The sequence below is a fragment of the Lucilia cuprina genome, chromosome X (assembly GCF_022045245.1).
Source record: "Lucilia cuprina isolate Lc7/37 chromosome X, ASM2204524v1, whole genome shotgun sequence".
Classification (NCBI taxonomy): Eukaryota; Metazoa; Arthropoda; class Insecta; order Diptera; family Calliphoridae; genus Lucilia; species Lucilia cuprina.
The window spans coordinates 7,049,569-7,111,867 of NC_060949.1; the positions used below are offsets into that span (position 1 = coordinate 7,049,569).

Genomic DNA, 62,299 nt, shown 5'->3' on the forward strand with positions numbered 1-62,299 from the left:
ATTTCATACATTACTTGGTAATGACTTGTCAATAACATAAATTAATTGTTTTGAATAGAATTTGTTATTATTTCTAATTAGTTATTATTTCTAACCGTAGTCGATTTTGGGAAAAGGCTAAGTACATCTGAGGCAAGGTAAAATTCAAGTTAAATGTTTTATTTGAAAACTAAATCTCATTTTTATACCTACCAAAAGATATATTGATTTCGTCATTCCGTTTGTAACACATCGAAATATTGGTATAGACCCACAAAAGTATATATATTCTGGGTCCTTATTAAATTGTAAGACTGTCCGTCCATCTATCTGTCTGCTGAAAGCAGAATAGAGTCCAAACGGAACGAGATAGACGATTGAAATTTCAACAAATATTCTCTATAGCTAAGGTTTGATTGGTATTGAAAATGGGCAATATCGGACCACGTTTTCGGATAGCCCCCATACAAGTGGACCCCCCAGAAGCAGCTTTAATGGGTACATTTGTTTCAACCTTTCTATCAAATGTATTGAGGATCGGTCCATAAGAAACGATCTTTGCAGACTTAAAAAAACGTGATCAGTTATAAAATTGTTTATAAGAAACATTTATAGGAACCGAATTTCATACGGAAAGTGTTGGGAATTGATACAAAATTATATTTGAAATATTCTGTGATTTTTTAGATGTCTTAGTAATGAAAATTGCGACAGGAGATACAATTTGTACGCAAAAATATGTATTTGATCAGTGTTTGGACTGATTTTTCGAGGAGATTTCAATTCTCTGCCAAACAGAATGTGAAGACATAACCAATCGAAATCATTCCTATAATTTTCACTGAAAAGATTTATTAACAAAAAATATACTTTTCTAGCATTTTAAGAGAATAGCAAAAGTTTCAGACTACGTCTCTTTTTGTAATTCTAAAGTAGTTTTCTCAGAAACTACAAATGATAATTCGATAAATTTTGTCACACATTATTTTTTGTTCCAGGGATCTAGTATGTTGAAAATCATCACAATTCATTAAGAATGTTCTTATAGTCCACATACATATATATTCCCTAAAATTTGTTTATCGTTAATAATTCGCTCAAATATTTTGATATGAATTCAAAATTTTGTACATATAAATATAATATGGCAGGCATGGAGGGTAATGACTACATTTTCAATCACATTTAAAATAATTGTAATTGAAGATTCACCAATTACAATTACTTGTAATTGAAGTTTATGCAATTACAATTATTTGTAATTGAAGTTTTGCCAATTGCAATTACTTTTAATTGTAATTGAAGAATTTTCAGTTACAATTACTTGTAATTGTAAATTTTGTTCCTTATAATTACATGTATTTTTGTAATTAGTAATACCTAAATTACAATTACAAATAATTGTAATTGGAAAAACTTCAATTACAATTACAAATAATTGTAATTGGAAATACTTCAATTACAAATAATTGTAATTGGTTATTACAAGTAATTGCAATTGACCATGTAGTGAATTACTTTGTGTAATCATTACCCCCATGCCTGACAATTGAGCATAGCTCCCATATACAGCTCACTTTCGAAAATCACTTAAACGCCAAATTTCATTGATAAATAAAAATATCAAGATAAAATTCATTACTAATTTGTAGAGTCCGACCGAACTCAAAATTTCGTTCGGTACCGAACCCGAACTTCGGTAAATTTGTAAATTTGTTCGGTTTTCAAAGTTCGGTGAACACGAACTTTTTTCTCAAATGAAAAACGCATTTATGATTAAAAAGTAATAAATTTATAACATATGCTTGGGTATAAGTGGTGTCATGTGTATTACTTCAACCAGGGCTCTGGAAACGTTGCAAGATATTCCAACCATTGAAAAATATTTAAAATATGAGGTGGCGCTTACAGCCGAACGGCTCTTTACTTTAGGTGAACTGGCCAAAAGCGGTTGTAGGACACGTCATCAATGTACACTGGACACATTGGAAGGTTATACATAATCATCGGATGTGCCTGATCGAATACCAGACATCAGCGTTTTGGAAACTTTGAAACGCTGATTCCAGATAGAAGGTCAAGCGCAACTTAGAGCAAATGCCAGTAGAAATCCATTGTTAGACAAATGGCTCTAAATTGGGGGATAAAGTGGGGCTGGGATTCTATATTAAAGATCCAGAAGCCACTGTCAGGCATTCGTCGAAGTTAGATTCAAGTATCTTGGAAGTGATGTTATTCCGGAAATAACATTCCTGACTAACACTGATTGGAGCTTCTGAACATTGAAAAATAATTCATTCAGTTCCCTCGTTTTTTTTTCCTTCTCATGATAAGGAGCGCACAACAGGCCCGATTGTGGCCTAGGTGTATTTCTTCGGATTTGATATAGTATACATCCTCCTATCAATCTAACCTAGCCTATAACATTTAAATCCAAAATATTAACATCCGGAATATTTTCTGAAAAGGGTCTTTAATTAGCAATTGGGTCAATTATCAACTAATTTCGAATCCCAAAGAGTGATAAATTTCTAATAACAAACTATTTTTGTGAAATGCATATATCTTAATACCTTTATTATACCCTTCACCTTCGTGAGAAGGGTATATATAAGTTTGTCATTCCGTTTGTAATTTCTATAATATAATTTTCCGACCCTATAAAGTATATATATTATGGATCCTTATAGTAACGGAATTTTAAGAAATCATATTTCATCATGATATTTTTGTATTTATCATAATATTGTTATACATGATCATATTATGATCCAAGGTGATTGAAATTTCGTTTTAAATATGTATCGAATATATATCGAATCAGTAAAATTACAGTCTCTAAAAAAATATATAATATACTTACAATAATTAGCACAATTCGCGAATTTCAATTTGCCAATTTATATGAAATTTTGGTTCATAAAAAATTGAGGTATAATTTCATAAAAATACTAGTATATTTAAGCCTGTTGTGAACATTAGGCATTTTCTAAAGCGGACCTTATATGGAGGCCATTTCAAATTGTAAACCGATTTTGTCCATTTTAAATACCAATCAATCTGCTACAATAATATAGGTCCTATCGTTCTTTTAAGAGACTGACTGACAGACATGTCTAGATCGTTTGAGAATAAGGACCTAAAAAATTTCAATGTTACAAATGAGATCAAAGATATATAGTCGAAACTAGATAATTCAAATTAAATGTTTCACTTTTCTTAGCAATTTTCTATTTTAATTTTCCAAATTTTAAAGAGTGTGATATTAAACCTTAGGACTCTCTAGACAATACAACAAATTTTATTATTAATTTTACCAAAAAAAAATGTTATTAAATTATGTTTCTTTTCACTGGATTTATCTAAAATCCATTAAGGGGTCTGAGAGAATGTCTGAGAGATAATGATGATAATTATCTAGCGTACATACAAACAAATTTTGTAAAAGTTTACTCTAAAAAGGTAGTTTATTTTTTTTAATTAAAACAACATATATACCCTGTAGGATTTTGTGAGTTAACTAAAAATCAAGTTAACTTTTTGCTAACTTATTATGACTAGTTTCAAAAATGATCGAGGGAATGAACAAACATTTTAATAAAATTTTAAATAAAAAATAAAATAGAAACTACATCAAATTTGTCAAACAATTTGTATTGAAAAATTTAAAATTAATAAGTTTCGGTGCGGAACAACATTTTTGGTGGGCACAACAACATTTTTCGTTTACCCTAACATTTATTTGAAAGTATCTTTCTGTGTATTCTTTCTGTTAAAAAAAGTAAACAAAAATTTTGTCAAGTATAAATAATATATATATATATATATATATATATATATATATATATATATATATATATATATATATATATATATATATATATATATATATAATATATATTATATATATATATATATATATATATATATATATATATATATATATATATATATATATATATATATATATATATATATTTAACGACAGCCAAAAGGCAATTAGGGCTATATCAGGCGATAGAACTAATTCTAAGATCGTATTGGATTGTAAGAAAGCTTTAACTGAATACTCTCCCAGATGTAAGGTGCACCTCATATGGGTACCAGTCCACTCGGGAGTAGTCGGTAACGAAAGAGCGAATGTAATAGCTTTAAAGGGAAGGGAGCTCGAAGCAGTTAACCAAACGCAAAACCATTCGACGCAACAAAAGCTGAACTAAAAATATGGGTGAGAGAATCCCATAAGACCTCTTGGAATAATGAAACTGTTGGTAGAACCACGAAAATCCTATGGGGAGACCCTATTGAGAGCAAGAAGAAAAATCTCCTCAAAATGAGCAAGTCTGAAGTTAGTATAATAGTACGTATTCTGAGTGGACACACAGGATTACGAGCACATTTATGCAAAATTAGACGTGCGGATTCAGACGTATGTAGAGCATGCCTACGTCTCGTCAATGTTTACCAGCAATGAATACGAAAGTGTTGTTTTACTCTTGCTTGTATACTGTTAAGAACAACAACAACGTATTGCTAGTGTTAAGCGCATATATGAGTATAGAAAGCACACTGTCTATAGCTAAGCGCATTTATAAAAACAAAAGAGTACCAAGCGCATAGGGCTTGGACACCCTTGGTTTGGATGCTGTTAGCGTCATTGCGTTGTTATTTTTGTTTTTCTGTGTTTTTCGTTGTATGTTTAGATGTCTGTTGGTTTAGATGCCTTGTGTATTTTGTGTTTTATTTCGTTTAGCGTTGTTTTTGTTTAGCTTTTGATGTAATAATTATGTAGTCGGGAAAAAATTTAAAATTTTTAAAAGATTTTTAAAATACACTATGGTGAAGGGTATATAAGATTCGGCACAGCCGAATATAGCACTCTTACTTGTTTTTTTAACGATTCATTGACAATGATATAATTCTCTTTAAGAGCACGCAGAGAAAAAAACATGGTTGTGGTTAAAATTATTACTGTAGTCTAAACATATTATCGTTATTGTAACAATTTTAAAATATCATGATTAATATCGTCAAAATATTTCATCATGATATTTTTGTATTTATCGTAATATTGTTATACATGATCATATTATGATCCAAGGTGATTGAAATTTCGTTTTAAATATGTATCGAAATCAAAATAAATTTTATCGAATCAGTAAAATTACAGTTTCTAAAAAAATAAAACATATATATAATATAAAGTGATATATAGATTTTGCGAAAAAAATAATAATATTTTATAAGTTTTGTACAATTTTACAATTTGGGTGTGGATGCATCGGTAGGCCAGTTGGTAATGTGGTCTGATAGGCTATATAATTTTGAATGTTTAATGACATTTTACTATTTTTAAAATAACTTTAAATCAAGGAATTTTTAATTTGAATAACATAGAACGCAAAACCATTGAAAATCAAAGAATATATTATAATTTTGATAGATCTATATAAATGACTCTAGTATGAAGCATGTTTTGTAGCCCTTAGTACGTTTGGAGTATGTCAGTCTTATAATAAATGAACAATATGATGTGCAATTTTTATTAATATGAACTTTATTTTAGTAAAAAAATAACGCTTTTTACCCCTTTCTAATTTTTTTGCGCGAGTTTTTCTTGACCATTGTTAGCAACACTGCTCTTTAGGTTGTAAAACTATGTCAAACAAAAAATTAGGCTGGTATTAGTAAACTGCTTTGAAGTTTACAAGGGAAAATTAACAATTTTTATACCCTACACCACTTTAGTGGGGAGGGTATATTGGGTTTGTGCTGATGTTTGTAACGCACAATAATATTGGTCCTATACCTACCTTAAAGTATACCAATCGGTTCAGAATCATTTTCTGAGTTGATTTAGCTATGTCCGTCCGTCCATGTAAACCTTGTAATCAAACTACAGGTCGCTATTTTTAAAATAATTCAATGAAATTTGGTACATGACCTTCTATTGTCCAGGGACGAAGCCTATTGAAAATGGTTAAGATCGGTCCATTATTTCACCTAGCCCCCATACAACTGAACTCCCCAATAGGGCTTGTAATCCTTGTAATCAAACTACAGGTCGCAATTTTGGAGATAATTCAATGAAATTTGGCACATGATCTTTTATGGTACCGTAGACGGAGCTTATTGAAAATGGTTACCATCGGTCCATTATTTCACCTAGCCCCCATACAACTGAACCCGCCGAATAGGGCTTTTAAGTTCATAATTATGTTTAATATACTCATATCTCGACAAAAAGCTGCAATAACCAAGTTGTATACAAGATTTGATGACCCCCACGAATTCCATAATATTAGGTTCTTATATGACCCTAGCCCCTATGAAAAGCCCTCATCAAAATTTCACTTAAATGTCCACAATTTTATTCAACAATAAACGGCTTAAGTATGTATATCTAAGGCAAGGTACAATACAACTGAAATGCTTTATTATGGCAACTAAATCTCAATATATTTTTGTCAAAGGTGTAGGGTATTATATGGTCGGCCTCGCCCGACTATAATTTCTTACTTGTTTTATATTGCTCAAATTATTGAAATAAAAAGTGTTTCTCGAATTTTTGAACTTTTTTGTAAAATTGTTCCCAAGCACCTTAAAGGATTTATTTGTCTTTTTCATCCTATTGTAAATATCGAGCTATATACAATAAATTCCTGTCATTTTTGACAAATAAGGCCGACAAATAAATATTATTTCTACATGGTACACTAAGAATTCCAAAATATTTCAAAATTTTACCACTGAACTCCACAATTTATGGTTTAGGAATTTTCGATTTTAATAAAACTTCGTAATATTTTATATTATCTGTACTTTAATACTCTGAAAATACTTTAATTAAATTGTACGACACTAAAAAATTAATAGTTGTTCTCTAAAATATTACAAAAAAATGCTATTTTCCCGAAGTCCGCCGAGTTCAAATCGCAGGTACAGCTAAAATGTAAGAAATATTGATCTAATTATTTTTCGTTTGATAGTATTGTATTCAATTATTCGGGTTTTTGTCTTATTAGGTTTATTCGACAAATAATTATTTGGGGTTTTAAGTTGCCCGGTTAATAATCGGATAATTCAAAATTATTCGGTTAATCAAATAAATGGAAAGTGTATGTTGTTTTAATAGTTATTTTATTTCTACAATATTTTTCTTCCAATAACAAACAAAATTATAATTTTCCACTACTTTAAATTCAATTCTATTAATTTTTTCTCAAATATTAGAAATTAAATCCTCTTCTATATAAGAAATTAAGTTTATTAAATTTATGATTTTTAGATTTATCAACGAGTTCCAGAATTCAAACGTTCCAATCAACTAATGTATAACTAAGTATTACTGAAGAACTTATTAGAAATGCTATAGAAACTGTTCCTCAAAACTGGATGTAGAAGTAAAGGCGATATCATTACTTTTAAGATTTCTTTTCAGAAATCTGAAATGATTTAGCATGAACCCATTCTGAGAATTAGATAAATCCGAACAACTTATTGCAATGTTTCTGAAGTATTGTTATAAAAATCAACCAATAAATATTGTTTATTATAAAAAAGTAATTAAGAAATTAATACAGAAAGTAAATTTATTATAAATCAAATATGAATGTATAGTCGGACATTGTCGACTATATGATATCCTACACCAGTCATTATGTTAAAAAAGTGGATAATTTTTTAAAAACATAAAGCATTTAATTTGTTCTTTTATCGTATTGTGGATACTTTTAAGTATTATTGACAAAAAAAGAGATTTTCTACAAGAGGGCTCATAGGGGAGTAAGGGTAAATATGGATCTATCCTTGTAAATTTTGGCAGAGGAATTTACATCTACCTCAAAGTTAGTTCTGTAGATTTTAATCGTTTTATTAGAAATTATCAGTGAATTTTGACTTTAAAGACATTTTCTGAAATGAGGACCGATCGCTATGAAAAAATTAGTAGTGTCATTTATCGTTCTATAAAACTAAGTTTTGCAAATTTTTGTTGACATAATAAAACATTAAACGTAATTATGAGCCTAAAGAACCGATTCGGGGGTACGGTTGTATGGGGGGTATGTGCCAAATTTCATTAAATTATCTTGAAAATTGCGACCTGTAGCATGCGCACAAGGTTTACACGGACACACAGACAGACGGCATAGCTAAATAGACTCAGAAAGTGATTCTGAGCTGATTGGTATACTTTAAGGTGAGTCTAGAAACAATATTTTTGGGTGTTACAAACATCAGCACAAACGCATAATAGGGGAGCGTATTAAAGTGGTGTAAGGTATAAATATTGAATTTTGTATAAGATATACATTAATTTTATTGTTTAATAATAGGTTTTTCTTATTCGGTTAATTGACACAAATTATTCGGTTTATGCGTTATTTGAAATTTGGCTATTTTCATTTATTCCAGCGATTAATCGTCAAAAATTAATCGATTAACCGGTGGACGATTAATCGTTTGAATACCCTATTTGATAGCCTTATCTATTGTCCATAAGTCCCATGAGAGATCCTAAAATTTTTTTAAATTGTTTAAAAAATTAAACTTTTTTGATCATAGTTGTGAACAACCCAGCAAAATCTTTACATACATGATAAGCCAGGAAGTAATATTCGAAACGGGTGGAAACTACTTACCTTTGGGTAAGTATAAAAAATAGGTAGTTATCTAAAGCAACTAAATATGTGGTTACCAATTTACTTACAGAAATTTTTAACAAATTGTAAACGAATAACTACTTACAAATCTACATTGTAAAGATAAGAAATAATAATTAAATTTTTCCACAGTCGATATTTGAACCCAGGCATTCAGTTCTTGTCGGTGTTTTTTACTCAAGCTGTTTTCTCAATGGTCCATTAACTAGTTGATTTATTATAACTTTGTGAATAGTTTTTCATAAAAATATAACATAATGTCATTTCTTAAAAAAAAAAAATATTAAAATCAAGCAGGGCTCGAACCACCAACCTCTTTATTAAATAGACGTGCTAAACAATTGGGCTATAACATTGCGAAATTACTTTGCTCTATACACAGAAAAAATATGCACAATTTTTTTCTTAACAATCGAATTTTATAAATATTTATAAACTACACCACTATAGTGGGAAGGGTATTATGCGTTTGTGTTGAAGTTTGTAACACCCAAAAATATTGGTCCTAGACCCACCTTAATGTATACCGATCGCTTCAGAATCACTTTCTGAGTCGATGAAATTCAATATGAAAAAGTTTTTTTGGAAATGTATTTGTCAAAGTTTATGAGGATCGGTATATAATTGACTATATCCCTCATAAAACGTCTCCTCAGAAAATGACTTTAAAGCTCATAATGTACTGCAATATAGCAACAAAATTCAACATAATCAAGCTTTAAAGGAGCTTAAATATCTCTGTCAGATTTTATGGGAATTGAACATAAGTCTCATAAAAGATCCCCTACAGAAAATTACTTTAACGCTCATAAATGTTTTCATAATACCAGTTAAGCAACGAAATTTAACACAGTTACAAGTTCCACTTCAGAAAATGAATTTGTTATTTTAATATCCAAATGTAAACATGAAACAAATAAAAATAATTTTGTTTACCTTTTTATACCCACCATCAAAAAAGATGGGGGGTATATTGATTTTGTCATTCCGTGTGTAACACATCGAAATATTGCTCTAAGACCCCATAAAGTATATATATTCTGGGACCTCGTAAGATTCTAAGACGATCTGTCTGTTGTTGGCACGATAGCGTCCACAAAATTAGAGATATTGAGATGAAATTTTCCCAAAATATATTTTATTGATCAGAAATGTATGGTATTGAAAATGGGCAAAATCGGTCAACGATTTCACATAGCCCCCATACAACTGTACCCCCGGAATATTGTATAAATAGCTTCAAATATTCACAAATTCGTTGTTTCTGAAGCAAATACCACAAAATTTCGCATAGGTCAGTTCTTTGACGTCTGAAAAATAATTCTGCATTATGGCGGACATAGGACCATAATTGGCCCTACCCCCCATATAAGTCCCTTTAGAAAATGACTAAATAGCTGGTTACTGGCTTAAAAATGGGAATATAGCGATAAAATTTGACACACATAAGTTTCATGCAAGTCAATATCTCTCAACCAAATTTTATGTATGTCGGTCCATAATTGACCCTACCCCCATATAAGGTCCCCTTCAGAAAATGACTTTAACGCTCATTACTCTCTTAAAAATACAAGTATAGCGATGAAATTTGACATAGGTAAGTTTTTTTAATAGCCAAAACCTCTCTATGAAATTTTATGTGGATCGGTCCATAATTGACCCTATCCCCATATAAGGTCCCCTTCAGAAAATGACTTTAACGCTCATTACTGGCTTAAAAATGGGAATATAGCGATGAAATTCGACACACATAAGTTTTATGCAAGCCAATATCTCTCAACCAAATTTTATGTATATCGGTCCATAATTGACCCTACCCCCCATATAACGTCCCCTTCAGAAAATTACTTTAACGCTCATTACTCTCTTAAAAATACAAGTATAGCGATGAAATTTGACATAGTTAAGTTTTTTACTAGCCAAAACCTCTCTATGAAATTTTATGTGGATCGGTCCATAATTGACCCTACCTCCATACAAGGCCCCCTTCAGAAAATGACTTTAACGCTCATTACTGGCTTAAAAATGGGAATATAGTGATGAAATTCGACACACATAAGTTTTATCTAAGCCAATATCTCTCAACCAAATTTTATGTATATCGGTCCATAATTGACCCTACTCCTTATATAAAGACCCTCCATAAAATTACTATAACGCTCATTACTGGCTTAAAAATACAAGTATAGCGATGAAATTTGACATAAGTAAGTTTTATACTAGCCAAAATCTCTTTACCAAATTTCCCAGAAATAAGTTTTTAGAAGTAAGATTTATACAAGTCAAAATTTACCAAATTTTATGTGGATCGGTTCACAATTGACCGTTCCCCCCATACAAGGCCCCCTTCAGAAAACGACTTTAATGTTAATTATGGGCGTAAAAATACGAACATAGCGAAGAATTTGGCATAAATATGTATCTTAAAATACGAGTATAGCGATGAAATTTCACAGAAGTAAGTTTTTCACAAGTCAAAATCTCTTTGCCAAATTTTATGTGGAACAGGCCTTAATTGACCCTAACCCCAACATAAGGTCTCTATCAGAAAAATACTTTAAGGGCCATTACTGGCTTAAAAATACGAGTATATTAATAAAATTCGACTCAATTAAGTTTCTTTCCAGTCAAAAACTCTTAACTTAATTTTATGTGGATCGAGCCTTAATTGACCTACCCCCATATAATGTCCCCATCAAAAAAAAAAACAGTAAAGCAATAAAAAAACGAGTAAAGCGATGAAATTCGATATACCTGACCTGTAGGTACCAAGATTGTTCTACAAAATTTTACGAAGATCGGTCTATAATTGACGTTACCCCCATATAAGGCCCCTTTAATATAAAAATACGAATACCGCAATGCAACTCGACATAAAACAATTTTGATTTAAAATCTCACTACCATATTTTATGACTTTAATGCTCCTTAATGGCTTTAAAATACAAGTAGATCGATGAAATTTTAAACAAATAAGGAACTGAAATCTTCCTACTGACTTTTATGAGAATTGGTCCATATATGTATGTATACTCGCTATAAAAATTAGCACTGTCAATAGTAAAACCCCCATTAATGGACCTCTTTCAAATGTTACCCTGATGTTCTCATTAATATCGATATATAATAATAAAATATTCAAAATATCAAAGTTCATTTATATAACAGTGATTTGATGGTGGGTATAAAAGATTCGGCAAAGCCGAATATAACACTCTTACTTGTTTTAATTTGGTTATTTTTTCTTCGAATTTTGGTTAGAAAAAAATTTTGTTGTGGCAACACTGATTATTATTGTCAAAATACAATAAATTACTTATCTGTTTCAGATAAAAAATTTGCTTGAATTTCAGTAGAAATACAAATAACTTGAAATAACTTTAGAAAAATAATTGACTGGAAATGTTGCAAATATGTATTAATGTTTTTCGTAAATACTTTATTATATTAACAAGAAAAATTCTGAAATTTTTTCAATAAAGAATTTACGAATTTGATTACTTGATTTTAGGAATTTCGTGATAGGTCCTATTTTATTAAAAAAATACTTGACTTTAAGAATTTTTTGTTTGATTAAGAATTTAATTTTTTCTGTGTATCCATAAATACATATGTATTTAGATAAATTAAGTAATATGGTTGGTAATGACTACTCATTATCAGGTAATGTATGAAATAACTACTTTTCTTTACAAAAAAAACTTTAGATTTTTGTTGGAAATTAATAAAAAATAAAGGATTTATCTTATCACGTTATAATGACAAAATAAGATGAATTCATAAAAATACACCAAGAAAATACGAATATATATATGTAAACTAAAGGTGGCCTAAATATATTGATTTTGTTTAGATGGATGTTATTTAATTTATTAGTGGCAAAATTTACCTGTTTAAAATTTATCCCCATTCGGATAACGGGAACCCGTGCCGAAATTGGGTAAATGTCATTAAAATTGAATTTTCTTAAAACTTCTACCAAATCTTATCTTCTAAAGACATGAAAATTATATACCTATAATTAAAAAGAATTTCTTAATGATGAAATTTTAGAACAGATCGAAAAAGGGTATTGTTAATGAAGTTTTATACATTTCAATCAATTCCCGTTATCCGATTGGGCTAAACTAATAATCTGGAATCTGCAATATAGATATGGGAAATTATATGTATCATATTTAAAATAAATTACATACATATTGACTAAAATAAGTGATTACTACAAGTATTAAATGCAAGTACTCTTGTAGGTTACAATATATATGTAAATATATAAGTATTTATATCATTACGAGCAACTAATTTGATATAATGAGATTGATGTGGACCACACATTACTTTGTAACTTAGGAAATAAATACTACCTATTACCAAAATTCAAGACAATTTTGCTGGGAAGTTTGCATTATCTTATAAGGACATGAACTAATATTCAATTATAGGTATATTTTAAATAACAAATTTTTTTTATAAAATATATTCCAAAAAAAATAAAACATTATTATTTTGAATTCACGTTAATGGCCTGGGAAATTTCTAATGGCTTTTAAATTTATCAAGCAATTTTTGTGTTTTATCAATCCGAAATGTTCATTTTGAGCACATTACGATTCCTTTACAAAAAAGTGCAAAATTTATTACTAAATAACAAGCTTTAAGCAAAAACTGATAAAAATCTATATTTCCTCCTTGTAAAAGTTATGGATTCTGCAAACGTTATCATATCAGATTAATTTTTTGCATGACTTAGTTTTACATCCCATACGGGGATAGGGAAAACTCGCAACTTCGTTTATTTGACTACTCTTATGCACATATATTTATTTCTTGAAATAAGTTTTTTGAGGTCCCATTTTTCTCACATTCGATATGCTTTCCCTTTTTCCCACCCCTTGGATCCGCGCCTGCTCTATATATATTTTTTTTAGTTTTTATCCTATTTAATGAACTGTTTCTATGAGCTATCCCCAGCAAAGAAAAAAGTAGAATTTACTCAATGGAAGCGCTAAAAAGACCTGAAAAAGTGATGATTTTAACACAGGCATCTTATAGGAGGCATGCCGTTTTTATTTGATTCCAAATTCACTACATCTGAAATTTTTCTCAAGATGTCATTTTTATGTTCTTTTCTTTGAATTTATTTGGAAGGGAAATTGTAGTTTTATTTAATTAACTAATTTGAGTTGAGCTTATTTTTAACTGATAAAAATGTAAGAATAAAATTGTAATATATATGTATAGCCATTTTAAAAAATAGTATTATTCTCGCTTCTTCGGAAATCACTTCCACAGAAGGCAAAAACTTCACTCAGTGCTACAAATGTTATTCTTGGGGAAAATCTTCGTTATATTTTCAAATATCGGACTTTTACTATAAATATATGATAAGTGCTTGAGCAGTAAAGATGAACATTTGTGAGAGATAAATTAATATAAAAATACTTGAAAGGACAAGTTGAATTTGTGAAATTTAAGATCATTCGGAAATCTGAGAAGCCTACTGCATTAATGAAGTGACCATCGACTTTTTGAGAAGCGTGGTGAGAATAGCAGACACTCTGCATTATACATTTGAATTGTGAATGTTCTTTAATTTGGCAAATTCTCAGTGAATATTGATATGAAAGTGAGCCCAATTGGGCGTGTCAAATAAACACCCAATTGGGTTGTGAACTGGAAGTTGACTATATTTGACTAATTTAAATTTGTGAGATAAGTGACTTTTGGGGTATAAATCGATTATTCTGCATTAAATGTGGATAGATACTACCCCTTGGCGGAGGACGTGAGCCCTAATCCGCTAAAACGACCTACAGTTGGGATACCCGCTGAGGGATTCCAATCAATTTTAGAGGCGAAATATAAGGAGATCGATTTTTAAATAAGAAATTTGACTATGTGATAAAGGAGAATGATCAACTCAGAAATGACATGGAGAACCTTCTGAAAAATGTAATTCTGTAATCGAGGATATAAGCACTAGTGAGGATGAAATGATTTTGGAAGAACAGGAGATTTCTGAAACTACTGTGGATAATGTAGGCCAGGATAAAGCTGTATCTGGTCAAACCTCCAAAGCCAAGCCGAAGGCAAAGAAACAAGAAAGCGGTAAATAGAGTGCTCACAAGGATTCTTCAGCCAAGAAGACATCTACTAACGACAATGGAAGAAAGAGTAAGTCGTTCCAGTTATATCCACATATAATATTAATTTAAAATCTATGATTGATAATATTAATAAAATGTTAGGTCATAAGAATTATAATTTCAAGACTTTTGGTAGGAATGTAGTTAACATAGGACTCTGCACTCTCGAGGACTATGTCAAAGTGAAAACCTTGCTAGTGAACATAAGGTTAACTTCTATACGTACACCCTTAAGGGTCTGCGTCCGTTTAGTGTTGTTGTTGAGGGACTCCCTCTTTTGAGTCAAAAAATATACTGGAGTATCTGAACGGTCACCAGATTATTATGAATATAATTGTCATTGCGAAATTAGGCTATGACAAATGGGTGATCAGAATGGCTAGAAATTCGGACATAGCTAAGTTTTGTGATATTAGGTACATTCTGCGCTGCAGAGTACATATTAGGAAGTTTGTGATGAAGGGTAAAACGCAATGTTATAATTGTCAGCGTTTCGGACATGTCTCTACTAACTGTCTTATAGATGCGGTTCCCACCAGGGAAGTGTAGTGTATCTCCGAAGGGGGAGAATACGGGGAAGACTTTTCTCACTGACGCCGTAACTGCTTCATACCTTTGTAAGATTTTCGGTTTTGCCAGGGAGTACCAGGGTTTGAGTAGTGACAAGGATAAATCTCGCGCTCTACTTGGATTAATAATGTCTTTGATATTATTGTGATATCAATGTACCTCAGGCCAGGAGTTGTATTTGCTGAGAATTCCTTCGATGAGGTACAGCAACTGGCTGGAAGATACAGTATGGTCATTGAGGCCGATCTCAATGCAAGACATCCTTACTGGGGAGACCCTTAGAGGGTCGTAAACTTAGAGAGTTTTTACTGACTAATCCTGACTTGAAGATACAAGTCACTGAAGGCCCGGCAAGTGTTCTTACAAATGTTGACATTTCACACTGTACTATGAATCTGATAAAAGGGCTGTTGAGATAATCTTTTCCACTGGTGAATGTGTGCTACGTGAGCAGACTAGGAAATATGACTATGACCGAATTGATATTCGGAAATTTAGACGTATATTGACTGGAAATCTTTCGGACTGTGAAATGCCTGGAATGTATTGACGAGACATTAAGACTGATGGACAGCGCTTTTACTGATGCTAAGGATAACTCTATTTTAAAGGTATCCATTGGGAGAAGGGGATTGATGAGACTGCCACCGAACATTCTTGGGTTTATAGAACGGAAGAAGAGACTCAGACATTATGTAGATGTGGGGATTCTGGGAGACATAACATTCTGAAAGCAGAGGTTAAAAATCTCGATAGGTTGGAGTCCCAGATATTGTTCTGAAAAAGACTGTGAATTGCCTGTATTAATGGGTATTTCTCAACATTGACGGATTACTTTGCAAAATGGGGTCTCAGACTGTATGTTTTTATGACGGAAAGTGCCAACAACACTGATGAATAATTATTTGTAAATACCTTTTGTAAATAAGTTTTCCTTTCTTCACTGTTTTGTAAATATTAGTATCTAAGTGTTTTGTACTTAGCTTTAAGTTATTGAATAGTTATAAGAAGAATACGAGTACCTCAATTGTTATACCCTTTTTTGGATATTCGATTAATGATGAATAGTATGAGTACGAATGATGCAGCAAAGCCACACATGACAAGACTAGTATAGAACGACTTTGAAAAATACCTTTAGTATATAAGGAATATTGATAGAACATGATTGTAATAGTTTTTAAGTTGAAAATTATTTGTAACGAAATAAATTTATGGGAATAAATAAACTTGAACTTTAAATATATGCTGAAGGACGAACCCTATGAAAAAGGTTAAAATCTATCGACGATTTCACCAAACCCCATACATTTGATCGCCAAATAAGGTATATGAGATAATTATTATGTTAAATATACAACACAACTAAGTTGTATTATTTTAAATAAACACTAAACCCCCATATTAAAAATTACTTTAATATGAAATCACTAGTGAACAATAATATATGTATATCGGTCCATATTTGCCTGTAGGTTATTAGTTTTTAGTCAATAAATTGATTAATTTAATATCATCCACGCACGACTATACATTCCTTCTTATTATTAATTGTTTTGTCCATATATATAAAAATGAATGAGTGTTTGTTTGTTTGTATGTTTGAAGGTTATAGACTACTAAACGGCTGAACCGATTTACTTGAAATTATCACAGAATAGGTAATATGCTACATTTTATTTTGAAATTCCAAGTGGGCGAGGCGAGGCCCATATGAAGAAAATATAAAATCTGTATATTTGAGATATTATTACAGTTAAAGTCCTCAAATTTTGTTGGAACCACTTTAGTACCAATATAATTATTTAGGATAAAAATAAATTGGCGGACTACCCATGAGGGGAGCGGCACCTCCCATATTAATTAAATTCTAAAATTCGTTTATCTTGAAATAATATAACAGTTAGAGTCCTTAAATTTTGTAAGAGCCACTTTAGTGTCAATATGATATTAATTAAATACATCTGGGAAACTAACTAATAAAAGTATATATTAAGTTTAAACAAGTAAGAAATTAATAGACAATTTATGTATTATTTGAAAATTTCAATGAAATATAAATTTCAAAGAAATACACCTGGGCCACTATTGGGCCTGTTGTAAGCTCCAATTCATGAAGAAAAATTGTTCACTGAATGTATTATTTTTCCATGTTCAGGAACTCAGTTTCCGTCTTCGCCGGGTTAACATCGAGGCCTCTCGGTTGAGCTCAGCTCAAGGCCGTATTCAGAGCCTCCTCAGCTCTTCTACACAAGTAATTTGGATCCTTTCCCTTTAAAAGTATTACGACATCGTTTGCATAGGAGACAGGTCTAAGTCCTTTCTCGGTTAGGGTAGGCGACCTAACGTAGATCGTACATCTCACAATTGATCCATTTGTTCCTTAGCATGTGATTGATCCAGTTACGTAGCACCCGGGCAACATAAAACTAGTTTAGGGATTGGATAAGAGTATCAGAGTGCACGTGTGCTATCGAAAGAATAACCTGTAGTAGACGTGTGGACGACTTCGTTTAAAGCGGTTTCCACCGATCGTCCCTTTACATAAGCATGCTGCTTATATTTAAGGTCTTTGTATGGTGTACCGCTTTTAACCATACTATCGACTATCCGTTCCAAGTTTTTTAATAGGAAGGACGTAAGACTTATCGGTCGATAGGACTTAGGTGTCGCATAGCTAGGTTTAACTGGTTTGGGTATTACATCTTGCCATTTTACTGGGATATATGCCAATTTTAAGCATGCAGTGAATATCTGGGATAGATGTACGGAAATCAGTCCCGCCTCCATCTGCATAAGTACCATGTCAGATGTAAAAACTATTTCCTCCAATATCGGTTCATCTATGTTATTCGATATACCGGGTGGGAAATTACAGTCCATTATGAGTTTTATTGTCTCCTCCATATCCTCAAGCCTCCTGCCCATGTCATCGATCTCCGCTCTCGCAGGTGGCAGCTGTCCTCGAACGATTCAACCAGGGCACTTGTGAACGTTTCCACTTTGACATCTATACCCTTTTTATTTCGACATTGAAAAGTGTCCTGACCTAAACGGTTCTTTAGTAAGGTCCCAAACATTGTACAATTAGTTTTAGACTTATTCCGAAACGTTGTCGGCTTTGGTGGTGGCCTTAGTATTTTGAATTTTATGGACCGATAATCAGAAAAGGAGTGCTCGTTCGAAACTCTCCAATCCTGAATTTCGTTTATAAGCTCTTCTGAACATATATTTATATCTAATACTTCTTCTCTGAACATATAGTTATATCTTATACTTCTTCTCTGATTCTATTTATTACCTAAGTTCAATGTTATCATGCCTTTAGTATTAAAGAAATCCATGAGGGATTGTCCCCTGCAATTGGTGTTTGTACTACCCCAAGCTACATGTGCTAGTTGGCATTACAACCTATTGAAATGTTCTTATTTTGAATTGTACCTTGTCTCAGATATATTTAAGCCATTTATTGTTTAAAATAACTGTAAATTTAAGTAAAATTTTGATGGGGCCTTTTTATAGTGGCTACGGTCAAATGAGGCCCTATAATTATAAAGTTCATTAGGGTCATCAAGGCTAGTATAGAACTTGGTTTTGCAACTTTTTGTCGATGTTAACCATTTTCAATAGGCTTCGTCTGCGGTATCATAAAATATCATGTGCCAAATTTCATTGAATTATCTCCAAAATTGCGACCTGTAGTGTGATTACAAGGTTTTCAAGCCCTGATGAACTTTATAATTAAAGGGCCTCATTTGACCCTAGCCCCTCTAAAAAGCCCCCATCAAAATTTTACTTAAATATCCAAAGTTTTATGAAACAGTAAATGGCTTTAGTATATCTGAGGCTAGGTACAATTCAACTTAAATGCTTTATTATGAAAACTAAATCACATTTTATTCGTATACAGGTGTAGGGTATTATATGGTCGGCCTCGCCCGACTATAACTTCTTACTTGTTTAATATATATTTTTATTGACAAAAAATAATTCTTATTCTAATGCGTTGGGATATACAATATATTTTGTTTTACCCTCTAGTATAAATAAACAAGTAGGAAAGTATAGGCGGGCATGGCCGACCATATAATACCCTACACCATGTGTATATTTTTAAAATTGTTTTTTTTCATAAGGAAACTTTTATGTTGAATTTTACCTTAATTCCAAAGTATTTAAGCAATTTATTGATAAAAAAACAAAATTTTCTAAATGAGGCTTTATATAGGACAAATATAGGCCGATCGTCGGTAAATTTGGGAAAAGGATATATTTTTAAAATAACAGTTAGTATTGTTGGTTGGTTAGTATTAAATGGTTATAAGTCAATTTTAGACGTTTAAGACATTTTTTGAAGGGAGGTTTGTACACGCAGAGCAAAAACATAGTTCGGCATGGTTAGGACAACTATTCTATGTTTTTTGTAACAATATTTTGTTATCATAACCAAACAATTGTTATTTTTATTGAACTTCATCAATATTTTAGTTACTGAAAACATTTATATGTTTATGACAATTATAAATTTAAGAATAATTCTCAGAAAAATAATTATTTTTACAACAACTAAACAATGATAATTATTTAAACATATTATATTATTTAGAATCATTTAAACTATCAAATAACCATTAAATGGTAGGATTTTACACGTTTATCCATATAATATTTAAGAAGAGATATAATATTTAAGATATAAGTAAAATACGTTTACTATTAAAAATATTTTGGTATCGCCAATTTTCTATCAGTTGTATGGTTTATCCGTACTAGATCGGATTAAATAAATTGTTAAACAAACGCAGTGTTAAAATAATTGTGAAAAATAAATAATATCTAAAAATATAATAGGAAACAATAAAAATAAATAAATAAATAAAATAGTGTACATAAAAAAATAATAATTAAAAAAATTATATTGTGTTTATATTGGCATCATGTGTTTATTGGAATATCAGTGCTTGGAAGTTTTGTGTTTGTTTAAAAGCAAATTAACAAATAATTACATTTTACGCAGAGCACATTAAATTAATAATATTATGTTTAATATGTAACCATAACATGGTTACTTGAAACCATGTGACTACTTGTAACCATAATATGGTTACTTCAAACAATAATATGATTACTTGAAGCCATTATATGATTACATATATTGAAACTACAATATGATGCTACAATATCACATTATGATTAATAAAACTATATTATGATGAAATATTTGGACTATATTTAATCATAATATGGTAGATTATTATACTAATAATGATCATAATATGTTTTGACTTTAACCATAATTCTAACCATAATATGTTGCTCTTAGATTATGGTTACCACAACTATATTTTTTCTCTGCTTGTATGGGGGCTAGGGTCAAATAAGGGTCCTTACGAAAATCTAATAATAGATAATAGATTATTTGATGTAATTATGGCATAAAAAGTCCAAATCGGGAGGTGCGGTTGTATGGGGGCTAGGTGAAATAATGGACCAATTTCAACCATTTACAATAGACTTCGTCCCTGTGCCAAAAAAACATTCTTGGTCCAAATTTCATCAAATTATCTTGAAAACTGCGGCCTGTACCTTGCGCAGCCAGCCAGACGGACGGAAGGACATGTCTTAAACGACTCAAAAAATCATCAGCACAATCGTATAATACCCTCCCCACTACAGTGGTGAAGGGTATAAAAACCCACTAAACGATTTTGAAAATTCTAAACACAATAGTTTTCCAGATTAACAATATGTTACATATAAGAGATGACAAGCAAATTATTGCAAGTTCGCCAATTTCTATCTATCCATGAAAAATTTTAATTATCTAACAGTTTTCAAGATATACGAAATTTTGTATTTAATCCATATATGTGGTACCAAGCCCCCATTTCTAAATGTTCACATGAATGTCAAAGTTATTCATATAAAATTTGAAGATTTTAGCTCTAATAGTTTCTTAGATATAAGATTTTTTCTGTTTAATTCATGTGGGAGCTTCAAGATACCCTAGATGAAATTAAGCCCTTTTTCCTTCAAAATGTTCAGAAAAATAGTAAAGTAATATATGCAAAATGATGATGAATAGGGTTCTATATTTTTCTAGGTAAACAATATTTTGTATTTTATTCATTAAAGGTTTGCTCGTTGTACTCTAAATGTTCAGATGAATGTCAAAATTCTTCCAGTAAAATTGAAATATTCTAGCTCTATCAATTTCTCAGATATACGTTTTTTATTTTATTCATATGGTGGCTCCAAGCCCCTAGATGAAAGTCCGCACTTTTTTCCTAAAAATGTGCAGATGAATATTAAAATTCTTTGTGCAAAATTTTAGGAATTTAGTTGCATTAGTTTCCAGATAAACGAATTTTTGTATTTTATTAATGTGGGTGGTGCCGCTTCCCTCATGGGTAGTCCCAAAATATTTACATGGATGTTAAAATTTTTCAAGCATAATTTTAAGATTCTAACTGTAATAGTTTCCAAGACCAACGAATGTTTGTATTTAACATATAGTTACACTGAAGTGGATCCGACAAAATTTAAAGACTCTGTTATAATATTTAAAGATAAACAAATTTTTGTATTTAATTATTATGGGAGGTGCCGCTCCCCTCTTGGGTAATCTGCCAATTTATTACCCAAAATGTTTACACAGAAGTTATTCGAGCAAAATTTTAAGATTTTAACTGTAATAGTTTCCAAGTTAAACGAATTTTTGTATTTAACTTATATGGGAGGTGTCACATCCCCTAACGCTATTCCACCCACTTCTTATCCTAAATAATCATATTGACACTAAAGTGGCTCTGACAAAATTTGAGCCAATTTAAATATACGGATTTTATATTTTCTTAATATGAGCGTCGCTCCTCGCCCACTTGAAATTTCAAAAATGTAGCCTATTACCTATTTCAGACATACAGTAATACGCTGTGAAAATTTCAAGAAAATCGGTTCAGCCGTTTAGTAGTCTATAACGTTCAAACATATGTACATGGGTTTGTGCTGATATTTGTAACGCACAATAATATTGGTCCTATACCCACCTTAAAGTATACCAATCGGATCAGAACTGCAGGTCGCAACTTTGGATGTAATTCAATGAAATTTGGTAGATGATATTTTATTGTACCGTAGACGAAGCCTTTTGAAAATACAACGCATACAACTGAACCTTCCAAATAGGCCTTTTAAGTTCATAATTTATGTTTAATATACTCGTATCTCTACAAAAAGCTGCAAAACCAAGTTCTATACTAGCCTTGATGACCCTCATGAACTTTATAGGGCCTCATTTTACCCTAGCCCCTATAAAAAGCCCACATCAAAATTTTACTTAAATTTACTGTTTTATTAAACAATAAATGGGTTAAGTATATCTGAGACAAGGTACAATTCAACTTAAATGAAAACTAAATCACATTTTATTCGTATAAAGGTGGTCGGTATCGCCCGAATACAAATTCTTACTTGTTTTCATATATGAATAGATGCGATATAATATACCATTTCCAAAAATATTGTAGCTCATCTGAAAACAGGAACACCATCCGAAAATCAGTTAAAAGATGATGTTCATCATAACATTTACTCTAAATATCATCAAAATTTCCTACTAATAAATAATCCTTTTTTACATAATCAGGAATTTTTAGTATATGCTCGGATTTTAAAAATAACTTCCTTTTGTTACATAAGATTTTAGTTATGGGATCAAAATAACTATTTGGGGGTTTGGTTGTATGGGTGTTATGTGAAATAATGAACTGATTTCAACCAATAGGCTTCGTCATTGAACCAAAAGATTCAGAAAATGATTTTGGACCGATTGGTATAGAACCAGCATTTCAATGAGTTACATACATCGGCACAAACAAAATATACCCTCCCCACTAAAGTGGTGTATTTCAAATCGCAGGTACAGCTAAACTTTAGAGGTATTGACCTTAATCCATTATTCCCTAATCTATTGACCATAAATCTGCGTTGATATTTTAAAAACACTTAAAATTTTTTAACAATTTTAAAAAAATGTATTATTTTTTATTACAGCTGAGAGCAGTTTTATGTTATATTTTAAGGGAAAAGTTATTGAAATAGTTTTCAAAATAAGTTAAATTTGTTATCCACATTTCCTAATCATGTGCTCAGAGACACGTTAATGGCCTGGGGAATTTTAAACAGCTTTTATATTTTTTAACCAATTTTTTTGGGTTTTAGATCTTTCTGAAGTACTGTATCTATGTACATTATGATTCTTTACCAATAAAAAATGTTTACTTTATAGCAACATTTATCACATAACTTTTATCAAAATATACGAAGTATGCCCCTACCGCGACCAGGTCACGTTATTGGGGACAAAAACTGTTGTAACTCTGTTTAACTTAAAGTAACCAGAATTTTGTATATAATATAAATTTTAAAAAATAATATTAGCTATGTTTTGAGATTATAAGCTTGTTTCTATTATTTACACGTCATATGTTAGCTTTTGGTCCAAAAATTTGTTCAAACTTTGTGCAACAAAAGGCAAGTGTTAACGTTCTTCAATCATGTTTAAAATTCGGCTATAAAAAATTTAGCGTTTCTATAGCTGAATAAGAAATCGAAAAATCTGTAAAATGTCCAGAAGCTAAAACATAAATTTTTTAAAAAGGATATATTTTTTACTTATTTTCATCTATTTTTTTACTTATTTATTCCCAAATTTGAAATTGGAATTATCAAACTGCAATTTAAAAAAATTTAAGGCCAGTAATGAGTGTTAAAGTCATTTTCTGAAGGGGACCTTATTTATGGGGTAGGGCCATTTATGGGACGATCCTTAAAACAATGGTAGAGAGGTTTTGGTTCATAAAAAACTTACTTTCATCGCTATACTCCCATTGTTGGGCTGGTAATGAGTGTTAAAGCCATTGTCCGAAGGGGCCTTATAAGAGGGGTAACGTCAATTATGGGCCGATCCTCAAAAAATTTGGGCCGGTAATGAGTGTTAAAGTCATTTTCTGAAAAAATTTGGTAGAAAACTTATTTATGTCGAATTTCATTGCTATACTCGTGCTCGTTAAATCTGTTTTTGGAGATCCACTTGTATGGGGCTATCCAAAAAAGTGGACCGAAATTGCCCATTTTTAATACCTAACAATCCTTTGCAAAAGGGAATACTTATGCGAAATTTCAACTGTTTTAACAGACAAATGGAGGGACATGGCCTGGTCGTCTTAGAATTTATTAAGGACCCAGAATATATATGTATATTTTATGGGTCTATGACCAATATTTCGATGTGCAACAAACGGAATGACAAAATCAATCAATCTTTTTTGATGTTAGGTATAAAAATGCTTTATTTCTTATTTCCCAACAAAAGTAATTTTTGTCACATTTGGCATTTAAATGCTATGAGGCCCTTATAACTAACATTATCATTGCTATTTCTTTATAATGCAAAATTATTTATCTAAAATGTTAGAAAAAAACACTAAAAATTGTTTTTTCCCTTGTACATGCACCTAAGAACTTCATATTACTATACCTGTTAACGATATCCTATCAGCCTTTTTGGTATCATGACATAGTTTTACAAATCAAGAACAATTCTAGAGGACATAACTTTTTCTTCATGCAAGCTAGGAGTACTCTAATATATTTATTTATGTTAAAAAGTAATATATTTTTATTTCTGGCAGATCAATTCGACGATTTTGCATCTTAATTCAATGAATTTCGGATGAAATCATAATTTTTATCAATTTGCATTTATTGTACATTCGAGTTCATTTTTCAGAAAAAAAAGATTTTTAACAAAATGTATATTTGTTTAAATATCAATATAATTGTCATTGTTTGATTCCAATGTATTGGTTGAAAGGGTGAGATTAATAATGTTAACTCTTAATATTACACGATTGTGGTTTTGTTTGTGGTTTTGTGATATTTAGCACCTACCCATGCTTACCTTTTATTCATAACAAATCTATATGTACATTAGAGATCTTTAGAAAAACGGAGTTGCGAATTTGGCCTGTCCCCCCTCTAGAAATGTTATCTTGGTTGTGAAACTATATTATACAAAAAATTAATCTGATAGGATAACGTTAGCAGGTGCCGCAAAGGTTCTTAAGATTCCAAATGCATTTACAAGGGGAAAATATCGATTTTTTTATTTTTGGCTCAAATTTAGATATAAATTTTGAACTTTGTTATAAAGGAATCGTAATGTGCACAGTGTAAGCATTTCAGGAAAATATAATTCACAAAAATTAGTTGAAAAATTAAAAAGTTATAACAAATTCCCAGTCCATTAACGTGTCTCGTAGCGCATGAATTCGAAATGTGACAAAAAAATTACTTATTTTGGACATATTTTAAATCAACAATTTTGTTACTTATATACGAATATTAGTTTTTGTCTTAATAATGAAATCCCGGGGATTTTCGAGATTTTAAAATCCCGAAGTTTAAGTGTTTTTCCGCTAAATATATACATTATAAAATATTAAATAAGAGAATTTTAATAGTTTTTGATTAAAAAATAAGTAGTATCATAAAATTTTAAACATTTCGGTCTATTTTTAATCGAATTATATTATTCATTGACTAATTTTTTAGACTTAAAAAAACTCTACCCAGTAAAATATTTTCAGATTTTGGTAATGCCAAAATCGCCTCCGATATATTTAAGTAATTTATTGTTAAAAATTTTTTGAAATATGCTTCATATGGGGGCTTCCCCCATGTCCCCTGTTTGAGGCAATCCTCATAAAATTTGGAGGATGAATTTACGGTTATTTATGCTGAATTTCACTATGGCACTAGTCTTTTTAAGGGAATTGTGGACATTAAAGTCATTTTTTGAAGTGGGACTTTGTAAGGGGGCTTGGGTCAAAAGAGGCCCGAAATTCAACAGGGTATTCAAGGCTAGTATAAAACTTTGTTGTGCCGCTTTTTGTCGGGGAAAACTCACTAAAGTGGTGAAGGCTATAAAAAGGTCAATAAATAGGCATTGATACTATCGGATATAGGTACATCAGAATCTATACTGGCAGTCAACCTGTTAATAAGATGGCGAGATGATAATTGTCTTATTTAAGACAAGAGGACACGATATATAACTAGAAATAATATTGCTGATAACTTGGCAAAGGCTGGTAAGTAATACGATGGTTGCACTTGATATAGACAAGTTTTGTAGTGTTTCCCTAGCGGCCATTGAAAACCATATATCCGGTATTCAGCACAAGACGGTTGGTCACATGAGTGGTGTATCTAGAAAGCAGTGTATTTAAATAACTATTTTATTATTTTTAGTACTTTGAACTAATTTTTTTCCAAACATTTTGCAAAATACTTATGGGAAAGCTTTCTGTATTAGTAAACACATACTTAACGTATTCATATTGTAATATGAATACATTAAGTGCCGCACAGTGGTATAGGAAAAAAAAAAGAGGGAAATAATTCGGTAACTTCTAAACGGTTAATCCGATTTTAATGAAATTTGGTATGCACAAAGAGGAGGTGTTGTCGAGTTTAGGTTTTGAATTTGGACCTTATAGGCCAACCAGGGGCCCGGCGGGGGGTCCTCAAATTAGGACACCTCGGCTATGTTAAATTTTTAAAACGATCCTAGTTCTTCATTTGAGTTCCGATTTAAAAAAAAATTCGTATATAGAATCTCCTCATCGAGCACTATTAATAATGTAAAGCAGTAAATTATCTCTTATAGTTTAGGAGATATTCGCATTTGAAAATTAAAATTTTAAAATTTTTACCGTTCTTACTTTAGTTTTTTGATAATAGCGGGTCCAAATATTCCCGATTTTCGCCATCTTTTTTTATTCGCTTAACAACAAGTCTATATATCAAGCAGTGAAAGAATTATGTAAAAATCATGACTGAGTCCAAAGTTATAGGCATTTTAATTTAAAAAATTAAAAAAAGGCGATTTTTTGCAATTTTTTGGGGAAAAAAGTATCTTTTTCTTTTTAAGTTATCTAAAAAGTTTCTAAGAAGATGTATATAGAATTTATACTTTTTGAAAAGCTGACTTTACATAAAATACGATAAATGAAACAAAACCTAAAAATTGTTGATACCGAGGGGACCAGATCCATCCAAAAAAACCCTATTTTTTATATAAAATTCAATTTTGAGCAAAAATTCTCAAATCGCATAGTCGATATCAAATTATAGTGACCTGTTTTATATGACCCAATATGTTCTTAATCATTTTGTAACGGGTTTCGATAACCCCGCCCCTGGTATGGATATAATAGGCAAAAAACCAAAAAATCCCATTTTTGGGATTTTTTAAAACTTTTTTTGGGAATTCCGGGATTTCTAATAAGAAAATTCGAAATTTTTATTTAATTTTGGATTTTGAGTAAAAAATCTACCTAACTGTAAAATTTCATCAAAAAATATTCATAAATAAAATTTTTATTGCAATTTGAAAAATTTGTATCTTCGCAAAAACTGAATAAAAAACATTTTTTAATTTTTTTTAAAAAAGTATTCCGCGAATTTTTTAATTTTCAAAAATTATATACAGTTTTGAAAAATAGACAAAATTACCTTTCCATTGATATATAACATGCCTACCTAATGTTTTTTAAGTGTCAAATTAATTAGGGAAAACTCAACATCTTTTAGAGAATTTACCTAGTACTATTATTTTCATCCATACATTTGTTAGGCATGTTTTACTACCTAAATTTTTATGAATTTTTACAGCTACTTTTTACGATTAATCTTTTATTCTTTATCCCTAAAAAAAATTAACAAGTATTTATTTTATATAAAAATAGTCTTTATTTATTTTTTTTTATAAATTAATATAATTTTGTAAAATAATCGGTATCACAGTAGTCCATATCTAAAAGATAAAGTAAATCTTTAAATTCATGAATATTTTCAAATGCTAACGTTTTGTAGCAAATCCAACGTTTTCTTATAGTAGATAAAACAGGATCAGAAGATAGAATCAGATTATTAAAAATATCTTCATTTTGAGACTGCCTAGAACACTTCCTTGAGCTAAACTGATGAATATGCTTAAAGTCTCTATTCCTCGATTCTTGGGGTTCTTCTGTAAGCTCTCCTAAAGGCAGAATATTATGTTCTATGATGACCTTATCATGACATAATATCTTGTGAACTGTAGGTGTCATTTCTTTCCAGGGATATAATTCCAAAAGTAATTTAGAAACTTTTGTAGAATACTCTCCAAATTTTGTTGCGTTCACTTTATGCTTGCTATTTATCGCCATTAGAATAATATTGACCTTTTGCAGTAAATCCATACTAATTCCGGTTATTTCGGAAGTAGTTTCAAAATGTTTAAAAAAACGTCTAGCGGTATTACCATCGTTTGTGCTTCCATATCCTGTGAGTGGTTTATCAATATTTAATCCCATCCGCTTTTTAAATTCCTCTTGAATTCTTCGTTTCTCACTGGCTCTCATTTCCATTAACTCCTTATTGTTATTTGCACTTTTGTTTGCATTTTCCGGTATGCTTCTGTACTTTAAATCATATGCTAAATGTAGAAAATGTTCCAGAAATCGTATGCGAGCATGTAGGGGGGATATTCCAAATTGTAATGTTTCCTCATTTATTGATCTTTGCTTGGAAATATTCGAAAATTCTGATTTTTTATCACCACATATGTAGCAGTACCAAGTAGATGATGTTCCTGTAATGGCATTTCCAACTTTCCCATCAATCATTGTAAGTTTTAAATCATAGGACATGTTAAACGAATAATTTTCTATTTCGATTGTTATAGGTTCCAAGTTTTTAATTTCTGCTTCAATACGATTTATCAAATCTTGCGTTGTTGTTTTGGATTCCTTTATATACTCAAAGCTTATTGGCCTACAAAAAGCTTTGGATCCTGGAGTCGAATTCTTCCAAATATCATCGAAACTGTCAGCATACTTTCGAATTCTTAATGGAACTAGCGATGCCATAAATACACTTTTATACTCGGAAGATGATTCACTTGTGTTGATTTGTTTATATTCCGAGAGTGCTGATAATCCATCACATCCCCACTTACAAATGAGTTGAAGATCACAAGAATTTATTTTTTTTAGTTGGTCTGAAGAAAAGTCAGAAGCAATCCTTAAAGCAGTATTTTCGAGTAGAGCGCCGAGTCCAATAACAGCCTTCCGATCAGTTATTTCAATAGGAGGTGGTATAATGCTTTTCTTCTTTTCATTTATTTTGTCATATGATGGTAAAACATCCACTCCTTTTTCAGATAGCGCCTTTCTTAACGTTATGTAGTTATCACGACTTAATCCCAGCTGCAACATAAGCGCAATAGCTTCTTCCTCAGTGAACGTTGTATCAGATGATGGTGTGGGTATACTCTTTACAATTCTTTTCAGTCGTCTTGGTGATGCGGTTGGAAGAATATTTGCAATTTTTATGGCATCCAAAGGCTGTTTTTCTTTTCTTAACATTGCTTTAAAAGTGTCCGAAACTTCTTCGTTAGATAAGGTTTCTAGTGAAGTTGATAACCTTTTCCTCTTAGATTTTGAGCTCAAATCCTCATACTGCTTACAGGGAGCACCAACAGTTGATACGCAAATAGCAACTTCTACACATTCATCCAGCCAATCAGAAAATTTCGATCGAAATTTAGCAATGGAATACCGAACACTCTTCAGTTTTATATCAACTGATTTTATAAAATTTTCAATTTTACATATATCAGTTTTATCCACTTTATTTTTATGTGCAGTTTCAAAGGAGCTGAAGAGTGTTCAAATAAAATGGAGCACAAATCATTTTTTTTAGTACGATCGCCATGGTTAGAAAATTACAAATAATTACAAACAGATATAAACCTGTCTTATATATTAATTACAGGTACTTAAATTAAATTATTTTTTAAAGGGTTATGATATTCTACCTAATATGTCTAACGTATCCTTATGTAATGAATTTTTCCTCAATAGGTCACTTTAATAAGCTACCTATTAAAGTGACCTATAGGGGTAAAAATCATTACAGTTTAAAAAATAATACCTGAAAATTTTTTAATATATGTAACAAATTTAAGAGTTAACGTTATGGATGAAAATAATAGTGCTAGGTAAATTTTCTAAAAGATGTTGAGTTTTCCCTAATTAATTTGTCACTTAAAAAACATTAGGTAGGCATGTTATATATCAATGGAAAGGTAATTTTGTCTATTTTTCAAAACTGTATATAATTTTTGAAAATTAAAAAATTCGCGGAATACTTTTTTAAAAAAATTAAAAAATGTTTTTTATTCAGTTTTTGCGAAGATACAAATTTTTCAAATTGCAATAAAAATTTTATTTATGAATATTTTTTGATGAAATTTTACAGTTAGGTAGATTTTTTTACTCAAAATCTAAAATTAAATAAAAAGTTCGAATTTTCTTATTAGAAATCCCGGAATTCCAAAAAAGTTTTAAAAAATCCCAAAAATGGGATTTTTTGGTTTTTTGCCTATTATATCCATACCAGGGGCGGGGTTATCGAAACCCGTTACAAAATGATTAAGAACATATTGGGTCATATAAAACAGGTCACTATAATTTGATATCGACTATGCGATTTGAGAATTTTTGCTCAAAATTGAATTTTCTATAAAAAAATAGGGTTTTTTGGATGGACCTGGTCCCCTCGGTATCAACAATTTTTAGGTTTTGTTTCATTTATCGTATTTTATGTAAAGTCAGCTTTTCAAAAAGTATAAATTCTATATACATCTTCTTAGAAACTTTTTAGATAACTTAAAAAGAAAAAGATACTTTTTTCCCAAAAAAATGGCAAAAAATCGCCTTTTTTTAATTTTTTAAATTAAAATGCCTATAACTTTGGACTCAGTCATGATTTTTACATAATTCTTTCAGTGCTTGATATATAAACTTGTTGTTAAGCGAATAAAAAAATAAATGGCGAAAATCGGGAATATTTGGACCCGCTATTATCAAAAAACTAAAGTAAGGACGGTAAAAATTTTAAAATTTTAATTTTCAAATGCGAATATCTTCTAAACTATAAGAGATAATTTACTGCTACGACGACATTTTTATAGTGCTCGATGAGAAGATTCTATATACGAAATTTTTTTTAAATCGGAACTCAAATGAAGAAATAAGATCGTTTTAAAAATTTAACACAGCCGAGGTGTCCTAATTTGAGGACCCCCCGCCGGGCCCCTGGTTGGCCTATAAGGTCCAAATTCAAAACCTAAACTCGACAACACCTCCTCTTTGTGCATACCAAATTTCATTAAAATCGGATTAACCGTTTAAAAGTTACCGAATTATTTCCCTCTTTTTTTTTCCTATACCACTGTGTGCCGTATTTAAAACATTGTATAGTAAACTAAGGTTATGATTTTTTATCATTTAACATAGCTCTGTCATTAATTTCAGTTTTAATAAAAAGGAGATATTTCATTAAAACTGAAATTTATAATATAATGTTAAAAGGAAAATTTTACCTTTTAGATTGAATTTGGATCTAACAAATAAAATTAGGTTAAGAAAATAGCAGAAAATTAGGAGGTTAGAAAACAAAAATCCATGAGCAAAATTTTTCTAAAAGAGGTTATAGGTTACGTTTTATTTTGAAATTTCAAGGGGCGAGAAAATGTTAAGTCAGTATATCTGAGATAAAAGAACAGTTAGAGTACTCAAATTTTGCCGGAGCCACAAATAGGGTTGCCAGATTCCGATTTGCAAAAGGCTGGACAAACCAAAAAAAAAGTGACACAAAAAATACTGAGAAAATGCAGGGGCTATCATATACTTTTGACATATTTCGACTTGGACTTCTTGATTTTAACGCAAATATACTATTTGACATCACTTAATAAAAAATTTCATAAAATATAATTTGTTTTAGAAATGTTCTTATAGACCTATTTTGCTGCCGGTCCACACTAGGACTCTTTTTGGGAAACTTTTGATTTGGCGTGAGAAAGAAAAAATAAAGAATATCATTCATCTCTCTCTCGCGGTACGGAGATTCCCGTACTCGGAAACTTGTTCTGTTTTGTTATTCTTCTCATTCGTACAACAGCAAATCAATGCAATTAATACGTTGTTTCTGAAACAAAAGTTTCTATGTGTGGGCATTAAGGAAACTTCAAAAGAGAATTAAGAAAAAGTTTCTTAACAAAAGTTTCCTAGTGTGGACCTGATCTTACTGATTTTAAACAGCAAAATTTTTAAAGGCATATTTAATTCAGTTAGTTAAGATTTGGATTCCCGAGATTTATGGAGCCTTCAATAAACTAATTTTAAAATCAGTCGGACAGACATTCGGTGCGTGAACTTTTTGGCGAATATATTCGACATTACAATAGATTATGTTTTAAAGCATTTTTTAAGTATAATATTTAACTTTAGTTTTTACTGTTTTCTTTAAGATTAAATTTAAGACTTTATTATATTTATAATTGAGATTTGAAAGATCTTCCGGATTTTTAAAGTATTTTAAAATGAGGTTTTAAGAATTTGTCACTTATGTCTACTTCTTAAAAGGTGCTTTTTAAAAATGTTTAAATGTTTAATGGTCAAAAAATTGTATTTTAGGAGATCGGACTATGCAGATTTAAATTGTATTGCATTGATATAAGTGTAAGAAAAAATTTTACAAAACAATATTCATAAAAAATATTGGTAGTATTTTTTGGTGACAGTTTTTCGTATATCGAATATATTCGACATTTAACTTTGACGTTCTATAACTCACTAGGGAAAACATAAATTCAAAAAATATTATTTTTCCGGGATTCAACATAATCAAACTGTCTGAAACTGTTGAAAATTTTTGAAATCGGTCTATTTTTACATCTCGCCGCCATACAAACGGAAATATCACTTTTTAGCTCATAGTTCTGTTAATTATAATACTTCAAAAATATAATAATCAAAAATCTAAGATGTGTATAATCCTAAACCTTTATGCCGATTTTTAAAACGTTTGGACCTCCTTTGACCCTAGTTCCATTCAAAGTTTAATTTTAGAAAAACACTTAAAGTACGTGGATTTTTTTTACTATTTGAAATTTTTTATTACTGCAATTTGTACATCTACTGGTTATACTTATGTGCACAAAGGTATTTTTCAATATTTTAATTGGTTTAGGATTTAGCAAAAGTACATATACATTTTCCACATATTAAATGAGTTGATTTAAATCATAACAACACCGTAATATTATTTTATTTACACTAGCCAATCTAACACCGTGAATAATGAATCCTCTCTCTCCTTTTGGTGCATCCATGAACTTAAAATCGCTTTTTGGGTCGATTCAAACTCGTACATCCTTCCGTTAATATTTGGAACTTTTTATGTAAACTTTTACGTAAAGAACTCGCGGTACTTATATGAAAAAACGAAGTAGACTATATTTCGTATTTCGATTTTTATTGAATTTGGTGGGAATAGTCTACGTACTTAGTAGATTATGTCCTCCAAATTTAATTTAAAGTATAATTGCAACTTCTATACCTATTTGAAATTTTGCATAAACATATACTGTGCTAATTTGCCGAAACTCTAAGATAAATGATTTAATAAGAATTAATAAAGTATTTTCTACTAATTGATGTAAGAATAGTATCACAACATATTTAAAGTATTAAGTGATATTTTAAGTAACACAGCTAAGGCAAGTTATTGTCTACAAAAGTTGTAATAACATCTAATCTCGTATCTTTGACTTAACATGACTTTTAGTTCTTTATTTAAATTTTCTAGATGATGTTGTATACTTGTTTTTATTTTACCGTCTTAAATTCTAAATTTTGGTCAATTTGTCGGATAATTTGGATAGATTACGTTTACAAATATTTGGCAAACTAAAAAATATTTGCCAAAATATATTTAGTTGACACAGTTTGCTTGCGAAATATCGGTCAACAATTTCACCTAGTCCCCATATTATGCCCTATTCAGAAAATTACTATATTGCTTAAAAAAGCATGTATAGCGATGAAATTCAACATGAAAAAGTTTTTTTTGGAAATGTATTTGTCAAAGTTTATGAGGATCGGTATATAATTGACTCTATTCCTCATAAAAAATCTCCTCAGAAAACGACTTTAAAGCTCGTAATGTACTGCAATATAGCAACAAAATTCAACATAATCAAGTTTTAAAGGACTAAAATATCTCTGTCAGATTTTATGAGAATTGGTCCATAATTGACCATACGTCTCATATAAGATCCCCTACAGAAAATTACTTTAACGTTCATAACTGTCTTCATAATACCAGTTTATCTACGAAATTTAACATAGTTACAAGTTCCACTTCAGAAAAAGAATTTGTTATTTTAATGTCCAAATGTAAACATGAAGCAAATAAAAATAATTTTGTTTACTTTTTTCTTAATATGGTTACTTTTTATTCGAATTTTGGTTAGAAAAAAATTTAATGTTTTGGCAACACTGGTCACGTACGATATTTAAAAATGTTCATTATAAAATTATATTTTTTTATTTTAAATTTATGGATTACTAATGAAAATTATATCCCATAGTGTAAGAATAAAAACAAAAAACACACACTCCTAGATTTTCGTTAATATTTACATGTATTTTAAAAACACTTCAGTTTTTTGTCACGTATGATATCGCCATATTTAAATCCATATTTTGGAAAACAAGATTTCGAATGGGGTGGTTCTTTTTGCAAATATAGTATTCTTTAAATGGAACAGAATGACAAAATTGTTTTCCAAGTACTCCTAATTTTACAAGATCTATACCACTCTGAAGGCGAGCGAATGTCACATACAATCGTATGGAATTGCGCATATGAGCAATTATCAACATTTTTTAATTCCTTTTAAATTTAACTAAATTGTTAATAACTTTGGATATGAACGTGGATGTTTAAATTTGTTACCAGGTTTTTTCCAATTTTGAATTTTTTAGTTTTTTTGACCCTTAATAAAATACAAAAATTAGGACAACAGTGGTCAGCATATGTAATTATACAAATTATGGTATATATCTCGTTAATGTGCCCTGAATGGGAGATGGGACAGCTAAAAAAGTTAGTAAACTTGAACATATTAAATTTTTAACCTAGATATCAAAGAATAATTTTTTTAAAGCCTTTATTTTTTATACATCAGTGGTGATAGAGGGTATATTAAGTATGTCATTCCGTTAGTAACACTTTGAAATATTTATCTAAAAACCCAACAATGTATATATATTCTATATATATTCTTATGAAATCCATGCTCACGTTAAAACAAAGCAATGTAAATCCATAAAATTCACTCAAAATATTCATTATTGTCCTAAGCAGTTTGGTATTAAAAATACCAATACCAAAATAGGTCAAACAGTTTTAGAGTTATGAGTAAAAACTTAAGAATAACTCTAAAAAAATGGCGATTTTTCACATATTTAGTTGTACTTTTTACAAAAATTGATGAATTTTCTCATAGATACAACTTTTAATCGGTTCACAATATCATGTACCTCCCATACAAATGTACGTATTCCCGGAAAAATGTTTTTATTGATAATAACTTCCATTAGAATGTTGATGTCTTCACAATTTTACAAGTTAAAGTTCTATGTCAATTTATTTCATACAAAGGAAAAAACTTTTCCATCGGTCCACAATTGGCCATAGATCCCATACAATATACCTCCCGAAAAATTACTTAAACGCCCATTAGTCATTACCTAATTCATATATAACAAAAATTCACCACAAATATAACCCCTGTATACAGAAACAACACTGCTCCCATACAAGCAGTGTTGCCAAAACCTAAGTGCTAGATTTTTTTTTTCAAAAAAATGCTAGAAAGTGCTAAAAATAAAGAAAAAATACTAAATAAAAAGTGCTAAGAAAATATAGTTTTTTTTCATTTATAATATAACGAGTTTAACACTAATTTTAATTTTATATACAGATTAATTTATTTATCCATTACAATACAATTACAAATTATACTCAACCCAATTTACCGAGCAGGGTAAATTAAGATCAAAGTCTCTTGTAGGAATTAAACCGACAACCCCCAGACCGACTAGCACACTAACAAACATATAGCATCTAGCCTACCGAGACACCCAAATTTATTTACTTTAACAATTTTGCTCTATTTTTTGTACAATTTTCAATTGCATAAATATAGGTTTTAGCTTAGTACGCGAACCTACCAAATTCACTTATTTCGGGATGATTTAAATACGGCATTTAAAAATTTCAAAATTTCTACATAAACCAGTGAAAAATATATCAAATTTGTTGAAAATATTTTTGAAATGTAAATTTACTGATTCCCAAAATTGATTTTAATCTCAACAATTTGAATTAAAAATCACTTAATCATTTAATCATTTCATTCCAGAATTGATCATTTCACAAATAACCGGCTAAAACTTATTTTTATATTACACATATTTTGTAAACATATTTTTACAGGAAAAACTTAACATAGACGAAAACAAAATATGTAAAATATATTATAAATAATGCTATAAAAGTGCCAAAAAATATTTGAAAAATACTAGAAAAGGTGCTAGGTGCTAGATTACATTTTTGGGTGCTAAATGACTTAAAAAAGTGCTAAATCTAGCACTAAAAGTGATAAATTGGCAACACTGTATACAAGGTCCCCCTCCCGAAAATCATTTAGACGCTCATAAATTAAAATAATCATACAAAATTTTCCACAAATATTACTTTTGTATACATGTCACCGAAAATTTTTTTTCCAATCGGTCTACAATTGGTCATAGCTACCTCCCAAAAAGTCACTAAAACGCCAATAACTCATTACCTAATTTAGATAAACACACAAAATTTGCCAACTATTACTGAGGATTCTAGCTCTAATAGTTTCTTAGATAACTTAATAACATATAAAAGAAAATGGTGTTTGTAATGTTCTTTCCATTAAAAAAAATAGAAAACTTATTTTCACAAATATTTCACTCAATAAAAAATTTCACGATCAGTTCATAACATGGGTGCGGTCGGTCCCATACAAGGTTCCCTTCAGAAAATCTCTTAAACACACATTACTTATTACTAAATTACGATATGGATACAAAATTTTAATGAAATATAGTTTTTATGGACAGGAATTTAGCTTAAAGAATTTTTACGATTGCTCTTTAATTGGTCATATAACCCATACTAGGTCCTCCCTCTAAAAGCACTTTAACCGTATTTAACTAGTTGCATGTATACACGTGCATACATTTAAAGTATTAAATATCGCTAAAGAATATCCTATGACGCTATGAAAATATAAAAGGAAATGGCGTTTGTAATGTTCAATAAATCTTGGAATTTTAACAAATTTAGGCTTTTGAAATCTTAGGGTTTTTCTGCTTAATACATGAAAAAACTTATTTCTTTAAATATTTGACCAATAACATGTATTAATATAGAAGTAGCTGGCAGAGGGTATATTAGATTCGGCTCAGCCGAATATAGCACTCTAACTTGTTTATATGTAAATTTAACTTCTATTGTAAGATTTGTTGAATTTCAAACTGTGTACCCATTTAGTTTGGTTTAGAATCTAGATTTGTTAAGTCTTTTCGGTAATTAAAAGTTTAGTGCTTGTCGCAATAAAAAAATACTTATTACAAAAATAAATATTTTAATAATGCGCGAGAGATTTGCCGCACATATGATGTTGGTCATGTGCATGTTCAATTACTACTGTCTTTTTAAATTTAAAAATTAATGTTTATAGACCACAAAGAATTTACAAATTATAAATATAAAGTGGTCCATTATCCAAAAACAAAAATATTAAACTATTGTTGGTACACGACAGAAAGAAGAATGACAAAATTTGCACTAACAATAATAAACGTATTAACAGACACAGTATTAACAACAACATTAAGGGCATTGGAAAGTATGAACGAAAAAAAAAACAAAGAAGTAATTAAACAGTCGGCGACAAAAAATATGATCTCCTCCAACATTCTTCCGCCGTTGAAAGGTCAGCGTTTCAAAGTTCCTATAAATTAGGTAATGTGGACACCATGTTTATATGTCGCCGACAAAAACCATTAGCAGATTTTAATTCGACTACTCGTACATGTCAATCAATTCGACTACTCGTACATGTCCATCAGTACCAAAAATTGGTTTTGTGACTCTTGCAAGGAGCCAATTCTGTGGTGGAGTATTATCTTCATGGATAATGACTAGTTGTCCAATTTTGATATTTGGTTGTGTTTTAGACCATTTCGAACGTTGCTGTAGCGATAAAAGATAATCTCGGGACCACAGTTGCCAAAATTGATTTTTGAGATACGAATTTGTTGCCATCGATTTAATGCTGACATTGCATCTGACATTGGAGCTAAAGAAGGAGAGTTCAATGTAGCTTCTATTTCGACAATTAAAGTTTGTAGTTCTTCAAATGTAAGGCGAGCTTGATCAAGATTTTTTACTAATATGGTTTTTGCAGATTTGACAGCTGCATCCCACAATCCACTAAAATGTGGGGCACGAGAGGGGATGAAACAAAATTCGAAGCCATTTTGAGTACAATGCCACTTGATTTCTAATACGATTTTATTAGAGAGCAATTTATCTTTTAACTTTTTGAGTTTGTTGTTTGCAAATCTGTTATCGTTATCGCAAAAAAATGCGTCGACTAACAAAGCGATTTAAACAAAATATAAAATTGTTTGTGGACAATTCGGAAACGTGCTCCAAGTGAGTTGCCTTTGAGCTAAAGCGCACAAAAACTGCGACGTAAGTTTTGTAAGGTACCTTTCAACGAATACGAAGTTGGGAATGGGCCACAAAAATCGACTCCACTGACCTAAAATGGTCGTTGAGCTCTTAGTCGATCAACTGGTAGGTTGCCCATTATTTGTCCAATCAACTTTGGGTTGGACGGTGTACCAAAATATTGTTTAAAATGGCGTTTAACTCCACAACGAAGTTTTTACTTTGTATATGTGCTACTAATTTCCAAAATGTGTTCTCCAACTCCTGGGGTGGGAGATGCACGATGTCGTTGGCTTTCAACAGAGGGTCAACCTTGCATCTATTATAAATTCGAAAAATGTATGTAAGTATCCGAAGAATTTTATACTACGACCAATGCTTATCTATAATTTTAACTATGACGGACTTGGTGATGTCATTTGTAGTGCATTTAAGAATCGTTTTTCTTTCCAAAATTTTTTCGGATTCATGAGTTGTATTTGCGGGCCAGTTACTAACATCTTCGAAAATAAATTTGGGACCATTAAACCAAATTGTACTAGGCAAGTCTGTAGCGCTACAACTACGAGACACAATAACGGCTGGATTACTTTTTGATGGCACATGTCGCATTATAACGTCTTGAGCTTGTTCTTGTAACTCTGAGATACGATTTGCTACAAAACAATAAAGGGTTTATTAATTTTAGAATCCGTCTAAAAGAATATAGAAGATACAAAATTTCCGATTTTTTGTTTTATTTTTGACCAAGTTCTACTAAGTAATACGGACGCGCAAGAAAATCGAAAATTTTTGCTACTATGGAGCGTTTTTGTGGGATTACTTACAGCGGGCAAGTTAATTCTAAACAAAAAATATTCTGAGTAGGATTCCAAGACATTCCAAGTGTTTTTGTAATATTTTCTTTAGTGGTTTTAATGACAACTTCTTCGCGTTGTTAGTTACGAAGTCTTTACAATTGCTATTCCACTTTGCGAGTTGAAGACTAATTTTTTTTTACTAATTTTGAAAGACTCACCTAAATAATTAGGATTTTGTTCCTCATTAGTAAATATATGAGGACCACTTACATATTCCTCAACTTCCCAAAATTTTCTTAATATGTTATCAAGAATTGAAGTTGAAGAATCTAGGGCCAAATTACATGTAATGTTTTCTGGAATTGTGAACCTTGTTGTATTATTTTTTAACCAGGCTGTTGGGCTGACATAGATTTCGTTACTGCAAATGTTTATGACCACTGAAATGAGCCAATTCGGGATTTTATGGTAGCAGCGACAGAATATCTAATTTTTGTTTAAATTTCACTTATTCCAAACACATCTTGACAATTTGGTAGAAAGTTTCTTGGCAGTTTCTTCTGTAATAAAGTTAATTTCAGGAATGCAGAAGAACTCTTACAGGTTGAAAACAACCGAAACTATCTTTGATAAGAACCACATAAGTTGGTATTATGGCTCTTTTGAACTACTAACGAAGTTGCATTATTTATAGATGTTTCAATTACATGTAATGTTTTCTGGAATTGTGAACCTTGTTGTATTATTTTTTAACCAGGCTGTTGGGCTGACATAGATTTTGTTACTGCAAATGTTTATGACCACTGAAATGAGCCAATTCGGGATTTTATGGTAGCAGCGACAGAATATCTAATTTTTGTTTAAATTTCACTTATTCCAAACACATCTTGACAATTTGGTAGAAAGTTTCTTGGCAGTTTCTTCTGTAATAAAGTTAATTTCAGGAATGCAGAAGAACTCTTACAGGTTGAAAACAACCGAAACTATCTTTGATAAGAACCACAGAAGTTGGTATTATGGCTCTTTTGAACTACTAACGAAGTTGCATTATTTATAGATGTTTCAGGAAAAGTTGAACGAAAATATGTAACGAGCGGACTGACAAACCGTACAACGCCTACTATAAGGACTATTCATAATGTCTAATTCCGATCCAAGCGATAATAGTGAACCACGAATTGCAGAAACGGTATCTATAATATAACGTAATGAAACACTGTCACCTTTGGACATTTCAGAAATGTTGAAAAGTGTTGTAGTGTGTTCCATGAAAATTAGTACTTTGTTTTCGAACCGCTCCCGGCCTTCGGGTAATTCTCATCTGTCACTTGGAAAGGTTCCACAACTGATAGGGCTAAAAAAGAAAGACAATTTAACAGATAATTGAATTTTAATCAATCAATTTTTAACGATTAATCGCTCGCTTAATATAAATAAAAATTGCAACATTTTAAATAAAGTATAAACCAAATCATTTATATGAATTAACCGATTAAAGAACTTATTATTTAACAGTAAAATTACTGAATATTTTATACAAATTATTTTTATAATAAAATGGCTAATACCCGGTGTGCTCTGCTACCCCAATCGAAATTAAATACATAATATTTATTTAGTTACTAAATTATAAAATTTTTCTAAAGGTTTATTATAATTTCTGTTGACAATATATTTCATTTAAATTTTCAAATAATACATAAATGATCTATTAATTTCATACTTACTAAAATTTAATATGTACTTTTATTCTTAAAAAATAATTCTTAGTCTAATGCCTTGGGATATTCAATATTTTTTGTTTACCCTCTAGTATAAATAACAAAAAACCCACTTAACGATTTTGAAAATTCTAACCGCAATAGTTTTCCAGATTAACAATATGTTACATATGAGAGATGCCAAGCAAATTACTGCAAGTTCGCCAATTTCTATCTATCTATGAAAAATTTAAATTATCTAACAGTTTTCAAGATATACGAAATTTTGTATTTAATTCATATATGTGGAGTCAAGCCTCCCGTTAAAAGTCCGCCCATTATTTTCTAAATGTTCACATGAATGTCAAAGTTATTCATATATAATTTGAAGATTCTAGCTCCAATAGTTTCTTAGATATACGATTTTTTCTATTTAATTCATGTGGGGGCTTCAAGCTCCCCAGATGAAAGTCCGCACTTTTTCCTCCAAAATGTTCAGATGAATATTGAAGTAATTTATGCAAAATTTGATGAATCTAGTTCCATAATTTCCTAGATAAACAATATTTTGTATTTCATTCATATGGGAGATGTCAAGTTCCCATTAAAAGTTCGCTCGTTATACTCTAAATGTTCAGATGAATGTCAAAATTCTTCAAGCAAAATTTAAAGATTCTAGCTCTTAAAGATTCTCAGATATACGAATTTTTCTATTTAATTTATATTAAATAGAAAAATTCTTTTTCTTTTTTCTTAAAAAAAATTCTAAATTTTAAGAATTTAGTTGTATTATTTTCATAGATAAACGAACTTTTGTATTTCATTAATATGTGAGGTGCCGCTCCCCTCATTGTTAGTCTGTCAATTTATTACCCAAAATGTTCACATGGATGCTCAAGTTATTCATGCAAAATTAAGATTCTATCTGTAATAGTTTCCAAGATAAACGAATTTTTGTATTTAAATTATATGGAAGGTCCACGTCCCCTAACGCTAGTCCGCCCATATTGACACTAAAGTAGCTTTGACAAAATTTGAGGACTTTTACTCTTATGTTATTTTAAGATAAACAAACGCTAGTCCGCCCATATTGACACTAAAGTAGCTTTGACAAAATTTGAGAACTTTTACTCTTATGTTATTTTAAGATAAACAAATTTTTTATTTAATTAATATGAGAGGTGCCGCCCCCTCATGGGACTTCCCATTTATTAGAGTAGTAAAAAATTACCTTTAAAGTTAGCAATAAAGCAATAAAAAGTATTAATACTTAAGATTTAATATTTTTAATCATTTTCTCCTTTAAAACATGTTTTAAACTCTTCAAAGCATTTGAAAAGGTACTTCACTAAAAATTAAGAAAGCAAAAACCAAAATATATTTTCTCAAGGAGCCTTCACACTTTACGTACATTAAGTCTAATGAAAAAGTGAAATAAAATTCCATCCGTATTTCAAAAACAAATAAGAAATTATAGTCGGCCGACCATATAATACCCTACACCTGTTAGAAAAATAACATTTGATTTAGTTTTTATAATAAAGCATTTAAGTTGAATCGTACCTTGCCTGATATAGACTTAAGCCATTTATTGTTGTAAAAAATTGTGGACATTTGAGTCCACATAAGGATATATTTATATCCTTATGAAAAACACGAAACTGCCCTTTTTACCTATCCACCTGGTCCAACTTTAAAGAACAGAATCACTTCTTAAGGGGAAAACACTACTTTTGACCGCTTTTCATCATTTCTCCCTTTTTTACCCGTTCCGACCAAACTTTCACAACGTAAATTTGTTAAGAAAAATGTCTTATGAAATGTTAAATCTTACAACAGTGGCAGTAAAATATGCAGAAAATGTCTAATGATACTGCCAACTTTTAAGTTCATAATTATGTTTAATATACTCGTATCTCATGAACTTTATAATTATAGGGCCTCATTTGACCCTAACCCCTATAAAAAGCCCCCTTCAAAATTTAACTTAAATTCAGTTTTTTAAACAATAAATGGTCGCCCGACTACAACTTCTTACTTGTGTATATTGTTTTTTGCAATTTCTGTTTGAGCATGAATAAAAAATCTAAATTTTGGATGAAATTTTCAGTGGTTGTCTCGAATTTTTCCTCACATCTCCGTTATTTATGGATTTGCGGATTTTATATAGCGATCTTCCCGAAAGCATATCGAACAGAAATATTGAAGATTCGAATCTTGCCGATATCCGGGGTCCTCTAAAAACTGATTTCAACAAACATACGGACAGACGGACATGGCTAAATCGACTCCGCTATCTATAAGGATCCAGAATATATATAGGTGAAGGGTATAATAATCTACAATAATGAACTTAATATACTTTAACTTATATACTTTTTGAATTTTCTCTAATATTGAAACTAGAAACATGAAATTAAGTATGTAGAGTCGGTGGAACCACTAAGACAATCAAACGGATTCGACAATGTTTTTATTGGCCTCGACTATTTATTGACGTTAAGCACTATATTCAAAATTGTGTCCTTTGTAAGACTTCGAAGACTCTGATGACGGATACTAACGACCATTTCAACGACTATACGTAATAGAACCATTTTTAAGGCCAAACAAGAGACATATTGGACTACTAATTGTACTGGACAATTTTTAAAAATTCACTTTTCTTAAACCACTGTAGAAATTCGTATCTAAAGACATAAATTATTTACGTACTGAAATTTTTAACTGCTATGGGGTACAGGAATCTTTGGTTTCGGACAATGGATCTCAATTTAAATGCAAGGATTTTGAGAAATTTTTAGAAATATACGGTATTAAACACATAAGTATTAAATGCAGTATATAACCCACGGGCTAATGCAAGCGAAAGAGCTAATCGAAGCATTAACGAAGCTTTACGTTTGTATATTTGAAATGACCAAAGGGAGTGGGATCTATAGACTAACAGCACAAATTGTTCCCTTTGAAATTGTATCCATCAATACATTGGCAGGACCCTGTATCAAGTAGTTTTCGGATAGACTATGATGACACGCTAAGATCTATAAACTATTTAGAAGACTGAATCTTTAGGCTGACAGGACGGGTTTACTTTAATTCGGAACAAAATTAGAAGTTTGATCAAAAAGGCTTTCGACAAAAACGCGCGGACATACATCTTATGTTCTAGGATAAAGAACTTTACAATCGGACAGACAGTCATTATACGAAATTTTGCGCAAAGCTCAAATATTAATAACTTCAACTCAAAACTGACTCCAATAGGCATTCAAGCCAAAGCTTTGCGTAAATTGGGACATGAGTTTTGTATTATGAGTTATCAAATTGTTTATTGGGTTTCAAATACTTTAAAATTTCCAACAACAATTTTCCTACAAACTTTTGTATGTGTTCAAACATTTTTATACCCTACACCACTTTAGTGGGGAAGGTATATGGGGTTTGTGCTGATGTTTGTAATATTGGTCCTATACCTACCTTAAAGTATACCAATCGGCTCAGAATCATTTTCTGAATCGATGTAAACCTTGTAATCAAACTACAGGTCCCAATTTTTAAGATAATTTAATGAAATTTGGTACATGATATTATATTGCCCCAAGGGCGAAGCCTAATGAAAATGGTTAAGATCGGTCAATTATTTCACATATACCCATGTACCCCGAATAGGGCTTGTAATCAAACTACAAGTCGCAATTTTGGAGATAATTCAATGAAATTTGGCACCGTATTGCACCGTAGACGAAGCCTTTTTAAAATGGATATCATCGGTCCATTATTTAACCTAGCCTCCATACAACTGAACCCCTGAATAGAGCTTTTAAACCTTGTAATCAAACTACAGGTCGCAATTTTGTAGAAAATTCAATGAAATTTGGTACAGACTGTCGATAGTTTTAACGTGAGCACCTGCCGTGTCGGCAAAATAATTTTAATGTCCGCTACCATTGACACGAGAACGGTAAGTAAAAAAATTCATATATTTTTACCATACATTAGGGTTGTCCTTTTGTATTGAGCAAAAATAAGGTTAATGTTCCTAATTCTGATGATTTCTAATAAATATTGACGTACAAAAATTTTATTTTCGTTGGGAACATCTGCAATTTCAATATTGAAACACCCTACTATACATCTATATATAAAAATTAATGTGTGTTTGTGATTTGTTTGAAGTATATAGACTGCTAAACGGCTAGACCGATTTTATTGAAATTTTCACAGTGTCTTTTGAAATAAATGCTACTTTTATTTCAAAATGTCAAGTGGGCGAGGTGCCAGAAGTCGCATACCTCAAACTGCAACAGCTTAAGTCCTCAAATTTTGTACGACAACTTTGACATCCATATTAACACATGTTGGCAAAATGAACAGCCTAGCTACAGTGGGCGTGGTACCTCCCATATAAACAAATCTTAAATTAGTATATCTGTAAAAGTATAACAGATAGATTCTTTTTTCGGAGCCACATTAGTATCGACACAATATTTAGGACATATTTAGGAATTACATACTAACATGCATTTACCTGGGAAACTTTTGAGTTGAAATCTTAAAATTTTGCGCTAATACCTAAGTCCATAAGAATAGTTGTTAAGAAAATGAGCGGAATGGCTACTCTCCATAGAATAAAATGTTAAATCCGTATATCTGAGAATATATAACAGCTAGAGTCCTCAAATTTTTTCAGAACTACTTTCGGATTAGCATTGAATACAAAAATTTGCTTATCTGGGAAACTATTTGAGTTAGAATTTTAAAATTTTGGGGGCGTTGCAGCTCCCATATGAATAAAATATACCAAAATTCGTTTATGTGGGAAACTAATAAAGCTAGCTTCTTCAAATTTTGCACAAAGAACTTTTATATCCATCTGAACATTTTGAAGAAAAAAGCGTACTTTCTTTCATTAGGTGGGATGGAGCCCCCATATTAATAAAATAGAAAAAATTGCATGTCTGGGAAACTATTATAGCAAAATTTTGAAATTTTGCACGAAAACTTTGAAATCAATATGAACATTTGGTAAATATAGTGTTTTTTAATTTACATTGCTTTTTGGGTAGAAAAGCACACTGGGTATAGCTAAAGTCGAGGATATGGTAATAAATAAATAAAGAGTTCCATAGTAGGAATCATAGTTGGTGGTAGTGCACTAAGTTTGCAGTTTCTACTAAATGTTAGTAATAGTGCAAAATTATTCACTATCACTAATAGATATTTGATTATTTTTTTTCTCCACTAACAGGATATGGAGAAATGTAATCATTCACTAATCTTCATTCAAATATATCATTATATTGTATTAATTTGTACTCTTTTATATATTATTTATTAAATTAATTAATAATATTTTTATAAACACTATTTTGTGAGATTTATTAAACATCCCTGTAGTTACGGTTAAAAATTTGGACTATTTTATTGTAGTGCAAAATTTTTACTAACTTTTTTCAGTTGTAGTTGTATGTTTTACTGCAACTAATTTTTTGTGGTAGTTAAAATATGTTTCACATAGTGGTAGTGATTAAAATAGAAAAAAATCAAAATTTCGTCAATATAGATGGATTTAATAGAACAATAAATATCTCATCCACTACCTCCAACTCTGGTAAGAATTCTATATTCGGCTATTCGAATACCCTTTATACCCTTCACCATGATACATTAAAAAAAACAGTCCGTACGAATTTTATTACACAAAAATTTAAAAAATACCGTTTATAAAAGAAAAAAGTACCAAAAATTCCCATTTTATAGAAAAAAGTACCAAAAATCTACAGATTTTCATTAGGACTCTTAAAATAGGTTCAATATTATAAAATACAATAAAATAAAAAGTATCTATGGAAGCAGGAAAAAGAACTAGAAAAACCACCTTTTATATGTTGTCCCTTTCTTCAGGATTCACATGCTTAATTTTATGTTTCTAGGTTATTGTATTTTTTATAGAAAAATCATAAAATACCTTTTTAAGAACGAAAAAGTTAAAGTTTTTCAGAGGTTGTTTCGATTTTTTTCTCATGTCTCCATTATTTATGTTAAAAACCGATCTTTTTGCGAACTTTCTGATAGAATTATTGATACTCGCAGATATCTGGAGTATTTCGAATACTGATTTCAACACAACAAAAACATACGGAAAACGCTAAATAATTATCTGATTTTGTTTTTTGATATTAGCAATATTTGTATTCGTTCATTTTTTAGTTCTCATAATTTTTTATATAAATGAAACGTTGACTAAATCTCAGAAAATTAATAAAGAAATTCAAATAAAGAATATTTTAGAAGATAATAATAAAATCAAGAATATTTTGTCATTTTATCAAGATCAAAATACTTTAAGATTCTGTAAGTAAAATGGATTTTTCCAAACACATCAAACTGAATTGGATTATATAATCTGGAAGCGCAAGTTACGTGACTTTTTGGATTATCATGAAGGAACAGTTGATGTTATAGATGGTAAATTAATGAAACACGTACCATCCTCCACATCAGCTGAAGAAAAGAAAATAAACAGAGATAAAACAGATTTATAGAGAAAATCAAATAGTTATGCAACGTCGATGATTACAATCGCAGTAAGTTATGAAGTATACCAAAAGATATAGAAACCTGGAAATTATTAATGTTACTTACAATTTGAAGAGAGTTCCAAGGATCAATTATTCCAATGTGGAACAGAAATGAAGATGTTAGTCTACATAAGTATAGCAATACTGAAAAGCTTATGATTGGACAATGTTTTAAAATCAAAGAACGAAAATAAACTGCCAGAAGTTGAAATAGTCTTAAATCTAAGTGAATAGATGCGAGGGTTATCATGTAGTCATGCTTCAGAACCCATAAAAATATCACTTTTTGGTACTTTTTCGTTTTTAATATGTACATGTTATTAAGTATGGAGAGTAAGAATAAGGTGAGACCCATAAAAATGGAACTTATTGGTAGTTTTTGGTTTTTCAAAAGGTACTTTTCAATTTCCTATAATATTGAATATATGAATTTCGGCATGTAAAGCCCTAATTATATGAGAATATATAAAAGAGGTGCTATTTCGTACTTATTCGTTCTGCAAAAGGTACTTTTGAATTTTCTATAATATTGAATAAAGATACATTAAATTAGGTATGTATAGCCCTGATTAGGAGAGAACACTAGACCCTAGAAACATGAATTTTAGTATGTAGAGTAGGAATTAGGTATGCACCCATAAAATGGGAATATTTGGTTATTTTTTATTTTTTAATTTTTTATAATAATGATCCTAGAAACATAAAATTAGTTAAAACTCTCATAAAATGGGACATTTTTCTATGCAAAATTCCTTCAATAAACCATTAATAACTTTATTAAGCATTTATGAATATGGGGTAAGTCTATAAACATGCAAAGTAATTTCGATTCAGGGTTTTCATTTAATCCGGCTATATCGAACATTTGGACCACATGAGTTTCACTAAATTTCTAACGACCAATCCATAATTTGAATTCAAATTTACATAAAACCATAAAAAACTCGGCAACGAGTTACATTCATTGTTGTGTATTAATAAATAAATAAAAAAATTATATTTTAATACAATCGGTTTGCTCCGAAATATTTCTTAACTGTTTTAGTTTTGTTGTTTTGTAAAAGCTTAATTATTTTATATTAAACATTTTTTTTTTAAGTTTTCAAATTACTTTAAAGTTCGGAAATATCCTGCTCCTGTCTCGTAATGTGATACTTTTATTTTCTTTTTAAAATTATTATTTTATATCTGTGTATTTATTAGTTTTAACAATATACCTAGTAAGTAAAACTAAATTTTTTTAATACCATATTTTTTTTGTTTAAAAAACCTTTTTTTTTATATTTTAAGAATGCCCAATAAGTCAAAATGATCCGGAATTTCGGTCGAAATGTACAATTTAGCTTTAAAATTAATAATTGTTATTGATAATATTGAAAAACAAGATGCTGCATTTAGTGCAGATCCAGATGTCGATGAAAATAATAAAACGTCAATATTAATTTTTTACCGGGCATAAATGAAATTGAACAGATGTGTAAAAAATTGGAACAACTTAAAGATACAGATAAGTAAGTACAAATGTTTTCTATTGAACTTGAAATAAAAATATAATATAAAATTTATTTTTTATTAGTAATCAAGTACGACTCTGCCCAATACGTTTGCACTCTATCATTTCGCCAGATGAACAAGTTAGAGTATTTAATCGACCACCTCCTGGCTATAGAAAAGTAATTCTTGCTACCAACATTGCAGAAAGTTCTATTACGGTTCCAGATGTAAAGTATGGTGAGTAATTATTACATGCAAAAATCAAATTTTAATAAAAATGTATACACCACTTAGTGGTGAGGATAATATACGTTTGTACTGATGATGGGAGGAAGCGTTTGTGGGTATATATTTTTTACGCCCCGTACCACTCTAGAATCTTTCTTTGGGTTGTAAAACTATGCCATGAAAAAAAGACGTGATAGGTTGACGTTAACAGGTGCCATAACGACTCCAAAGTTTGGAGCTGTATTTACAAAAAAAGTACATAATAAATTTGGCACTAAAGAAATCGTATTTCGGAAAGATTTTTTCTTATTTATTGTCAATAAATCCCCATGAGATCTCCTAAAATGTTTAAAATAAATTTAACAAATTTTTAAAAACACTGAAATTCAGATTTTAATCGGCCGTTGAAAGAAATCAAACATTTTTGACCATAGCTGAGAACTATTTCGCCTTATCTTATATGAACAAAAAGTAATATGTATCATCATATTTATATTTAAACTCAGCAAAAAATAATTGATGTTATATTTTACAAAGGACATCTTAATCATATCTAAAAAGGCTTTTGGTTTATTTTTGACATCTAAATATTGGATTTTTACCGCTTCTAAAAATAAGATTAGATTCATTTCCAAAAACCTAGTTAAAAGTGAGAAAGCAGTTGTAGGAAAGTCACAAAAAATGTTGGTAAAAACAATGAAATATCAAAAGCGTGTCATTGAAAGAATAAGGTTTACTTTTGACATCTAAATATCGGATTTTTACAGCTTCTAAAAATAAGATTAGATGCAGTGGAAACTGAAAACTTCAGAGACGTTGAAAGGGGGAGAAGGTGGTTACGATCCATCGAACAATGAAGCTCTCTAATATACATACATTATGGTTGCATAAAATTGATAGTTGCTGATGTTCCCATCAAAATTGAAAATTTAGTTCTTTGTAGGACACAAAGGTTAAATAGATTTAATCTCTTATCGATTTATTTTCTGTTTTTCAATATTTCTATCAATTATGTTATTTTTCAAACCCCACATTCTTTCTCATCTTGTGATAACTATTTAATCTAGATTTATGATTATAATATATACTCATAAGCTCTTCATTGATATATCACCTTATTGACCTTATTGAGCTTACTTTTAATTTTCCGTGGGATCATCAGTTCCATATTTCTTCACCATACAAACAGGACCACCATAATAAAGATTCATTACCATTTTTGGGTACTAATTTAAATTGTTTTTTACAGTAATTGACTTTTGTTTGACCAAATTACTAGTGACAGATACTTCCACTAATTTCACGAAATTGGAAATACAATGGGCTTCAAGAGCAAACTGCAGACAAAGAGCTGGTCGTGCTGGACGAGTTATGAATGGTCGTGTTTATCGCTTAATACCTCGTTCATTTTATGAGGTAAGTACACTAGTTTCATCGTTTTTTTTTTTTTTAATTTATGTAAAAAATAAAAAAACGCATTGTTAAAAAGTTCTGGAAGCAAAAACAAGTAGGTGCTAAAATATATTTTACCAAAATACCGAAATTCTAGTCCAAAGCTGTCACTGACTTCAATGATTATAACGGTCACAAGAAATCACTAGCTATGTAACCAGTTATTTTTTTATGTACATTAGAACAATAACTTTTTTTATTTTTGAAAATATAAAAATCCGTTTTTGAAATAGTTCACAAACAGATCGTGTTAATGTTTTTAAATCTTGATTTCTCGTATAAAAAATATATGAATATATACTTAAATACACATACATATATTTATGTATATATGTGAAATAATGTGTGTTTATTTGTTTTTGACTGTGTTTGAAGTCTATAGACTACTAACCGTCTGGACCGATTTTACTAAAATTTGCTCTGTCTTTCTGTATGTCTGGAAGGAACTATAGGCACAAAGTCCCCTTCAGAAAATTACTTGAATTTCCAAAATTAACTTATAAACACAAATATCACGAAGAAATTCAGCATAATAAAATAAATATAAAAATATTCACAAAATTTTAGGGGGCTTGGTCCATATTATCCCCTATATAAAGCCTGTTTCAGAAAATTTGTTTTTCATATATAAATTGCTTAAATGTATCGGAACAATGTAGTATTGCAGATAAATGCTTTATTATAAAAAAACACATTTAATATATAATTTAATAATTATAACTGGTGTATGGTATCATATGGTCGGCCATGCCCGATTATACTTTCTTGCTTGTTTTTTTTTTATTTTTATGTTTGGTTCCTGCTTTGTACACCACTATAGTGGGTTTGTGCTGATTGTTTGTAACACACAAAAAAATTGGTCCAATACCCACCTTAAAGTATAGCGATCGATTCAGAATAATTTTTTGAGTGGATTAAGACATGTCCGTCAGAAAGTTTGTCTGTCCGGCTGGCTGTCCATGTAAACCTTGTGCACAAGGTACAGTCCGCAATTTTCAAAATAATTTTATGAAATTTGGACCAAGCATGTTTTTTGGCACAGGGACGAAGCCTATTGAAATTGGTTATAATCGGTACATTATTTCACCTAGCCCCCAAAAAACCGTACCTCCCTATTCTAGTATCTCTCTAAAAAGTGGCTCAAATAAGTTTTATATAAGTGTAAATGATACTGCAGATTTTCGTAATGATCGGCCCTTATTTGACCCTAGCCCCCATACAAACCGCCCTTCAAAATGCCTTAAACGTCTAAAATTTACTTGTTACCATTTGTATCGCAAAGAAACTCAACAAAACTAACTGTTATTTAAAAATATATCCTTTTCCCAAATTTACCAAGGATCGACCCATATTTGACCTATACAAAGCCTCATTTAGAAAATTTAGTTTTTTTTATAAATAAATTGCTTAAATACTTTGGAATTAAGGTAAAATTCAACATAAAAGTTTCTTTATGAAAAAAAAAAATTTAAAAATATACTCATAGTGTAGGGTATTATATGGTCGGCCATGTCCGACTATACTTTCCTACTTGTTAGCTCAAACATACGTACATGTGAAATGTATAAGTAAAAACTTTAAATGCTTATAGCTCCCAAATTCTGAACCGGCCACAAAAAATCGCCTTGCCTGTTAATTATATAGATATTATGTCAAAATTTATCCCGAAAGCTTTGATTGTCAATGTGCGTTTAAGTAATTTTTGAAAAAAAAAAAAATTGAAACTGATTCATATGTACACAAAACTCATTTGTGTAGAATTTTTATTAAGATAGCTTATAATGAAATGAGTGCGATTAAGAGAATTTTGGAAGTGGCCACCCACTAACACGGCTTCAAGTAGGTTAGTGGGTGGCATCCGGTAGGTTAGTGTTCTAGTCTGTTAGACCGGAGGTGGTGGTTTCGATTCCCGCCTGAGGCACTGGTTAAGGGGCGCACAACAGGCCCGATAGAGGCCTAGGTGTATTTCTTCAGATTTGATGATGTTATAACTAACTAACTAATTGCTACATATACAGAGCATATTCGTGTTGAATTTTATCTCGATCGATTTATTTGTCAATGAAATATGCCTGTTTAAGTAGTTTTCGGAGGTGGGCCTTATATGGGAGCTATGACCAATTGTGGACCGATACAGATATTGTACTTATTGTGTTGATATCAAAATATTTGAGGACGTTTTTAAAGATATTCCCGGAAATTATAATTTTCTATGTGGGCTATGGAAAATTTTGAATCAACTGTTATGATTTTCAACATACTTGATCCCCAGTAGAAAAATGAATATGTGACAAAATTTATCGAATTATCTTTTGTACAAAAATTCATCGAATTATCTTATCTACCTAAGATTTACGAAAAAACTTAATTTTTGAAATTTCTCTGGAATTTTTACTCATAACTTTATAACTCATAACTTATTTTGTAAAGCGATTTTCGTTATATTGCTGTGTTTTAACGTACGACGGACATAGCTAAATTGACTCAGAATTTTATAAGGACCCAGAATATAGATTGTTGATGGTGGTTGAGGGTATAAAAATTCACGGTTTTATTTTGAATTAACTCTGTACAACAATATCTTATAGTTAATCTTGCAATTTAAAAATAAATAGTAGCCTATTGTTCCTTCCAGATATAGAGGAACAATAGTACCCTAAAAGGTACAAACTAACGTACAAGGTAAAAATTTCGATTTCGGTAACGATTGTTGTGTATGCGGAAATGAGACTTTAGTTGTATTTGCTTTATGTTTTGTTATTGTTAAAGAAACGGTAGAGTTGTTAATGTAAAATAAATTGAAATGTCATAGAATTAAGGTATTTAAGATATGTTTAATTTTAATATTATGACATAAGTGTAAAATTTGAAATATGTATGTACTTATGGTGTGCTAAATGACAGGAACGGTTTAAAAAAATCGTGGCTTGCATTCTAGGTAAGTGCATACCCATAACACATCCTAGGGCACAACTTTTGTTAAATTTATGTGGAAGAATATGATAATACGTTACCACTGATTATTACGTATTAACGATAGAATAGCGAGTACATTCTGGGTATATTTACTGCTGGGTAACTAATAGGGTATTCAATTATTCGGGTTTTTGTCTTATTAGGTTTATTCGACAAATAATTATTTGAGGTTTTACGTTAGCCGGTTAATAATCGGATAATTAAAAATTATTCGGTTATTCGAATAAAAGGAAACTGGATGTTACAATTGCTTTTTAAAATAATTTTCTTCATATTACACCCTGTAACAATTTTGGAAAAAGCATTCACACATGGAAAAGTTGATAAGCATTTGAAAATAGATTTCACATATAGATTTGCGTACTCTGATTCTTATGTCCTTATGAAAGGATTTCAAAGTTTAAAGAACTACAGCACAGAGTTAATAATAATTGTACACAGTTTTCTGTACGCATAGATTTTTTAATGTTTGAAAATACCGTTTGCACGGTTTATAAACAAAAATATTATTTTCACTTTAATTCTATGTTTAGTTTTCTCTGAAATATTAGAAGTTATTCCTGTTTATGTGAAGTGCTTTTCTATATGAAGAAATTACTGTTTTTAAGATTTTCAACGTTCAATTGAACACTAATGGTGTAGTTTAAATTAAGAAAATAGAAACTCATATTGAGAATTTCAATTTAAATTTAAGAAAATTCAAATTAAAGTTCAGAAATTTAAATTAATATTGAGAAAATCCCGTTTGAAATTGAGAAATACAAACTAATATTGAGAAATAATAAAATACAATTATGAAATGTAAAGTCATATCGAGAAAAAACAAATTGAAATTCAGAATTCCAACATTATATTAAGAAATTACCAAGTAAAATTGAGAAATTAATAAATGATAATGAGAAATTTAAAATTAGTATGAACATATTTTTTTATAAAATATTTAAATAGGATATGGATTAAAAATACTTATTATAAATTTAAAAAAAAAAAAAAATTATTTTTTCTTAATATTATTTTGTATTTTTTAAATTTCAATTCTTATTATCTCAATATTAATTTAGACTTCTCAGTTTCAATTGATTTTTTCTCAATATTAAGTTGAAAATTCAAATTTCAATTTGTTTTTTCTTCATATCAATTTTGTTTCCTAAATTTAATTTGGTATGTCTCAATATTAAATTTGATTTCTGAAATTCATTTTGTTGTTTCACAATATAAGTTTGGATTTTCTCAATTTAAACTTGAAATGGTGTAGTTCAACTATAACTGTTGCTAAAGAACTTATTAGAAATATGTACTTAAGAACACAATAATGTTCCCAAAAAACTGGTTGTAGAAATAAAAGGCGATATAATTATTTCCGTGATTTCTTTTCAAAAACCATCAAATAATTTTTTTTTATTATAGAAAAATGATTAAGAAATTAAGAAAGAAGAAAATTTACTATAAAAATATTACATTTTGTAGAAAATATATAGTAATTTTACTGCTAAATAGTGACTTTTTATTAATCGGTTAATTGATAGAAATTATTCGGTTTATTCGTTATTTGAAATTTGACAATTTTCATTTATTCGAACGATTAATCGACAAAAATTAATCGATTAACCGAACGACGATTAATCGTTTGAATACTCTAGTAACTAAGTATCGGATTGTAGTCACATTGTTTATATCACTATGCGCAAAAATAAATACCTGAGACTTGAAACGAATAGAACAAGAATGATATTAGCAAACTCCTACAAAATCTTGAGATACAGGTAAAAACCAGTTTTTCGTACCTTTAAGATCTTATATGTGTTATATACAGGTCGCATGCCCGATTATACTTTCATCGGGTCATGCCCGATTATACTTTCATACTTGTTCTTTTTTTGTAATTTATGAAAAATATTTACTTTGTTTTATCGCAGGCTAACGTGTAGCAAAAAACTCCATTTCAGAGTATTTCAAGTGTTTACTTTAATACTACAATAGCGAATATGTAATTGCAAAATTTAAGTTTTGGCTATTGTGAATTTCTAGAGCTATGTTCATGCTAGCTTATAATAAGTAATAAAAAAATAATACAAAAACTGCATTTATGTTATTTACAAAATTTAAATCTGTAAGGTATTAGCAGAAAAAAATATGTTTATGTATTATAACCATTTACACCCACAAAAGTGGTGTAGGGTATAAAAATTTTAGGTAATGTTAAAAAAATCAAAAGTTCGTAATTCACATATAAATTATAATAATTTAAGTTTTTCAGAAAGATTAAGAAAATTAAAAATGTTAATGCAGTTCTATTAACAAAACGAATGTTTTACCAAAAATAAGTTTGGAAAAATTAGCGTTACAATCTTAACACGTTAATTTTATACGATCCAGACAGATTTTAAAATTTCCATTTAAAAAGGACCTTCAAACACTTGACGTCCCTAATTTAGAGAGGCACAAAAAGTAAAATTTCCAAATATGTACATTGAAAACTTCGTTATAACTCACTCTCATCGTGTTCTCACTTTATTGTATTAAGTTATACCATGTTATAAAATTGCGCGAATACACACACAAAGTCAATCTTGAGTATAAAACAAGTTTGAATTCCCTACAAACATTTTCTATTGCGGAAGTTACTCGTGTGAAACTTCCAAACGTGCTAATGGTTTGCCAGAGTTATTGCGAAAGTATAGGATTTCTTGTCACCAGTCGGGTAGAACTGATGCCGAGCTGGGGAACGTCTAAGCGTATCGTGGAAGATACTTCTAGAAGACCCGCAGAAGAAACTTGTAGATGACTCTTGGAAGTAAGGTAATGTCAATCAGGATGTGACTACGAAGTCACTTTTTGTCACTTCTTAATATCATCTAGAAGTGTTGCTATCTTCTAGATATAAAACAACTTTAATAACAAAACAACTAAAATAATAAAACAACTTATCAAAATATTTCCTGTTATGTAATATGATGTTACCCAAAATAGTTTGTGTTTAGAGTTGTCTATTTGTGAGCTGGACATTTTTTAAGAAAATGTCCTATGTGGGACACGATATTTTATGTTAAATTCAATATTTTACCCAGCTCTAAATAATCTTTGTTATGTTTTATAATAGTTCCCAAAATGTTTCCAGTCTATCGATGGCCGTACGTGAGCTGGACCTTTTAAGTTATTTTTTAATTTTCTAGTATTTCTTTAAGAAATATACTATATGTCGTATCATTTGAATGGATTTTAGAAGCCAAGTCTAGTGGCGCACAAAATTTGTAAAATTGTGCATATATATTATATTTTTATTAGTGAAAAAACCTAACAATTTTAAATTATGATTAATACATCATTTAAACCCCATTTCAAACGATACCCCATATTGGATATATTTTTTTAAAACAAAACAAAAATTTAAAGAAAATAACTCTAAAATATCTTTTTTAATTCGGTCACGAACGGTCATCGCTAGATTTAAAATATTTTGTGAATCATCATAAAACAAAGCAAGGTTAATTTTGAAAAACGTTTTTGCTTTCCATACAGAGTGCGTCGGTTTATTATACATATGTATCTAAAATTTAGAATTTTTACATTATTACAAGATAATTTTAATAAAGTTGTATATATAATAATGTTGTATTTAAAAAAAGTGGTTTTAAAAATATTTGATTTTAATATTATATGTTCATCAAATAAAAAATAAAATAATGCTTATATCTCCTAAACCAATTAAGAGAGAGAAAAAATTTTAAATAAAAACATTTTTAATTAAATATATTAGATGTGGTTTAAAAAATTATGGAAATGGAAACCGTTTAGAGATGTTAACTTATTTCCAAAAAAAGGATTTTAATGTAAAATATGACAACCTACGTTTTAGTTTTATTTATATAATTCTTGAAGATAATTACTGTTTGCTATTTATTTAATCAATTTTCGTTTTTTCAATTTTCACCAATTAACAAAACCTTCATAAATGTTTATTACCAGTTGATTTTCAACACAACACTGTCATATTGTTTTTTACTACTTAAGATTCACAATACATTAATTACACTATTTTTCTGTGAATATTAAATTCAATTACTAATTTAAGTTTTACAATGAATAATTAAAACTGAACCTGACAATCGTCCAGAAGTGTTTCTGACGTGGCGTCTGGGGTGATGCGCAACAGTTTTGTCTTCTAAATGTTTGTAGGGTTGCTATACATTTGTGTTCACACACTCACACGTAGACGGCATTACCCACTTGGCCATAACTGTAAAACACGATTGTTAAAAACTATGTGTTATTCAAGACTTTACAATGGAATGTTGGTACTGAAAATTACCTTTCTAGAATATATAAACAGTTCATTAATAGAATGTAATGCAAATATTGAAAATAGTTTACATCGGTCTATTAAAAAAGCTACAAAACCAAGTTTTATACTAGCCTTAACGATTCTCATGAACTTTATAACTATAGGGTCTCATTTGACCCTAGCCCATATAAAAAGCCCCTATCAAAATTATATATGTCCAAAGTTTTATTAAACAACTAGCTAATACCCGGTGTGCTCTGCTATCCCAATCGAAATTCAATACATAATAATCAAAAAAATATTTATTTAGTTACTAAATTATAAAATTTTTCTTAAAGTTTTATTATAATTTTTCTTGATGACAATATATTTCATTTAAATTTTCAAATAATACATAAATGGTCTATTAATTTCTTACTTGCTAAAATTTAACATATACTTTTATTCTTAAAAATAATTCTTATTCTAATGCCTTGGGATATACAATATTTTTTGTTGTATATCCCATATTTTTTGTAGTATAAATAAAAACCCACTTAACGATTTTGAAAATTCTAACCTTAACAGTTTTCAAGATTAGCAATATGTTACATATGAGAGATGCCAAGCAAATTTTTGCAAGTTCGTATATCAGTTTTCAAGATATACGAAATTTTGTATTTAATTCATATATGTGGTGCCAAGTCTCCCGTTGAAAGTCCGCCCGTTATTTTCTAAATGTTCACATGAATGTCAAAGTTATTCATATAAAATTTGAATATTCTAGCTCTAATAGTTTCTTAGATATACGATTATATATACTTAATTCATGTGGGGGCTTTATGTTCCCCAGATGAAAGTCCGCCCTTTTTCCTCCAAAATGTTCAGATGAATATTGAAGTAATTTATGCAAAATTTGATGAATCTAGTTCTATATTTTCCTAGATAAACAATATTTTGTATTTTATTCATATGGGAGATGCCAAGTCCTCATTAAAAGTTCGCTAGTTATACTCTAAATGTTCAGATGAATTTCAAAATTCTTCAAGTAAAATTTAAAGATTCCAGTTTCTTTTCCAGTTTAAAGATTAATAGTTTCTCAGATATACGAATTTTTCTATTTTATTGATCCAAGCCCCACCAGATAAAAGTACGCTTTTCTTTCCTAAATTTTCAGATGAATATAAAAGTTATTCGTGCAAAGTTTTAGGAATTTAGTTGTATTAGTTTCCCAATTGGCGGACTACCCTCTTGGGTAGTCCCCCAATTTAATACCCAAAATATTTACATGGATGTTAAAGTTATTCGTGCAAAATTTTTAGACCCTAGTTGTAGATTAACGAATTTTTGTATTTAACGCAAGTCCACCCACTTTTTATCCCAAATAATCATATTGACACTAAAGTGGCTTCGACAAAATTTGAGGGCTCTAACTGTTATATTATTTCAAGATAAAGGAATTTTTATATTTAATTAATATGGGAGTCCGCCAATTTATTACCCAAAATGTTTACATGGATGTTAAAGTTATTCGTGCAAAATTTTAAGACTCTTGTTGAAGATTAACGAATTTTTGTATTTAATTTATATGGGAGGTGACACGCCCCTAACGCTATTCCGCCCACTTTTTAATAATATTAATTTTTTGTAATATTATCTCAAATATACGGATTTTATATTGTTTTTAAAATTTTTATTTTTCATAAAGAAACTTTTATGTTGAATTTTACCTTAATTCCAAAGTATTTTATTGATACAAATACAAAATTTTCTAAATGGGGCTTTATATAGGTCAAATATGGGCTGATCCTAAAAAATTTGGGAAAATAATATATTTTTAAATAACAGTTAGTTTTGTTGAGTTTCATTACGATTCAAATGGTTACAAGTCAATTTTAGACGTTTAGCACATTTTTTGAATGGGGGTTTGTATGGGGGCTAGGGTCAAATAAGGACCAATCATAAGTATAAATGCAGTGGCATTTATACTTATATGTGCCAATTTTTGTAGGGATAATAGAATATTTGACGTAATTATGGCATAAAAAGTCCAAATCGGGAGGTACGGTTGTATGGGGGCTATGTGGAATAATGGACCGATTTCAACCATTTTCAATAGGCTTCCTCCCTGTGCCAAAAATATGCTTGTTCCAAAAATATGCTTGTTTCATCAAATTATCTTGAAAATTGCGGCCTGTACCTTGCACACAAGGTTTACATGGACAGCCATCCGGACAGACGGACGGACATGTCTTAATCAACTCAAAAAATGATTCTGAATCGATCGGTATACTTTAAGGTTGGTATTATAAAAACATAAAAATAACTAGTAAGAGTGTTGTATTCGACTATGCTGAATCTTAAATACCCACCATTAAACCGTATGTAGTGAATGGAATGCTCTTCTATAGCATTAGATTCACATTATTATGAAATTTTGGATAATATGAAACTTAATTCTGTGTATGAAAATTCATAGCTATACTCGCATTTTAAAGCCAGTAATGTGCGTTAAAGTCAATTTCTGAAGGGGGCTTATATGGAGGTATGGTTAATAAAATCATCAAATGATAATATTATTTGCCGTCACAATATATTTTTATACCTTACACCACTAAAGTAGGGGGTGGGGTATTATACGTTTGTGCTGATGTTTGTAACATAAAAAAATATTGGTCCAATACCCACCTTAAAGTATACCGATCGATTCAGAATCATTTTTTGGGTGGATTAAGACATGTCCGTCAGTCTGTCCGGCTGGCTGTCAATGTAAACCTTGTGCGCAAGGTACAGCCGCAATTTTCAAGATAATTTGATGAAATTTGAACCAAGCATTTTTTGGCACAGGGACGAAGCCTATTGTTTCATAATAAAGCATATAACTTGAATTGTACCTTGACTCAAATATACTTTATATAATTTTGAAGGGGCTTTTTATGAGGCTAGGGTCAAATGAGGCCCTATACTTATAAAGTTCATCAAGGCTAGTATAGAACTTGGTTTTGTAGCTTTTTGTCGAGATACGAGTATACTAATCATAATTAAGAACTTGAAAGCCCTATTTGGCGGGTTCAGTTGAATTGGGGCTGGGTGAAATAATGGACCGATGTTAGCCATTTTTAATAAGCTTCGTCTACAGTATCATAAAAGATTACAAGTGCTATACTAGCTTTGATATTGACATATCTGAATCTACTCTAAACCGATTGGTATACAAACATCAGCACAAACCCAATATACCCTCCCCACTAAAGTGTTGTAGGGTACAAATATATATTGTGAGGTCCCCAAAACATATATTATTGTATTGTATTAATTTGTTTGTATCAGCTGTTTACACTTTTGCATTTCTTGCTCAAATTTGAACCACCTCATTTGAACGTTTAAACTAGCAAACAAAATTTACTAATTGAGTACTCAAAAACAACTTTGTAGGATTAATTTTTATTTAGTCTCTTATCCTTCACCTTATGATAATAACCTGATCAGTATGATAATTTTTTAGTAAATATTAACTATTTTAAGGAGTACATTATTTTGCAATTTAATTTTTAAGTATTTCAATTAATCTTAATAATTAAAATTTTCGGATATACATTTTTATACCCTTCACCTTCGTGAGAAGGGTATATATAAGTTTGTCATTCCGTTTGTAATTTCTATAATATAATTTTCCGACCCTATAAAGTATATATATT

At 30.1% G+C, this 62,299-nt stretch overlaps 1 protein-coding gene across 1 annotated transcript; it reads left to right on the plus strand.

Annotated features, from left to right (window-relative positions):
• Positions 1-49,530: 49,530 nt before the first annotated feature.
• On the plus strand, positions 49,531-51,461 carry LOC124420176 (probable ATP-dependent RNA helicase spindle-E). The gene is made up of 4 exons (XM_046952359.1): positions 49,531-49,701; positions 49,767-49,921; positions 51,162-51,328; positions 51,402-51,461. Exons 1-4 carry the CDS (start codon positions 49,664-49,666, stop codon positions 51,459-51,461), a joined length of 420 nt encoding a protein of 139 aa, XP_046808315.1. The 5' UTR covers positions 49,531-49,663.
• Positions 51,462-62,299: the final 10,838 nt, after the last annotated feature.

Coding starts and splice junctions, on each gene's coding strand:
- LOC124420176 (XM_046952359.1), top strand. CDS start 49,664: ATGTGTAAAAAATTGGAACAACTTAAAGATACAGATAA. Junction 49,702..49,766: donor CAACTTAAAGATACAGATAA/GTAAGTACAAAT, acceptor ATTTTTTATTAG/TAATCAAGTACGACTCTGCC. Junction 49,922..51,161: donor GGTTCCAGATGTAAAGTATG/GTGAGTAATTAT, acceptor TGTTTTTTACAG/TAATTGACTTTTGTTTGACC.